Source organism: Scyliorhinus torazame, chromosome 2 (genome assembly GCF_047496885.1).
Source record: "Scyliorhinus torazame isolate Kashiwa2021f chromosome 2, sScyTor2.1, whole genome shotgun sequence".
NCBI classification, from domain to species: domain Eukaryota; kingdom Metazoa; phylum Chordata; class Chondrichthyes; order Carcharhiniformes; family Scyliorhinidae; genus Scyliorhinus; species Scyliorhinus torazame.
In genome coordinates this window covers 126532981-126605069 of record NC_092708.1, presented here as the reverse complement: position 1 = coordinate 126605069, position 72089 = coordinate 126532981, and the positions used below count along the sequence as shown (strand labels likewise).

Below are 72089 nucleotides of genomic sequence, written 5' to 3'. Positions count from 1 at the left end.
ACGCTGCCCGGCCCGAGTTGCCTTTTGCAAGGCTTGCGGCAAAAAGTGGCACTTCGCCGCGGTGTGTCAGGCCCGCGCAGTCACCGCTATCGCCCTCACACCCCTAGCCTACACACAGTGGGCACCGCCGTCTTCATTTCCCCGGACCACGCGTGACCAGTGGGCGATGCCATCTTCACCTCCCCGGACCACGCGCGGCCAGTGGACGCCGCCATCTTCACCTGTCGGGGCCACGCGCAGCCAGTGGGCGCCGCCATCTTCTCCCCCTCAGTCCACGTGCGGCCCATGGGCGCCGCTATCTTGCCCAACCCTCGCAACGTGCGGCCCATGGGCGCCGTCATTTGGTCCCCCGCAGGATCTTCAGGCGCCGCCATCTTGTCTCCCCCACGAGCCATGGACACCAACAGCATTCCAGGACCTGGCCACCGCATCGACCAGTGTGAAAATCAATGGCCACGTGGCCTCTTGCCTGCTGGACTCCGGGAGCACCGAAAACTTCATACACCCGGATACGGTAAGGCGCTGCTCCCTCGCGGTACACCCCACTAACCAAAAAATTTCCCTTGCCTCCAGATCCCTGTCCGTCGCGATCCTGGTGTTCTTCACGGTCACACTCACGGTCCAGGGCGTAGAATTCAGCGGCTCCCGCCTCTACGTCCTCCCTAACCTCTGCGCTGCCCTACTACTCGGCCTGGATTTGCAGTGGAACCTCCAGAGCCTAACCCTCAAATTCGGCAGGCCCCTACCACCCCTCACTGTGTGCGGCCTCGCGACCCTAAAGGTCGATCCACATTCCCTCTTCGCCAATCTAACCCCAGATTGCAAACCCGTCGCCACCAGGAGCAGACGGTACAGCACCCAGGACAGGACCTTCATCAGGTCCGAGGTCCAGCGGCTGCTTCGGGAGGGCATTATCGAGGCCAGCAACAGCCCCTGGAGAGCCCAAGTGGTAGTCGTTAAAACTGGGGAGAAACACAGAATGGTGTTGGACTACACCCAGACCATCAATCGGTACACGCAGCTCGACGCGTACCCCCTCCCACACATATCTGATATGGTCAATCAGATTGCACAGTACCGGGTCTTCTCAATGGAAGACCTCAAATCCGTCTACCACCATGTGGTGAACCACTGTATTATGGGATGTAAGGTATGACTTGCACTACAGGTTCGCCGGTAGCCCCTGCCGGCTGACTCCGCCCACTAAGATCTGTATAAATATGTATAACCTCCAGTGCCCTGCCATTTCGCCAACTGCAGCAGGAGGCCACGCATCTGACTGCAATAAAGCCACAGTTGTACCCAACTTTAGTCTTTGTGCAATTGATCGTGCATCAATTTATTACAGTCAGATTTTCCACAGAATGGATATCAGAATTAACCCCGATCGCCTGCAGCTGGATCCGCACTCGCCCGGCGCCAGCAAAGACTTTACTCACTGGCTAGCCTGTTTTGAGGCCTACATCAATACTGTGGACCCCGCGCCAACGGAGGCTCAGAAGATAAACGTCCTGTACTCCAGACTGAGCTCCAGTGTGTTCCCGTTGATCCAAGACGCCTCGAATTACACAAAAGCAATGGAACTCCTTAAGGAACACTACGCTCAGAAGGTGAACACGCTCTTCGCCAGGCATGTACTCGCCACCCGCTCGCAACTACCTGGTGAGTCCATCGAAGACTTCCGGCGCGCCCTAATTCCACTCATCCAGGACTGTGACTGTCAGGCCTTACGGCTGCTGAACACGCTAATCTCCTCATGCGCGATGCCTTCGTGATGGGGATTGCGTCGGACCGCATCCGAGAACGATTACTGGAAGGGGCCACGCTCGAACTAGCGGAGACGAAAACCTTGGCGCTCTCCATGACGGTCGCATCCCGTAATGTGCAGTCTTACCCCTCCTGCCGCGCTGCCCACCCTTCTACCCCTTCCTACCCCTCCTGGACCCCGCCGATGACCTCCTCAGCTGGGGACCTGCCTTCCCAATATGCCTGCGCCGCACGCCGATCCGCGCGCCACAGGGGGCCCCACTGCTACTTCTGCGATCAGCAGAAGCACCCCCACCAATACTGCCCGGCCCGCACTACCGTTTGTAAATCCTGCAGTAAGAAGGGCCACTTTGCGGCTGTGTGCCAGGCCCGCGCAGTCACTGCAATCGCACCCGTTATCGCACCCTCCCCCACGCCAAACGCACAATAGGAGCCGCCATCTTCTCCTCCCGGGGCCATGTGCGACCAATGGGTGCCACCATCTTGTTCCCCTTCGTCCACGTGTGCCCCATGGGCGCCACCATCTTGCCCCGACCCTGCAATGAGCGCACCATGGATTTTGTTCCCAACAGGGTCTCCGGACACCCCGAGATCTGAACCCCACATGCTCGCCATCCGAAGCATCCGACGACTACCCGTAGCTCACTTCGATGACGCTGGACCAACCTCGCCCGCACAACCTGGACACCGCGTCAACGACGGTGAAAATCAACGGCCACGTGACCTCGTGCCTGCTGGACTCTGGGAGCACCGAAAGCTTCGTTCACCCAGATACGGTAAGGCGCTGCTCCCTCGGGGTCCAAAGTAGACCAACTCCGGGCCCTACACAACAGCCTTTGTCACCCAGGGGTCACTCGATTGTACCATCTGGTCAAAGCTCGCAATCTGCCCTATTCCGTCGAGGAAGTACGGACAATCACCAGGGACTGCCAGGTCTGTGCGGAGTGCAAGCCGCACTTCTACCGGCCGGACCGTGCGCGCCTGGTGAAGGTTTCCCGCCCCTTTGAACGCCTCAGCGTGGATTTCAAAGGGCCCCTCTCCTCCACCGACCATAACACATACATTCTCAGTGTGGTCGATGAGTACTCCAGATTCCCCTTTGCCATCCCATGCCCCGGTATGACGTCTGCCACCGTCATCAAGACCCTCAGCACCATCTTCGCTCTGTTAGGTTTCCCCGCCTACATCCACAGTGACAGGGGATCCTCATTCTTGAGCGATGAGCTGCGCCAGTTCCTGCTCAGCAGGGGTATAGCCTCCAGCAGGACGACCAGATATATCCCCCGGGGAAACAGGCAGGTAGAATGGGAGAATGGGACGGTTTGGAGGGTCGTCCAGCTGGCCCTACGGTCCAGGAACCGCCCAGCCTCTCGCTGGCAGGAGGTCCTCCCTGACACTCTACACTCCATCCGGTCACTATTGTGCACCGCCACTAATAACACACCCCATGAACGTGTTTTTACCTTCCCCAGGAATTCCACATCCAGGGTGTCGCTCCCGACTTGGCTCGCAGCTCCAGGACCGGTCCTTCTCCATAGACACGTCCGACTCCACAAGGCAGACCCCTTGGTGGACAGGGTTCACCTGCTCCACGCCAACCCTCAATGTGCCTACGTGGAGTTCCCCGATGGCCACCAAGATATGGTCTCACTCAAGGACCTGGCACTGTCAGGTTCCACCCCAACACACTCCCCCACCCATGCGCCCCCCCCCTCCCACCGTGCCGCCAACAGTGACCCCACCAGACCAACCCCCTTTTCCGCACAAGAGGACGAAGAGGATTTCGGCACGCTGCCGGAGTTCCCCGATGACTGGCCAGCATCAGTACCGCCACCACTGCCATCAGTGCCACCTCCACCACCGCCAGCACCGACTTCACCGCCACCGTTACGCTGCTCCCAACGAAGCATCAAAGCACCGGACCGGCTGAACCTTTGACGGACTCCGGACCGTCAACATGGACTTTTCTTTTTTCTTCCTTGTTTTCCCCATTCTTAACACTGTACATGATTGCACTATGTGTATATAGTTTCACATCGGACTCATTTTGAACAGGGGGTGAATGTGGTGAACCACTGTATTATGGGATTTAAGGTAGGACCTTCACTACAGGTTCGCCGGTAGCCCCTGCCAGATGGCTCTGCCCACTAAGATCTGTATAAATATGCGTGACCTCCATTGCCCTGTCATTTCGCCAGCTGCACCAGGAGGCCACGCATCTGACTGCAATAAAGCCACAGTTGTACCCAATGTGCGTCTTTGTGCAATTGATTGCACATCACACCAGCTCCCCATTCATAAATCAGACCGTCCATACACCGCTTTCGAGGCGGACGGTCGTCTCCATCACTTCCTCAGGGTTCCCTTCGGCGACACTAACGGGGTCTCGGTCTTCCAAAGGGAGATGGACCGAATGGTTGACCGGTACGGTTTGCGGGCCACCTTCCCGTACCTAGGCAACGTCACCATCTGCGGCCATGACCAGCAGGGCCATGATGCCAACCTTGCCAAATTTCTCCACATCGCCACTCTCCTCAACCTCACCTACAACAAGGAGAAGTGCGTGTTTAGCATGGCCCGCTTAGCCATACTCGGCTATGTGGTCCACAATGGTGTTCTGGGGCCCGATCCCGACCACATGTGCCCCCCCATGGAGCTTCCCCCTTCCCACTGCCCCAAGGCCCTCAAACGCTGCCTGAGGTTCTTCTCGTACTACACCCAGTGGGTCCCAAACTATGCGGACAAGGCCCGCCCACTCATTCAGTCCACCCATTTTCCCCTGACGGCCGAGGCACGGCAGCCCTTCGCCCGTATCAGAGCAGACATCGCCAAGGCCGGGATGCGCTCAGTAGACGAGACACTGCCCTTTCAAGTAGAGAGCGACGCATCGGACGTCGCCCTAGCCGCCACCCTCAACCAGGCAGGCAGACCCATGGCATTCTTTTCCCGCACCCTTCATGCCTCAGAAATTCGGCACTCATCCGTCGAAAAAGAAGCCCAAGCTATCGTTGAAGCTGTGCAGCATTCGAGGCATTACCTGGCCGGCAGGAGATTCACTCTCCTCACTGACCAATGGTCGGCAGCCTTCATATTCAATAACACACAGAGGGGCAAGATCAAAAACAATAAAATCTTGCGGTGGAGGATCGAGCTCTCCACCTATCATTACGAGATTTTGTATCGTCCCGGCAACTCAACGAGCCCCCAGACGTCCTATCCCGAGGTACATGTGCCAGCGCACAAGTGGACCGACTCCGGACCCTGCATGACAGCCTTTGTCACCCGGGAGTCACATGGTTGTACCATTTCATACTCCGTTGAGGAAGTACGGACAATCACCAGGGACTGCCAGGTCTGTGCGGAGTGCAAGCCGCACTTCTACCGGCCGGACCGTGCGCGCCTGGTGAAGGCCTCCCGCCCTTTTGAACGCCTCAGCGCGGATTTCAAAGGGCCCCTCCCCTCCACCGACCGAAACACGTATATTCTCAGTGTGGTCGATGAGTACTCATAGACAGAGTGGATAGTCAGAGGCTTTTCCCCAGGGTAGAGGGGTCAATTACTAGGGGGCATAGATTTAAGGTGAGAGGGGCAAGGTTTAGAGTAGATGTACGAGGCAAGTTTTTTACACAGAGGGTAGTGGGTGCCTGGAACTTGCTACCGGAGGAGGTGGTGGAAGCAGGGACGATAGTGACATTTAAGGGGCATCTTGACAAATACATGAATAGGATGGGAATAGAGGGATACGGACCCAGGAAGTGTAGAAGATTGTAGTTTAGTCGGGCAGCATGGTCGGCAGGGTCTTGGAGGGCCGAAGGGCCTGTTCCTGTGCTGTACATTACTTTGTTCTTTGTTTATTCTTTGTACTCCAGGTTCCCCTTCGCCATCCCATGCCCCGACATGACGTCTGCCACCGTCATCAAAGCCCTAAACACTATCTTTGCTCTGTTTGGTTTCCCCGCCTATATCCACAGTGACAGGGGATCCTCATTCATGAGCGATGAGCTGTGTCAGTTCCTGTTCAGCAGGGGCATCGCCTCCAGCAGGACGACCAGCTACAACCACGGGAAAATGGGCAGGTAGAGAGGGAGAACGGGACGGTATGGAGGGCCGTCCAACTGGCCCTACGGTCCAGGAACCTCCCAGCCTCTCGCTGATGAACTCCACTCCATTCGGTCACTGCTGTGCACCGCTACTAACAACACACCTCATGAACGTCTTTTTGCCTTCCCCAGGAAGTCCACATCTGGGGTGTCGCTCCCGACTTGGCTCGCAGCTCCAGGACCAGTCCTGCTCCGTAGGCACGTCCGCCTCCACAAGGAAAACACGTTGGTGGAAAGGGTGCAATTGCTCCATGCCAACCCCCAATATTCCCAAGTGGTGTACCCCGACAGCCGCCAAGATACTGTCTGTGGTTGGCTATATTAGGGGTATCGCGGTACGTAGGTGGGATGTACCTTATACTGTAGTAGGAGTGGTAGAACCTGCCTGCTGGTTCCGCCCAGCAGGTGGAGCATAAGAGTCTGTGTTTCACCCACAGCAGTCATTCTGTACCGGAGCTGCTGGGGTAACTACTTGTTTATTAAAGCCTTCAATCAGACTACAATCTCGCTTCAGTAGTAATTGATCGTGCATCACTGTCTCCCTCAGGGACCTGCCACCAGCAGGTTCCACACACACACACACCTCTCCGGCCCGGCGCCACCCTCCCCTCCCCCGGCGCTCCCGGCATTAACCCCACCAGGGCCATCCGTCCTTCCCCTGCCCACACTCAAGGATGAAGAGGATTTCGGCACACTCCCGGAGTCACCGAACATCAGGCCAGCATCGACATCGCCGCCACCGCTACGTCGCTCCCAGCGGAACATCAAGGCCCCGGACCGGTTAAATCTCTAACTGGCACCGGCCTTCAAAAGACATTTTGTTTCTGATCAAATACTGTAAATATAAATTCATTGCTGTATATAGTTCTCCACCATCCCCGCCGGACTCAATTTTAACAGGGGGTGAATGTGGTAAACCACTGTTGCATCTGTATTAGGTGATGTAAGGTAGGACCTGTACTACAGGTTCGCCGGTAGTCCCTGCCTGCTGGCTCCGCCCAGTAGGCGGAGTATAAATATGCGTGTCCTCCATTCAGCAGCCATTTCGCCAGCTGCTGTGGGAGGCCACACATCTTAGAGCAATAAAGCCTCAGTTGTATCCAACTCTAGCCTTTGTTCAATTGACTGTGCCTCAACCCGCACTTTGGAAAACCCTTCATTAAAATGTCTACTTCATACGTACAGCTCCAGAGCATGCTCTAACGGAAACGTTTCTAAGTGTCATTTGTGACGGGTTTTTCTGTGAGTTTCCCGCCGGCCCTGTTGGCGAGTTCCCCATCGCTATCTAACATTCTCATTTAGGATGCAAATTAATGGCTGCATCACGCTTGAGTGAGAGCGTAATGCAGCCATTAGATTGCAGGAGAGGCCAAAATCGAGAACTGCGCCAGGCATCGATCGGTTTGCGACCTAACCGGCCAGCTGCAGTTGGCTAGATCAGGATCCCACTGTGATGTGGTGAGAAACCAATAATCACCACTTAAAGCCAATCTCCATACAATTAACGGGAGCGATTCCCTATCGAATGACCTCTCGTGATATAACCGCCTCCCCAGCAGGCACCGATCAGTACACATTTCTTAAAACGTGAACCCGGCGGAATGGCTGTTGTGAGGATTCGAGGAGGTGAATGACCATCTTCCCTCCCAGGCAATGAGCCCGTGGGTACTGGGATTGCGGTCCCAGTGCTCGGGGAAGGACGGGTGTCTCAGCGCCCACGGGTCTGCCATGCCATTCGCTGGATCGTGTGTACCCTGAATGGGGGCAAACCCAGCCCCTGCCTATCTGTCCCACCGACCACCCATAACTCCCACTGACCGCATGGCTGAAGGCTATTGTGAATTGACAATCGTAGTTAAGCGAGCACTTCACAGCTCCCAAGTGGATTCCCGTGGGTGAGCGGGCCATGCAACATGTGGGGGTTATTGCCAGGCATCCCAATCCGACCGTGATGCCTGGACACAGTGCCTGAACATTGCAGGAATCACAACCACGAACGCAGCAGCCAACATCTGAACAGCCAGGGGCTGAGCCCCTGCATCGGAGAAATCTTCATGACCAGAGGGTGGGTAGGTGCACCAGGGAGGGGACCAGTGCCTGTTCCAGGTAATGTTACGTGCGGGTGTCTGCAGTACAGGTAACTGGTGACCAGGGGTCCCTGCTGCGGCCGGGGTGCATGGGCAGGACATGTCCTGTGGCAGGGGATTGGGGGGGGGGGGTTAGCAATGGGGAATGGAGGGTCCCAGGGAGGAAGACACTGCTGGTCACCAGTCTCACACCCTCTCCAATTCCTTACAGATATTACACAAGATGAATGATACCTTGCACCCCGCGGAGGCTGCGGCGTCAACATAGACTCAAGGTGGCGGCCCACTCCAAGGTTGGACCCCGCTCCACAACCTGAACACCTAGCCACCCACCAGGCCAGTGAGGGACGCAGTGGGGGAAGCCATCAACAATCCAAATGTACAGACATCGCTGGTCTTTCAAACAAATGATGGACAGCATGTACTGGAGGAGGCTCCGCCTCATCAAGGGGGCGGTGTGGCACCTGCGCCATGTCCTCCTGGCATCACGTGGAGGAGGAGGATACCCAGTCCCAGTAGCCATCAGGGTCACCGCAGCCCTGAACTTTTACACCTCAGGATCATTCCAGGTCACAAGCTACAGCCACAAGTGTATCCATGAGGTCCTGGATGCCCTGTTTGCCCATGCAGCAAACTATATAAACTTTGACATAGACCAAGAAGGTGCCCAGGCAGCAGGATTCTCTGCCATCGGCGGGAAGCCCCAGATCCAGGTGGTAATAGATGGCACGCATGTTGCTTTGCGCACACTGGGCTGACAGGGAGTGCCCTTCATCAACAGGTAGAGGTTCCACTCCCTGAATACCCAGCTCGTGTGCGACCTGCGCGTGAAGATCATTTGCATGTGTGCACGCTCTCCAGGGAGTGGGCACGACATCTACATCCTGTGGCAGTCAGACATCCCAGGCATTTTCGAGGACCACCCCAGAATGGGCGGTTGGCTTTTGGGGAATAAGAGGTACCCTGTGAGGACCTGACTAATGATGTCAGTAGGGATGCCGGTGACCGAGGGGGAGAGGAAGGTGGGGGAGAGGGTGCGATGAGGGGCAAGGCCATGTTCTATGTGAAGCGGGTAGGTTGTGGAAGGCACAGCAGACCACCACAAAGCGGCTGACCTTCCCGGAGGTGTATTGCAGTGCACATCCAGAGTGGTCAAGGCATTAGAACAGGATTCTGAGGAGTCTGATGCAGCGCTCAATAGCATGCAGGTGACCGCATGCGTGCCTCCGCATTGGTCACTGGCCTCCATACTAGTGTCATTAGCCAGGTCCTCAGCGGGTACCCCTTATCCTCCAAGAGCCAACCGTCCTTCTGGGATGGTCCTCAAAGAGGCCGGGGATGACCGACTGCCCCAGGATGAAGCTGCCATGCACACTCCCTGGGAAGCCTGCAAACATGTGCATGATCTTCATGTTGTTGGGTGGAGGTGTTGAGTTTGGGTCGGGTGCTCTTTCCAGGAGCCGGTGCAGACTCAAAGGGCCGAATGTCCTCCTTCTGCACTGTAAATTCAATGATAATCTATGATTAATCTAGGACAAAGGTTCGGCACAACATTGTGGGCCGAAGGGCCTGTTCTGTGCTGTATGTTCTATGTAAATATGGTAGTCCAGTGTTTTTCAAACTTTTTTCCACGGACCCATTTTTACCAACCAGCCAACCTTCGCGACCCACTCCAGCCAACCTTCATGGCCCACGCCGGCTGACCTTTGCCACCCATGCCAGCCGACCTACACGACATGCGCCGGCTGACGTTCGCGACCCACCATTTTCTCTTACCTTGTTTGCTGCTGAGAAAATGGAGGAATCGCAATCGTGCCCAAAGCACATGATGGCAATGTTTGGGGGGGGGGGGGGGGGGGCGTGACCTGCTCTGTGCCTCCCTTCAAGCAGGAAGATTACATAGAATTTAAAAAAAAATCTTCTGCATCTCCGATTGCGCAAATTTGCGGGCAACAGCTGCAGCAGATGGCTTTTTCTTACAAGTTCAGTGGAGGGGGGGAGGGTTTTGATAAAGTTTAACAGGAAAAAAATGCATAAACTGAAAATTTTTTCATCCTCTAGAAATAGGTGGTTCACCACATTTCACCTAAACATTACAATTAAAAATGTAAAAAAATAAAAGACAACTAAAAATCAATTAATTGATAAAGCTTCCAAATACGACCTGCAGGCACTTTGTTTTAGAATGTTTAAAAATCAAGATTAAAAAAGTTGACATCTGTTGGTTGAAGTTACAGCTGCGGTGAAACCATCGTTGGATCACTCACCATTCTTGGAGTAAGAGACGTCCACTTCATCAGCATCAAAGTTCGGAAAGCAACCAACCAATACACCAGTATATCATGGTGCCGACACACACTGATGGACACACAGTGGGACCAATCAACACACACAACACCGCAGCCAATCACCAGTTAGAGCGCACGCATTATAAAGACAGGGGGCATCAGAGTTCCCGCTCATTCTAGCTGCAGCTAGCTAGGAGGACAGAGCTCACAGCCTGCAACACAGACATTCACCATGTGCTAAGTGCATCGACTGGTTAGGACAAGGCAAAGGTCTTTAGTTAAAGCTAGTATCGTGTTAACCCACAGTGAGAGTATGTTAAACAGTTAATGATTCAATAAAATATTGTTGCACTATTTTAAGTGTTGGTGACCTGTATGTGTTCCACGGATCCAGAACACCCAACACATCATGATACCAGGTGTTGAGGGATATTAGCGCTTCTTAGACCTACCTGCAAGTGATCTGCCTTCCGCCAGCATTCTGTCATCCTGCAACATGGACAGCGTCCGCCCGCCGCCGCCGCTCTGCATCGCCGGCAACCTAGGGGCCAACTGGAAGATATTCAAACAACGCTTCCAGCTCTTCCTTGAGGCCACAGACAGGGAGGATGCCTCGGATACCAGGAAAATTGCTCTCCTCCTCTCCACGGCCGGAGACCATGCCATCCACATTTTCAATTCTCTCACCTTTGCTGATGATGAAGATAAAACAAAGTTCAAGACGGTCCTCCTCAGGTTTGTCACTCACTGCAGCGTAGAGGTGAATGAAAGTTTCGAGCGCTACTTGTTCCAACAGCGTTTGCAGCGTAAGGCTGAACCTTTCCAATCCTTTCTCACGCACCTCCGCATCCTTGCGCAGTCTTGCAGCTACGGGCCCACCTCCGACTCCATGATACGCGACCAGATCGTTTTCGGTGTTCAGTCGGACCCCCTGCGACAGCAGCTCCTCAAAGTGAAGAAGCTCACCCTAGCAACCGCCATTGAGACCTGTGTCTTACACAAAAACGCTACAAGTCGGTATTCCCACATCAAAGCGGCTGAAACGGCGCGGCAAGGTCCCCACGAGGCTGAACAGGTCCATGTGATTGAGCAACTCCAGGGCCTCAGCCTGGATGAGGGCGGTCATTTCGCGCACTTTTCGCGAACTCCCGCGCTTGTGCGTACCAAACGAGGGGACGGCGATGTCGAAGAACGTAATGCGCAGGCACGCACCACGCATGACCGTACCGCGCATGCGCGATGGCGCAGCGAACGTGCTGACGCTATGACGTGCAGCAACTGTGGCTCCGCCCATTTAAAACGGCAATGCCCTGCCAAACCTCGACAATGCCGACGATGTGGCAGACTTGGCCACTATGCTGCCTGCTGCCGAGCAGCTCAGCCTGCCAATTCATATCGCTTCAGCCAGCCTCGCAGGAATGTCCGGGAAATTCAACCCACAGTCACCGAGTCTGATGCAGACCTCCCACACAGTCGTGACACCGAGGACCTGAAGGCGCCTTTTCGAGTCAGTGTCGTGACAAAAACAGGCTGTCCCCGAAGCAACGATACCAACCGCTGTCGGTATACAGCATCGATCCAGACGATGAGCGGTGTGCCACCCTGACGGTCAACCGGTCCCAAATACAATTCCGCCTGGACACTGGTGCCTCCGCCAATCTCATTGACTTCCTAAGTCTTCGTGTCAAACCAGCCATTCTTCAGTCAGCCTGCCAGCTATTGGATTATAATGGCAATGTCATTGCTGCTAGTGGCTCGTGCCAACTTGAAGTGACGCACAGGTCACGCAAAGCCCTCCTTCCTTTTGAAATCGTGGGCTCCTCGAAAGCCTCCCTGCTTGGCGCGCAGGCATGCAAGCTGTTGAACCTAGTTCAGAGAGTTCACTCTCTCTCCTGATGACAAGTCTGCCTTTCAGGACCCTGACTTCAGGGCGCAACTCGATGCCATCATCGACCAGCACCACGACGTCTTCGAAGGCATGGGCACGCTCCCATATACCTACAAGATCTTATTGAAACAGAATGCCACGCCTGTGGTGCACGCACATCGCAGGGTCCCAGCACCCCTTAAGGACCACCTCAAGCAGCAGCTGTAGGACCTCCAGGACCAAGGAGTGATCTCCAGAGTCACGGAACCAACCGACTGGGTCAGTTCCATGGGATGTGTAAAAAAGCCTTCCGGCGAATTGAGAATTTGCATTGATCCCAAGGATCTGAATCACAATATCATGAGGGAGCATTATCCAATTCCCAAGCGCGAAGAGATCACATGCAAAATGGCTCGCGCCAAGCTCTTCACCAAACTCGACGCCTCAAAAGGATTCTGGCAAATCCAGCACGACAAATCCAGCAGGAAACTGTGTACATTCAATTTGGCAGATATTGTTACAACAGGATGCCGTTTGGGATCATATCTGCTTCAGAAGTGTTCCATAGGATCATGGAACAAATGATGGAAGGCATTGAAAGTGTTCGTGTCTATGTCGACAACATAATCATTTGGTCCACCACCCCGCAGGAGCATGTCAGTCGCCTCCAGTGACAATGCAGTCCAATTTCAGAAGAACCCCACCTACTACTGCCAGATCATCACTAACATTATAGAACTGAGGGCTTTGGCCCTTGAGCCACCCGTCTGTTAGGTGGCGCATGACATGCTGTAGCAAAGGGTCAGCCGCCATCTCGCGGCGAATTTGGACGAGGCAGCTGACCCTTTGCTACAGCGTGGACTACTTTTCAAATTACCTGGAGGTGATACGGTTGCACGACATCATATCGTCTGCAGTCATCCGTGCCTGTAAAGACACATTTGCTCGACACGGCATCCCACTCACGGTGATGTCGGACAATGGCCCCTGCTTCGCAAGCCAGGAATGGTCCAACTTTGCCAGGCAGTACAATTTTGCACATGTGACATCCAGTCCCCTGTACCCCCAATCCAACGGCAAAGCAGAGAAGGGCGTCCACATAGTCAAACGGCTCCTCTGCAAGGCTGCCGATGCTGGATCCAATTTCTACCTCGCCTTGCTGGCCTATCGTTCGGCCCCACTGTCCACTGGCCTGTCGCCAGCCCAGCTGCTCATGGGTCGCACCCTCAGGGCCACAGTGCCGTCCATTCACGTCCCAGACCTCGACCACGTTCCGGTCCTTCGCCGGATGCAGCTGTCTCGTGCACAGCACAAGGCGGCTTATGACTCCCGTGCAGCTGATCTCCCTACTCTGGCTCCAGATGACAACGTCCGCATCCATCTTCCGGATGGTGGCTGGTCTGCAACCGCTGTGGTCCTTCGGTAGGTGGCCCCCCGCTCATTCCTGGTTCATCTACCGGATGGCTCCATCCTGCGCCGCAATCGACATGCCCTTCGTCTCGTTCCACGCTCGCTACGTGATCCTCCACTGTCGCCTCGCCCTCCTGCTGACCTTGCCATGGACTATGCAGAGATCCCGGTCACTCTGCATCCTCCTCACTCTGGCGCAGTCCAGCCCGCTCCTCAGCCGGCGGCTCCCGACCCACCCTTGAGGCGGTCAACCAGAATTCGTCGCCCACCTCAGAGACTTAATTTGTGAACTTTGTGGACTTATGGACTTTCTGATTTGTTCTGTTCTTCCGTTTACTCGTTTACATAGTTTGTATATAGTGTTCACCTCGTTATTCTTGTGACACACTGTTTTTCTGCACCAGGCACCTTCCCATGTAAATAGCTTAGTTCTCATGTACATAGTCCCGTAAATATTTCGCACTCATGTAGTCAGGGACATTCTCACCATACACTATTTATTGCCACACAGGTACATTTTTTTATAAAAGGGGGGATGTCATAATATACACCAGTATATCATGGTGCAGACACACACTGATGGACACACAGTGGGACCAATCAACACACATAACACGGCAGCCAATCACCAGTGAGAGCACACGCACTATAAAGACAGGGGACATCAGAGTTCCTGCTCATTCGAGTAGCAGCTAGCTAGGAGGACACAGCCTGCGACACAGACATTCACCATGTGCTGAGTGCATCGACAGGGTGCCTCCGCCTCTGGGTCCCTTCCTGGCCTGATGGGCAGCCATGTCTTCTGGCTGTGGGGTGGGCCCCGCGCATGTTCCGCTACCTCGAACCGCTGTCGATGCTGCTGCCGCTGCCTTCCCTGGAGACTGCCCATCAGGCCTGCCAGCAGCACAATGAGGGCAGCCTCCGTGGGGTCCAAGATATCATTCATCTTGTTTAATATTTGTGAGGAATTAGAGAGGGTGTGAGACTGGTGACAGGAGGTGTCTTCCACGCTGGGACACCCCTCCGCCCCCCCCCCCTCCCCCTGTTTACAAGTTCCCGCTGGCACACGGTGGGAAGCCAGCTGCAGTGGCCGGGCAGGAGCCGAGACTGGGGACGGGTCTGCCGCCCGGTGCCAATCCCATTTTTGGCCCAAGGCATGATTCGCCTCCAGATCGGGATTCCCAATCTTAGCAGTGGGCAATGGAAAATCCCGCCCCAGGTCGCAGTGTGGAGAGTGGCAAAACTAAGGTCTAGTTATTTACACCGTCTGCAGCTTGTAAATCAGAGAAGGTGGGATGAGGGCTGGTGGGATGCGAGAAGGAGGATTCGTTATGGGAATACTGTGATCCTCAATGATTTCAGCTCCATCCCTGGCCATGACCTCAGCAACAGTCTGTTATGGTCAACGCCACAGGGGAAGGGTATGCAGCCATGACCAAACCCATTGTTGAGGTAATGCTGTGTTTGGTTATGTGGCATCTTCTTCTGGAAAAGAATAGGAAGTGAATGTGGTGCAATCCATTTTGGTGATGTAGCTGTGATGATTGAATAGTTGGCAGTGTGTGCAACCTGCAAGATGTGACCGTGGAGCTTGCAACAGCACTGAGTGTGTGATGGTAAGGCAATGGCGGAAATTATCATGAGATCAGTGAAGCATCAACATGCTGCCATTATTTACCTAATGAGTGTTTGGGCTGATTGATAGTGATTATTGGTGGGTGAGTAATGAGTGTTTGATGGGAATGTAACATTAATTGCACTGGTATCATGACATTTGAAGATGCGATCACTGACCTTGGACACTCGTGAATTCAAGTCCTCAAGGCTTGATTCCTGGCATTGACCTCCTTGGTTATCTTCTCCAACTTCTTGCTGAGTATGGGTCTGAAGGGCCTCTTTAATTCCCCCACCAAGGGTACACAGATCTCCTGCTTTACAATCCTTTCAGTGTACTGTCCAAAAGCCTTGGGGCCCATTCTTTCCCATGCTGTGCCCTTTCACACTGTTTCCCAGGTAAGATTCTCTTCAACCACGACTGCCAACACCTGCCCCAGCCACAATACACCAGTTCCTGAAGAGATGCGGGCTAGCTTTAAGCACTTCAGGTTAGTTTTAAGTAGTGCTAGCCACTCATGATACTGGCCTACTGCTGATGCGTCTGGACAAGTTTATAGTCTGCACAGTTTATGCTAACCAGTTTAGCCCCCACAATATTGCAAACAAAACGCTGGTCAATCCTATGTGTATTGTTCTGAGGCTGAAATGGATTTCACGTAAGTGTAATGAAGCAGAGAAATAATGGTATCTTGCTCGGGTTGTGAAAAAAGCAGGAGAAACAGAGGGTTTCATATTAAAAGTGTCTTCTAGGTAGTTGACATGACGCGTCTAGTCAGACGTAAATAATGACAGACGGAAACTATCATGAGGTCTGTGAAGCATCAACATGCTGCCATCATTTTCCTTCTAACCTTGCATTGCAAGCATCTCTCAGCCCTACAGGCTGATAGATAATTTGAAAGCAAAGCCTAATGATGCTGCCCACTGTAACAGCAATCATCTGGATTGGCATCAATTTAGCCAGGTTTAGATGCTGAGCTCTTGAGCCATCATTGACTTTTGACATGCCAGTCTTGTATTATTTTCAAATATATAGAAAGCTTCTAGGAAACTTAACAAACAGATTCGATCTCTATGAATTTTCATAGTTTTACTTCTAAAGGTAGGCTGTGAGACTTTTATAATGCATAATTGCACCATTAAATAATACCACTGAAATATACTGTTGCGTCATTTTGCATAAGTGCAGATAGAGAGCATATGCTAAATAGATGAATGATATATATCCTTTGAAAAAGATTTGGACAGTGTGGCGCAGAATGTGGACCGAATAATTCATCGTACAACTGAGGAAAGATGGGGGAATTAATTGTATTGTATAAACTGGATATACTGCCATTTAAATGAGTGAAACAGTTAGTGTATGGTGCAACCTTTTCACAGGAGTGGAATCTTTTTGTATCTGTATAATCAGAGCATAGTTCAGATTTGAAAGAACTTCCAGTTAAGCTTTTGCTTGTAATTACTGGTATGGAAATTGCGAACAATTTGTATTTTCACAGTGCCTGGTTTTAGAGTATGGTTATTAATAAATATCAAATGGATGCTTAATACAAGCAATTAAGAATGTAATCACACAAAATAATGTAATGAAAGTTAATTGCTACTGCATGAGTAAATAGACAGCAAATTAAAGCAACTCGTATCAGAATTATTACATTTATCAACAGAAGCAATTTGACCTGTGTGACAGACATCACTAGGATTTTTAATTAAGTGTAACTCAATCTAATGATGGAGACATATTTTGTGCCTAATGTTGGGAATATACAGGGTCAATGACAAGGCTAAAGGAGTATGAGAAAAGGAGACATGGCCCATCTCCCTTTTGCTCACTATATATTTTAAGGAAACAGTTGATAAATTCAAAGATCAGTCTTATTTGTCTTCCATTTGTGGCAATCAGCAATTTTGGGAACACTTTGGTTCATTACAATAGCTGTACCAGTCAGCTGAATACCATATCATTCTGTAAATTCCAACAGCCTCAAGCTCAATGTAGATATTAGAAACCCCGAGATTCTGTAGATAAAAGCTGAGTTTATCTTTATTAATTTTCTTGTGTAAATTAGCCAAATGGCTAGTTTCTGAATTCCTGCTGTTCCTCAATGTTAAGTCTATTGTGTTGAGCCTGTGTGTAAAAGATTGACAGCAAGGCTTTTCTACAGCACTGCCAATAATTTAAAGATATGATTAGATCAAAAATAGTACAAAATAACCTTCTTATTTATTTCCAATTGACAGCTTACTATTAGCTGTGTGACCACAGACACACACACATCAATTCCAGTCAGGAAGAACAGCTCTAATTGGTGTGAGAGAATGCGGAGAGGTTTTTATTTGTTGATATTGCAGGCTCTGAGAGACATCACAGGCAGACAATTCATGGATATGAAGACAACTTCTCTTTCTGTGATTTTCCGATTCTGTTTCTTTTCTTCATATCTCTAAACACAAAATGAAGAGTTACCGAATGTCGGTACAGAAATAGGGTCTGCTTACTGAAGTGGCACAATATTTAACAGCTGGCTTTGACATTCCTACACAGTGGAGCTTGCCTGGCGCCATTTTTATTGTTACGTCTGTAAGCTTTCATCCAGATCTAGCCAGCTCTACTGTGATTTCATTGCTGGGATTAACCTCAGGAAGAATTCATTATCACATGACATATTCATTGCACCTACCTCCATTTTGTGCCTTCTTTTCTGGATCATTATTATGAGCATATTAGCTCTTAATCCCCTGTTTACAGGGCACCTGCTAATTTGTTTTGTGTACATTTGCAGTCGTTTTAAATTTAAATTAATCATAAGAGGACAGGTCCTTCTTAAGTGCAAAGTGAAAATAATACCTACCTCATGGTACATGTTTTCAATTGAAAAATAGATTTAAATCAAAATTTATATTTGCAGAAACAGAATGATGGCATCTGTCTTGATTTTATGCTGCTTTCTACAATAAAATACGTACATCAGATAGTAACTGATACTATTCAGTGACATTTTAGTTTGGGATAAGGTGAGATGTAAACACTCCAGAAGATTGAATTCGGTTTGGACTAATAAATGTGAAGGGAATTCAATGTTCCATGTGAACTGGGCATTAGTTAGTGTGCAAAGGAATGTCACCAACTCAATAGTATTCTAATAGGATCACTTTTACATGATAAATGGTGCCATGTACTAGACGGCATATAATTAAAGTCTAAACTTTCACCTCTATGTCAAGTATATACATAACAAGAGGACAAGCCACAGAACAATTTCAATTACACTTTCTATGCGTTTAGAAGGCATGTTTGCTTGTGTGCTTCAGGCAGACAATCATGTTTACTCTTTCAACTCTTAAATGCAAACTCACCCTTGGCGGGTAACTGGCCTATGTCTAGTAAGCAGGTTGATAAGGTTGGAATGTCATGCAGAGAGGAAGCACAGTTTGGCTGCAGTGGACAAAATGAGATTTTGCATGTTAAGCATAAACAGAATGATTATACAGTGTACTGTTTTACATTTGTGGAAACAAACATCTTTGCCTGAAAGTCATACATTGATAAATAGACATGCTGTCTATTTATCTTACAATTTCTGCTAAGTAGATAGCTCCAGTTCTGTACTGGCTTTTCATCCAAAAAGCAGCAGGATTGATCTGACACCATAAAAGTTGTCATAAAAGTTCAAGCTCTTTTACAGCAGGGTGAAAGGAACTCCTCTGTTCTTGTTTACATTTTGGGAGAGTAAATCCAACATGAATCACTTATCAGCAGCACTCCCTACTCAGCAGAAAGACAGTTTCTTAGGAATCAAACCAGACTGCACCTCCCCACCAGAAGTAAATGCAAAAGGGAAGTAAAAAACATGTAGACATCATAAAGATTGATAAACTTTTGAAAATTACAATAATTCTGTCCAGTTCTGACAAGTATTGAGTTATTTGTTTTTATCTATTTTCAGGGAGTTAAAAAAAATAGCATTGTTGAGCACAAGGCTATTTTTAAATATTCAAATAAACTATTTCTTTCAACTACTGTTGTCTCTTGAGTTTCTTTTTAAATCAGATTTTCCCTTTGATGCGATTTGTTTTGTTTTAGAATGGAATCGAATATACAGAGACAAAAATATAACAAATGAAAATGCCAGCTTCCCAGTTAAAAGGCCTGCGCTCACAGTTTAATTACCACAGGTCGCAAAAGATCACCACAACATCGCATTAAGTGATGGTAATGTCACTTAAACAATCCTGCTTAAATTGTAAAGCCTTTAATCAGGTTACCTTAACTTTCAGTTAATAGCTGCATCCAAGGCCACACACAGTGGACAGAAGCAGTGGAAGTGCATCAATCTGATTAGTAAATATATAAATATGTGAACAAACAGATATATTATATGCTTTTATTTATGATAGTCATATGTTTTTGAGTGAGAAGCGGTATTCATTTTGAAGTTTAGAATTTATTTTGTTTTTCCTTCTGTCCAACAAAACCACATGGTAAAGGCTTCAATTTTTAACATCAAAGAGCCAGTGATAATTTATTAATCAAAATATAAGGTATAACTTCATTTTTGAGTTCTCTATATGGGCTTGTAATGCTTAGGAAGAGCCTAAATTGTACATTTGAGGATAAGTCACTGAGTACTGTGCTGAGGTAGGAAATGTCCTTCTTTTTCTGTTAATGTAAATATGTTCACGATTTTCAGTTGCTCGTGTTACCTGGACTAAATATCCTATTGAAATGTAAAATCCTATCAAATCACTGACAGTTGGTAATGAAAAATCAGAAAATGCTGACAACAGCCAGCAAGTCGAAGAGTGTCTGAAGGGGAACTAATGTTAATTTTTTGGATTTGACTTTACATCAGAATAGAAATGTTAGTCCACCTTTCTCCGTTTTGATTCCAGACTTTCTGCATTTGGAATTTGTAGTTTGTGCTGAATAATGTGTAAAGGCGTTGTTTCAATGCTCTTTGCAAGATGCTAGTTAAAGAAGGATAGCTATTGAGCTTATTTTAGGTGTTCACATAGTGTAGAATAGGAAGGGGAATTTTAAAATGAGATCCGTCTATGTATTCATTTATAAATAAATATAATTATGATCGTTGTAGTAGAATATTGTGTAGAACTAAAAGTGGTAATGTACTCAAAATAAATGATATTTGTGACAAATGAGTTGTTCTATTTATGACATTCATTAAAAAAAAAGAATAACAAGGAGGAGGTCTGGATATTTATGATAGCCCACGTCGTGCTAGCTGAAAGGCACATATGTATTACAAGAACAAGCCATTGCCAGATTTGGGGAATATGACTCTGGCAAGGTGCCAAAGGGAAAAGGATAAATCTAGACGGGGCACATCATATAGAACCTGTCAATTGAGTGCACATTTGAGTTAGTCTGGTCTGCGATCAATATAGTTGTATGTGTAACTGGTTCACTAATTAGGCCACTTCAGTTGAACCAATGCCAGGTAAACAAATGGCAAAACATAATAGTGCTATGAATGCAGATGATGAAAGAAAACACATTTGGTGATGACGCTTTATGACCTGTGTGCTCGCACAGCTCTTGCCGAATAGCTTGCAGGTATTGGGGTGACCATTTCAGCTTCAAACTTGATGGTGCACCACTGATTCGTAGCTGCATGGTCCTTCTTCAATTTTTCTAGTAAATTAAAAGCCTTCAATCCTTGGATGTCCTTCAGGAATGTATTTCATTGGTTTCCTTTACATAACAGAACAGAAGTATGTACATTCTTTAAGCCATGCGAGTAGGACTGAGAATAGAAAAGTGATTCGTCTGGAATCACAGAGCTGGATAATAGCTAATATTAAAGGTAGAAAAGTGCGATATTGCTTTAAACTGGATTTATTTCCCCCCACCCCCCAAATAAATGCTGCTTGTCTGGATGCAACTGGTGGGTAGAGATATGTGTAGAATTGATCACGGGCCTAAGTTATATTTGAGTGAGTATAGTAATTGCTTTTTTCTAAATATGGTTATTAGAATAATTTTTTACCTATGACAAAACAATGTTAACCAGGTTATGTGTAGATTCTTAATGTGATCAAATGGAGTTCTAGGCAGGAGAATTGAATGTGGTTCATTTAGCAGTTCAAAGCATAACCATTTAAAGCCCTGGTAATTAAATATGATTATATGGTAATTAAATTAATGAATTAATTAAGTTTTACTTAGTCAGTATTTATTCAGGCATTTACAGAGACACTTATTTTCTGAATCCACTGTGTAGACTGGAACACTGATTTGGTTGACAGGATATTGCAGGCATAAGAGCTAAAACATATTTCAAGTGAAGGCAATTTATTTGGTCTTTGCCTCTAAGGCTGGGCTGGATTAGTGAGAAGTGTTTTGCCTACATTAACCTATGTTGACTACTGTAATTAAATATTATCTAAGTAGATGAAGGAAAAAGGATCAGAGGATAAGTTGATAGAATGAAATGAAGTAAGGAGGGCTGACACTTGTGTGGAGCGTAAATACGGACAGAGACTGTTGGGCTGAAAATTCTATGTACTTAGAATTGCTTTCAAGAAGTCAATACAAGCTGTATGATTCCCTCATGCAGGTTCACAACCCCAATATTTATTTGTTACAAGTACGAATATCAGATTGTGACGAGACGTAAGGGGCAATCTCCATATAAATTATTCTTAAGAAAGAGTTCCAAGTATATTTTACAGCAAAGCACTTAGAAAACAGTAGCAGGACGGACAGAGTCAGCATGGATTTATGAAGGGGAAATTATGCTTGACAAATCTATTGGAATTCTTCGAGGATGTAACTAGTAGAGTTGATGAGGGGGAGCCAGTGGATGTGGTTTATTTGGATTTTCAAAAGGCTTTTGACAAAGCCGCACATAAGAGATTAATGTGTAAAATTAAAATGCATGGGATTAGGGGTAGTGTATTGCGATGGAAAGAAAACTGGTGGGCAGACAGAAAACAAAGAGTAGGAAGTAATGGGTCTTTTTCCAAATGACAGACAGTGACCACTGGGGCATCGCAGGTATCAGTGCTGGGACCCTAGCTAATCACAATATATATTAATGATTTAGATGAGGGAACAAAATGTAAAGGGCGCAATTTAACAAAAGAGTTGCGTTTTGGGCGGGTTTGCAGGGTTGTACCCGGCCCTTTTTTTTTTGACCTCGGTGACGAAGGCCCCACCGAGGCCGCACTCAGTTGCATTTCCTGCAATGAGCAGACGCGACACCTGGACCCCCCAACACCCCAACCTGCCTGTTGAGGGACCTTCGAGCCCTCCCGCACTGTACCTCATATGAGCAGGCACCCCCAGGCCCGATCCCCAGCATGGACAAAATGCCACCTGTGCACTTTGCACTGCCAGCCTGGCACCCTGGAAGTGCCCCTGCCAGACTGGCAGTGCACCTGGACACACTGACAGTGCCAGGCTGTCACCCAGGTGGCATTGCCAGGGTGCCAGCTGGCAGTGCCACAGTGCCCAGGTGGCATCAACAGTGCCAGGATGCCACTATGCCCAGAGGCCAACCACCCAGGGGGCTCCAAATGCCTGGGAGACTCCCCAAAGTGCCGTTCCATCTGGTCCCCGTTTGTGGAGACCATTGCTAAATGATGTCCAGCTGGGGTCTCCTTGTCGAGGCCGATCGATCCCGGGGGCTGGTTAGTTCTGGTGTAGGCATGGTTAAGTGAGCAATTAAGCTCACTTAGCTATGCAAGACAATTGGCAGGATCCAGATCGTGACATCTCGCAATATCTCATTAGATCTTGAGGGGCATAATGACAGTCTGGAATCCCGGAAGAGGCCTCTCGCGGGATTTACCGGCTGCATTCTATCCTGATTCCAGTGGGCGTGGCCGGAAAATCGCACCCAATATCCCCAAATTTGCAGATGACACAGAGTTGGGTTGGAGAGTGAGCTGTGAGCAGAATGCAAAGATATTTCAGTGTTATTTGGACAATTTGAATCAGTCAGCAAATGAAAGGCAGATCCAGTATAAATTGGATAAATGCGCAGTTATTCACTTTGGTTGCAAAAGGCAGACTAATATCTAAATGGCCATAAATTGGGAGAGGGAAGTGTGCAGCGGGACCTGTGTGTCCTTGTGCACCAGTCGCTGAAGGTAAGCATGCAGGTGCAGCAGGTGGTAAAGAAGGCAAATGGTATGTTGGCCTTTATAGTGAGAGAATTTGAATACAGGAGCAGGAATGTCTTGCTGCAATTATGGCCTTGGTGAGGCCACATCTGGAATATTGTGTGCAGTTTTGGTCTTCGTATCCGAAGAAGGATGATCTTGCTCTAAAGGGAGTGCAGCAAAGGTTTACCAGACTGAATTCTGGGATGGCAGGACGGATATGTAAGGAGAGATTATTAGAATTATGTTCACTGTAGGTCAGAAGAATGAGGGAGAATCCCATGGAAACCTATAAAATTCCCACAGGACTAGACAGTGTAGATACAAGAAATATTTTCCGATTGTGGGGTGTCCAGAACCAGGGGTCACAGTCTGAGGATGTGGGCAGACTATTTTAGATATTTTTTCACCCAGAGTGTAGTGAGCCTGTGGAATTCATTATCACAGGAAATAGTTGAGGCCAAAACATTGTGGGCGGTATTCTCCATCCCGGGATGCATATCCCGATGGGACAGAGAATCGGGTGTCGGGGGGGGATCAGGACCGGCGCCGGGCACTGATCTGAATGCGATGCTTCGACCCCCGCTGGTATCATGTGCGAGGCTCATCATGCATGCTGGAGGGGGGATGTAAATAAATGCAAATGAGATTAATGTGCAATTTGCATCTATTTAGCCGGCCCTGTACCCTATGCTCCGACCTCCCATGATTCTCCAGTCCCCCCGGCCGGAATCACGTGGGCGCGGATCACTTGTGGTGCGACCAGAGTGGCCCTGTCATGGTGGACCTCGCACTAACCCAAGGGGGCCCACTTGGCCCACCACGAGGTCCACCACACCAGCGTCACATTGGTAGCGACCATCCATGGTCCACCCGCCCCAGCCAACAATGCACTGCTTACTCACGCCTCCTCTACCAGGTACACCCCCCCATGCCCCCCTCTCCTGAGACCCCTGTGATAGGGAGACCCCTAAGCTAGGGGGAGCCCTGTGCTGGGGAACAACTCCGAGGGACCACATCAAAGAGAAGTGAGTACATTCCAACCACTAAGTGCATTCCAATCATGCAAGCATGTGATTTCACTGCACTTACCTCTCTTTGATGTGGTCAAGTTTGCAAACATTTGGGTTTCACCACTTAGACCACTGAATCGAGAAGGGAGATGAATGAACCAAAGCTGCAGATTGTTTATAAAAGCTGTTAATCACAGACTACTACCAGAAAGCTATGAATGGCTTGCAGCTAATGGGTCTGTGGGAACCAGTCGCTACCACAGCTGCTCTCCTTCCAGGAATGGACACATGAAGCTTCAAGCTAAGTGTTCCAGCTGTAATTCTTTTCACTGCCCCTATCTGGACTGTCTCTAGCTTCAAGGCAGGAGTCTCATTTCTGGAGGGGGGTGGTTTGTATGGGTGGATGTGGTCTGTGAGGGAAGGGGTCCCTGAGGGTCTCCCTCTCACAGGGATCCCTGAAGGGCCCCTTCTTTCAGCTGTCCTCGTATTCCAAACCATGAATAAATTTGCATGCCGTGGAACACTGAATTGCTTACTGGTTTGCACTCCCAGGGGGAACTGGTTGCGGTTCAGCTCCGATGGGAGAATCTCTCAAACTGAAAATGTATGCTTTCAAGAAGCAATTAAGTATAGCACTTGGGATGAAGGGGATCATAGGGTATGGGGCGAAAGTGGGATTAGGCTATTGAGTTGGATGATCAGCCATGATCTTAATGAATGGCTGAGCAGGCTTGAAGGGCTGAATGGCCTCCTCCTGCTCCTGTTTTCTCTGTTTTTATGTTCACACTAATACAATCTCATTCACTCCACAAAGAAAGAAGCTGCCAGCTGCAAAAGGAACGTTAGTCAGTGACTGAGGGTGCGCAGGCAGCACCAGTCACAGGTGCAATGGTATCTACAAAACAAACTTCTAATTATGTACCATACAAATAAAGCGTCAACTAACTCTAGCTAACATTTGTGGCGGTACAATAATTAGAAATGATACACAGAATGGGGTATCCTTTACCATAATCTGCTTGAAAAAACTGCTTCTACATGCTTTTAGTCATGTGATACTGTATACTGGCAGCTCCTAGATCACTACCATCTTTATTACTTTTCCATCTACCTCACGCTGCCTCTATCCTGCTCAGTCTGTCACATAACATTAAAAACCATATATTACATCAAATAATAAATGTCCGCCAGTGACTTTAAGGCAGTAATTCAATCTTGGGGTTCATCTGACATTCATAAACTGTTCAAGCTTAGCTTACTGTCAGCCATTTATTATCCCATACGTATTAGATACTGCACCATCTTACATTTACTTTACTAGGTACCTACTTCATAATCTCTGTGTGCTACAAAGAAATGAAGAAACATACTTTAATTAACTGAGAATCTCTAGCATTGCTGTTGATTTATAATTTGGAATATTACTGATATCAAGCCCTTTGAATTTGATGAACAACTTACATGAATTAGGTAAGACCTTCCCTTCCTGCTAAAATTGATGAAGCTGGCCTCTTTATGCAAAATCTTATTTGTAGTTTTTGGCTTTAATTTATCCGTCAGTTCATTAACACTTTACACCCACACAATCCTCCAAGGGAGGGAGAATTTTCCAATATGCAGGCAATTCCATGAACTTTGTTGATGCGATTTCTTAGTGTGCTATAAATATGTCTACTGAAGTGAGTTAGAAATCCCCTAATTTCTGGACAGTTTCATCTCTTCTTCCCATAACTGACCAAGTTGAAACTTGCAAAATTCACACTCCAGGAGACTCAGTTAGAACTATCAACTGACACTGGTCTCCAAGTTGCATGTCCAGCACTGTTGCTTCAATATATGAAATAAACATATTCAAACTTCTAAACTCTCTGTTGTAAAAATACATAAAATATATAAAATATTAAGATTTAATTGGAGATAATACACCACCAGATAAATCTTGTTGATTGATCATGGCACAAAATTAAATCCTGCACAGAGAGATGGGGTGGAGGTGGGGGGTAAGCTCTGTGGTGCAGTTCAAACCCAGTATCATAAATCTTTGCTGTCTTGATCCTGCTTACATTGGATCTGAACACACAAGAGTAACTGGCCACAAAAACACCAACATTGAGAATGTAATGGATGTAAACGACAGCCAATCCCAGTGCCAAACTGCCAGACAGAAGAAATTGCAGATATTATTATTTAAAAAAATACAAGAATAAAAGGTAAGAATATCTCTGTATGCATTTACTCTTTTTCAGCATTAGTTATCTTTTTCACAAACACAATAGTCTCTATAAATGTATTCACTTGCTTTCTAATCTGGATTCTAAGATAATAAACAGGAAACTAGTATCATGATGCCTAGGTGTGCTTGTATAAGTAAGTCGTAGAAAAACAGAGGGATTGGAATAATAGCTGCTTAAGGAGTGCATTATCAGAAAAAAACCGATATAAGAGTACCTGCTAACAGAAGCATCAGGCCAAATCAGCAGCAATGCATGATGATAATTATCTGTGTTAACGGACTAACCTACCTCTGCTATTTCAAATCAATGCACAGCTAAATGTCATTATTAAACACTTCAATACTTCATGAGATGCATTTGGCCTATTAAATTAGCAGAAAAAAATAGTACTCTAGTTGTTTATGATATATGTGGGCAGCACGGTAGCATAGTGGTTAGCACAATTGCTTCACAGCTCCAGGGTTCTAGGTTCGATTCCTGGCTGGGTCACTGTCTGTGCGGAGTCTGCACATCCTCCCCCTGTCTCTGTGGGTTTCCGCCAGGTGGCTCCGGTTTCCTCCCACAGTCCAAAGATGTGCTGGTTAGGTGGATTGACAATGCAAAATTGCCCTTAGTGTCCAAAAAATGTTAAGTGGGGGCTACTGGGTTACGGGGAGGGTAGATACGTGGGTTCCAGTAGGGTGCTCTTTGTAGGGGCCGGTGCAGACTCGATGGGACGAATGGCCTCCTTCTGCAGTGTAAATTCTATGTTAGCCTGATACTCTTCATGCTTGAAAATTGTATTTATGTTAATGATACAACAACCACCCCCTTCAATGTTTCCAAAATACTTAAATATTTTAACATCTCTTACAGCAACATTTCTCTTCCAATAATAAATTCCTTCATTTAGGAAAATACAAACTCTAGCCATTCAATAATTACTTTGCAGGTGTATTCAGTGCTCTTTCATTTTGTAACCACTTTCGACCTATGCCACACACAGAATTCTTTTTAACCTTCAGGTAATTAACTTTGTTCTCCCAGGAAGATAACAAATATATCTGAACAAAAGTGTTTCTTGATGGGAAATATAGGCGTTTCCCTCTACGTGTTAAAGAATAGGGATTAAAGAAGTTCCTTATTTTAACTGTTGTTTCTGCTAGTCCATATTCTTCCGATCATTAGATTACCAATCCAGAATTGGGAAAGGTAATTGGGAAAGGTAACATAACATTGTTTTCAATGTGATGCTAGATAAAGCAGTAATACCTACTTTAGGATTTGTACCTTTGATATATGAGGTTTTTAACTGCAGACTAATTATTGGGGTGGCTGATGCTGTTGACTTAAGCTGTGGTCTCCATTTCAAAAAGGTGGCTTTGCCTGCGAGCCCGGTAAGATCATTCTAAAATGGGTAGAGCAGCTTTAATGCTAAACTGATGCTGATGAGCCCCCTGCTGCTTACCTTCAAGCAGTGCACTACTAAAAGAACAGTGCTTCCAGTGTCACTGGAACTGTTTTCTCTTCTCCATTAGCCCCAATCACTTAGAAATGTTGCTATTTACTTTGAAGATTTCACATTCTTTCCACAGCGCTGTTATACACCATCTTTTTTTGAGTAACATAAGATAGATTTTCATATTACGGGCAGAGGAACATTCTCCTTTGCTCTCTGGTAATATTGTACTTGTTATCCCACAGGTTACAGTAGTCCTATTGTTTATGCGTGTAATGCTGACGTTTAAGTGAAATTTTAGGCAGCCCATTTAGGAGTGTTTCTTTTATTTACATCAGCAAAAAAATAACTGACAGGCAGACATGCCTCATCAGGTAAAGCTTTATGGAACTCTGCCTTTGAATCTGTGTGGTCATATATTAGCATACTTTAGTGTCAGGTAAAGATTAATAATGCCTGATTGTAAAGTTCAGGTAATAAATAGTGGTTTTAAACTGCTGGGGTTTGAACTCTTTGAAGTAGTGAGATGCACTTCTTTTGACCCAGGTCTGATGGAAAATTTCCCTGTCAACATTACCCAACCATCCAAACATAAAGTTATGTTAACCGTCAATATTATTTTTTTTAACAATGTATTTAAAACAGAAAGATATTTCATGGTTAAGACTAAACTACAGATTAATGGCACATTTGAATCATTGATCATCTTCAGTGCCACGGGAATATATAATTATTTCCAATTATGACTTATTTTCAAAAGATTTCTTTCTTTGAATATGTTCTTTGCAAAAGATTGTCAGATTAATGAAGAATTATGATGAAATAACAAAATCATGGAACCTATATTTCTGTTGAAATTACCAGCTGGATAAATAAGGATGTTAACCCGGCCTATTCACAACTGGTTGGAATGACCCATTTATTGAAACTTATTGCTGACAGGTGGGTGTTTTATACCTGGCACGTTTTCCTCTGGTGTTAAAGGTGAACGCACACAATTGAGCCAGATAGTTCTTTAAAGGCCAAAATCGTATCCCTGATGGCAGGGCAAGCAGCAATTCTGTTCCTACTAGAATAAGGCTATTACCAGTTTCTTCTATTTTATGCTTGGAGTGATGAAAGCTTACTTTGCGGAGGCTCTAAGAACACTTTGTGACTTAAAGCAGAAAATCTGAAGAAGGCTAATTAATGTGTAATGACTCGAATTGATACAAAATGGCAACAGGAACATTGAGGATTGAAGTCATTGAGCAGGATCTTCTGGTCCCATTTCCACCCCCCCGCACCCCTCCACCCCCCCCCCCCCCCCCACCCCCCAACCCTCCCATCCCCCGCTCTTCCCGGGGACCGGAAATTCCCGCCTGAGGTCAAAGGACCCTTTGATGGTTCGTTAAATTATCCGTCCCAACCGTAACGATTCCTGTTGCAGTTGAGATCAGAAAATTTTGCTCCATTGAGTGGAAAATTGCAGGCAAATAAATCCGTTACTACTCAGCCTCACTGGGAGGTTAGCTTGTCAGCTGTTTGAAATCAGACGTTGTATTGTCTCTAATATGATAATAAAATGATTATCCGGACTACAAAGAAAAGTATATTGTTATCCATTCATTTCTTTGCTACCATTTTCTAATTAGAATTTGGCCACAAAAGTTGGTGAAGTTAGGGAATACATAATGAATGGTACATAATTCCAAGAAGTGTATTGGAACCTAGGGATCTTGAGTGCCTGTTCTGAGATCTCTAAACATAAGAACATAAGAACTAGGAGCAGGAGTAGGCCATCTGGCCCCTCGAGCCTGCTCCGCCGTTCAGTGAGATCATGGCTGATCTTTTGTGGACTCAGCTCCACTTTCCGGCCCGAACACCATAACCCTTAATCCCTTTATTCTTCAAAAAACTATCTATCTTTATCTTAAAAACATTTAATGAAGGAGCCTCTACTGCTTCACTGGGCAAGGAATTCCATAGATTCACAACCCTTTGGGTGAAGAAGTTCCTCCTAAACTCAGTCCTAAATCTACTTCCCCTTATTTTGAGGCTATGCCCCCTAGTTCTGCTTTCACCTGCCAGTGGAAACAACATGCCCGGTTCTATCCTATCTATTCCCTTCATAATTTTATATGTTTCTATAAGATCCCCCCTCATCCTTTTAAATTCCAACAAGTACAGTCCCAGTCTACTCAACCTCTCCTCGTAATCCAACCCCTTCAGCTCTGGGATTAACCTCATGATCTCCTCTGCACACCCTCCAGTGCCAGTACGTCCTTTCTCAAGTAAGGAGACCAAAACTGAACACAATACTCCAGGTGTGGCCTCACTAACACCTTATACAATTTCAGCATAACCTCCCTAGTCTTAAACTCCATCCCTCTAGCAATGAAGGACAAAATTCCATTTGCCTTCTTAATCATCTGTAAACCAACTTTTTGCGACTCATGCACTAGCACACCCAGGTCTCTCTGCACAGCAGCATCTTTTAATATATTATCATTTAAATAATAATCCCTTTTGCTGTTATTCCTACCAAAATAGATATCCTCACATTTGTCAACATTGTATCCCATCTGCCAGCTGCCAGACCCTAGCCCATTCACTTCGCCTATCCAAATCCCTCTGCAGACTTCCAGTATCCTCTGCACTTTTTGCTTTACCACTCATCTTAGAGTCATCTGCAAACTTGGACACATTGCCCTTGGTCCCCAACTCCAAATCATCTATGTAAATTGTGAACAATTGTGGGCCCAACACTGATCCCTGAGGGACACCACTAGCTACTGATTGCCAACCAAAGAAACACCCATTAATCCCCACTCTTTGCTTTCTATTAATTAACCAATCCTCTATCCATGCTACTACTTTACCGTTAATGCCATGCGTCTTTATCTTATGCAGTAACCTTTTGTGTGGCACCTTGTCAAAGGCTTACTGGAAATCCAGATATACCACATCCATTGTCTCCCCGTTATCTACTGCACTGGTAATGTCCTCAAAAAATTCCACTAAATTACTTAGGCACCACCTGCCCTTTATGAACCCATGCTGCGTCTGCCCAATGGGACAATTTCCCCCGCTATTTCTTCCTTGACGATAGATTCCAGCATCTTCCCTACTACCGAAGTTAAGCTCACTGGCTTATAATTACCCGCTTTCTGCCTACCTCCTTTTTTAAACAGTGGCGTCACGTTTGCTAATTCCCAATCCGCCGGAACCACCCCAGAGTCTAGTGAATTTTGGTAAATTAACACTAGAGCATTTGCAATTTCCCTAGCCATCTCTTTTAGCACTCTGGGATGCATTCCATCAGGGCCAGGAGACTTGTCTACCTTTAGCCCCATTAGCTTGCCCATCACTACCTCATTAGTGATAACAATCCTCTCAAGGCCCTCACCTGTCATAGCCTCATTTCCATCAGTCGCTGGCATGTTATTTGTGTCTTCCACTGTGAAGACAGACCCAAAAAACCTGTTCAGTTCCTCAGCCATTTCCTCATTTCCCATTATTGAATCTCCCTTCTCATCCTCTAGAGAACCAATATTTACCTTAGCCACTCTTTTGTTTTATATATTTGTAGGAACTTTTACTATCTGTTTTTATATTCTGAGCAAGTTTACTCTCATAATCTATCGTACTCTTCTTTATAGCTTTTTTAGTAGCTTTCTGTTGCCCCCTAAAGATTTCCCAGTCCTCTAGTCTCCCACTAATCTTTGCTACTTTGTATGCTTTTTCCTTCAATTTGATACTCTCCCTTATTTCCTTAGATATCCACGGTCGATTTTCCCTCTTTCTACTGTCCTTCCTTTTTGTTGGTATAAACCTTTGCTGAGCACTGTGAAAAATCACTTGGAAGGTTCTCCACTGTTCCTCAACTGTTTCACCATAAAGTCTTTGCTCCCAGTCTACCTTAGCTAGTTCTTCTCTCATCCCATTGTAATCTCCTTTGTTTCAGCACAAAACACTAGTGTTTGATTTTATCTTCTCACTCGCCATCTGTATTTTAAATTCCACCATATTGTGATCGCTCCTTCCGAGAGGATCCCTAACTATGAGATCATTAATCAATCCTGTCTCATTACACAGGACCATATCTAGGACCGCTTGTTCCCTCGTAGGTTCCATTACACACTGTTCTAGGAAACTATCGCGGATACATTCTATAAACTCCTCCTCAAGGCTGCCTTGACCGACCTGGTTAAACCAATTGACATGTAGATTAAAATCCCCCATGATAACTGCTGTACCATTTCTACATAAAGATAGCAGGGCAGCTAGATGAAGTGGTTAAAAGCCGTAATGGATTATTTTCTTTATTATCTGAGACCAATGCCGGGATTCTCCTTTCTGGGGACTAAGTCCCCACGCTGGCGGGAAAACCAGCACCAACCACTCTGGCGTCAACAGCCCCCGAACATGAGGAATTCTCTGAATGTTCGGGGGCTAGGTGGACGTCGGAGGGGTTGGCGCCGCTTCAGCAGGCGGCGAAGGGCCGGTGCAAGTTCACACATGCGCGGAATGGCCGGCGTGATCTCGCGCAGGCGCAGACCAGTCAGTGTATTTCCACGCATGCACAGACCGGCCAGCGTATTTCCATGCATGCACAGACCGGCCAGCGTATTTCCACGCATGCACAGACCGGCCAGCGTATTTCCGTGCTGCACGGAGGATTCTCTTCTCTGCGTCTTATCTCCGGGCAATATAGTGGAGCCCTACAGGGGCCCGGCGCGGAGGAAAGAAATCCCCCCACGGAACAAGCCCGCCCACAGATCGGTAGGCCCCGATTGTGGGCCAGGCCACCGTGGGCCCCCCCCAGGGTTGGATCTCCCCACGCCCACCCGAGGACCGCCCCCGCACACTTACCTGCCAGGTCCCGCCATGCGTGAGGTGAATAATTCACGCCGGCGGGACTGGCCGAAACTGGACGGCCGCTTGGCCCGATCGGGGCCCTGAGAATCGCCGGGGGGCGAGGGGGGTTTGCTGTCAACGCCGCCCGACCGGCGTGGCAGGACTCTTGCCGCTGCCCAAAAAACGGCGCCGGAGAATAGGGCAGCTGGCGTCGGGGTGACGGATCAGGATGTGTACCTCCCCCCGGGAATTCTTCGACACGGCGGGGAGGGGGTCGGAGAATCCCGGCCCTAGAGTATAAGAGCTGGAGTCTGAGAACCAAATAAAACGCTAGTTAGACCTCAGTTAGAGTATTGCTTACAGTTCTGGGGCGAAATTCTCCCCCAACGGCGCGATGTCCGCCGACTGGCGCCAAAAACGGCGCCAATCAGACGGGCATCACGCCGGCCCAAAGGTGCGGAATGCTCCGCATCTTTGGGGGCCGAGCCCCAACATTGAGGGGCTAGGCCGGCGCCGGAGGGATTTCCGCCCCGCCAACTGGCGGAAACGGCGTTTGTTGCCCCGCCAGCTGGCGCGGAAATGCGGCGCATGCGCGGGAGCGTCAGCGGCCGCAGACAGTTTCCCGGCGCATGCGCGGGAGCATCAGCGGCCCCTGACAGCTTCCCGCGCATGCGCAGTGGGGAGAGTCACTTCCGCCTCCGCCATGGTGGAGGCCGTGGCGGAGGCGGAAGGGAAAGAGTGCCCCCACGGCACAGGCCCGCCCGCGGATCGGAGGGCCCCGATCGCGGGCCAGGCCACCGAGGGGGTACCCCCCGGGGTCAGATCGCCCCGCGCCCCCCCCAGGACCCGGAGCCCGCCCACGCCGCCTGGTCCCGCCGGTTAATACCAGGTTTAATTTACGCCGGCGGGACAGGCAATTTCTGGGCGGGACTTCGGCCCATTTGGGCCGGAGAATTGAGCGGGGGGTCCCGCCAACCGGCGCGGTGCGATACCCGCCCCCGCCCAATCTCCGGTACCGGAGACTTCGGCGGGAGCGGGATTCACGGCGGCCAACGGCCATTCTCCGACCCGGCGGGGGGTCAGAGAATGACCCCCCTGGTTACCAAATTACAGGAAGAATGTGATTGGGTCGAGGAGATTGCCATGAATATTGCCAGAATGGAGAATTTTAGCTGCGAGACAAGATTGTATATGCTGGGTCTGTTTTCTTTTGAACACAAGGAAACTGATGGGAGATTTAATTGAGATGTACAAAATTATGAAGGGCCTCAAAGGGTGGATGGAAAGGACCTATTTTCCTTAGCAGAGAGATCAATAACCAGAGGGCATAGATTTAAAGTAACTGGCAGAAGGATCCCCAATTACACAGATGCCAGTGTCCATCCAATTTGATTCACTCCATCTGAAATCAGGAAATGGCTGAAGACACTGGATAATGCAAATAAACTGACAACATTCTGGCAGTAGTACTGTGCATCTAGACAAAGCTGTTCGAGTACAGTTAAAACACTGACACCTACCCAGCAATGTGGAAAATTGTCCAGGGATGTCCTGCCCACAAATAGAAGGACAAATCCAACCATGTCAATTACTGCCCCATCAGACCACTCTCAATCATCAGCAAAGTGATGGAAAGGGTCTTTGACAGCAGCACTTACACAGCAATAACCTACTCACGGGCATTCAGTTTGGGTTTCGCCAAGGCCACTCAATTCCTGACCTCATTGCAGCCTTAGTCTAAACCTGAACAAAAAAGCTGAACTCAAGCGGTGAGGTGAGAGTGACTGCCCTTGACATCAAGGCGGAATTTGACCAAATGTGGCATCATGGACTTTAGCAAAACTGGGAACTTGTGGGTTCTTCAATGATTAGAGTGATACCTAGCACAAAGGAAGATGTTTGTGGTCGTTGGAGGTCAACATCTTAGTCCCAGGATTTCACTGCAGGAATTCCTCAGGATAGTGTCCTAGGTCCAATCATCTTCAGCTACTTCATGAATGATCTTCACTCCATCATAAGATCAGAAGTGGGGATGTTTGCTGATGACTGCACAATGCTCAGCAACATTCGATAGTCCTCAGATACTGAAGCAGTCTGTGCCCATTTGCAGCAAGATCTGGAACAACATTGAGACTTGTGGCTGATAAGTGGCAAGTAACATTCGCACCACAAATTATCAGGCAGTGATCATCTCCAACAAGACAGGATCTAACCTTCTCTCCTTGACATTCAATGCCATTGCTAATTACCATCACTGAATCCTCCACTGTCAACATCCTGGGGACAACTATTGACCAAGAAACCCAACTAGACCAGTTATATAAGTACTTTGGCTATAAGAGCAGGTTAGAGGCAGAGAAATCTGTAGCAAGTAACTCACCACCTGACTCCTCAAAGCCTGACCACCATCTTCAAAGCAAAAGTTAAGAGGGTGATTGAATACTTTCCCTGTGCCTAGATGAAATCGGCTTCTACAACACTCAAGAAGCTCAACATACAGTGGCAGCAGAGTGTGCCATCTACAAGATGCACTGCAGCAACTCACAAAGGCTCTTTCAATAGCACCTTCCAAAACCACAACTTATACCATCTAGAAGGACAACACCAGCTGACACAAGGGAAGACCACCATTTGCAAGTTCCCCTCCAAGCTACACACCAACCTGACTTGGAAGCATGTCGCCGTTCCTTCACTGTTGCTAGTCAAAATTAGGGAACTCCCCCCTCAACAGATAAAGGTAAAGTCGCCATCATCCCAATTGACCATAGGCTACTTTCCCCTTTGAGGGGGAGAGAGCTGACTAGTGGTGATTTAACCTGAGGATCATCACACCTCAGGCGAGGGGCAAGATGAGAAGGTGGGGCCTTCATGAATAACCTCAGCCACTACAGGAATTGAACCCACGCTGTTGGCCTAGCTTTATAATAATAATAATAATCTTTATTGTCACAAGTAGGCTCACATTAACACTGCAAAGAAGTTATTGTGAAAAGCCCCCAGTCATCACATTCCGGCGCCTGTTTGATACACTGAGGGAGAATTCAGAATGTCCAATTCACCTAACAAGCACGTCTTTGGGGACTTGTGGGAGGAAACCGGAGCACCCGCAGGAAACCCACACATACACAGGGAGAACGTGCAGACTCCGCACAGACAGTGACCCAAGCCGGGAATCGAACCTGGGACCCTGGCGCTGTGAAGCAACAGTGCTAACCACTGCGCTACTGTGCCGCCCCAACTCTATACTGTCTCACCACTGCCTTCTTCAGGGAATTAGGAATGGGTAATAAATGCTAACCTAGCCAGCAAAGTCCACATCCCTTGAATGAATATGTTTTTTAAATACTGCATAAAATTGGGTGTAATGATATTGGATATGCTTCCCGACACTGTCATGCCTGATCAGAATAATATGGAAGGTGAGCAGAGCACAAAGTTGGGAGCCCACCTTCCTTTCAATAAAGGCCAATTGACGTGTATTTGAGAGAATTAACTATCCAATTGACCACAATTTTTCACTGGTAGCGCAGCTTCACTGTAGGCTGGGGGACAGAATCATGGTAGGATCAACTCAGCAGCACAAAGGTGGAAGTGAAGAAGACAGTATAGAGTTGGAGGCTGCAGTTCAAACTGCATAAGAGGTGTGGGAAATGGCCTGAGCTCACTTTGTGCACAGTTCGTAAGGAGAGTGACTGAGTTCCTTTTCAAGAGAGTGATTTGGAAGAGAGGCTGCAGCCATGAGGCACCCTTACAGAGAAGGCTGACAGGAAGGTGTAACAAGGAGTGGGCCATGGAGATAGTTCACTTAGGTGGAGGTTCCACAAGTTCTTTACCACTCTGTGTCATGGCACATCATACATCTCATGCCATTTCACCTTTCCAAATATAATGTGCCAACTCCCCAAAACCTTGCGGGATGTCAAGGATCCTTGAGTTGTCATTGTGACCATGCAGGATGCACTCAATCACTTTTCCCATGGCTAACTAATTGAACACATGCATATCCTCCCATAGGTGTGCGCCCAATGCAATGTTGAGGATTACCCTAGCATGGTCATCCAATCATCTCTAGCACTGTGGTTAGGTCCTATGGGCAACCTCAAGGTTACTGTCCTCCTCTGCCACCTCTATCCAGGCTGGCTTGGTCAGGTAGGGGTGCCTCCTCTTCCCATTCCGCGTTCAGAGTTCTGCCTGTCATTCGGTCAAAACCTGGAGGAGAGCATGCAGGGAGTTATCACCGAACTGTGGGGCTGCCTGTGCCTCACATTGCTACAGGTGGGCTGATGTATGGCCTTTTTATCAGCTGTGCCAGTGGTTGAGGAAGTGAAGATAGTCAACAGTCATGGTCAGCACCCCAAGAGGACTTGGGCTGTCAAGAATTGTGGTAGCACTTTGTCTGCAGCAGTTATTCAGTATACCTGCACTGCTCACTGCCCTCCTGATACTACCCCTCCAGAGGCTTGCTGTTCACTGCCAGTCGACCTTTAAACTACAAGAGGGCAGCTCATCCCTGGCCATTCCCCACCCTATTCAGCAGCTTACTTCCCATCTGAGCTTTTGATTTGTCGGCTGCCCCACCACTTGGCCATTATTTGGCCAAGACCGCAGGACTGGGCAGGAGTGCTGTGCTGCTCGCTTACTCTTCCACCTACTCGACAATGATATGAAAGCTGTGATGCTCATCAATGGAGCCACTAGCTCAGTAAAAAATATGTTGAAACAAGACTGTGTCATTGCACCAGCTCTCTTCTCATTTTCCTCACTGCAATCTTGCACCTGACCTCCTGCAAATTACCCACAGCTATGGAGATAATCTATAGCAGTGTTTTTCAAACTTCTTTGCCTGGGACCCACTTTTGCCAACCAGCCGACCTTTGGGGCCTGCACCGGACGACCTTCGGGACCATGCCAACTAACCTTCGCAACCTACACTGGCTGACTTTTGCACCACGCACCATGTTCGCTTACCTTTAATGTAAAAGAGGAGCCTGTTTAGTCCTCACAATCTCACTCTAATCAGGTTTGCAGAAGGAGAGGGCAATGCACATATCAAGTGCAGACTTCAGCCAGTTACTTTGTGCTCTCTTCATCTTTTTGAGAATGGAAAATCCAACCACGCACATGTAGGTCATCATGAAGGGCAGTAGCAACAAAATGCGTGTTTTACTCAGCACTGGATACTCCTGACAGGTGCTACTCTAGAATGCTGACAGCTTCATGGACTTTAACCGTGTTTTTAATATGCTATCACAGGTCAGGTATAGCAGCATAGTCTTTTCATTTGGAGTCAGCTTTAAGTTAATAACTGACTCTGGGGTCTTGCCCACAAAAGGATTTTTAACACACCTCTTTCAAAATCTGAAACTTCTCTTATTTGCCAATATTTCCCTGCATATAACACATATGAGCTTTGCTTCCTTATTTTCAATGATACAATTGACAAAAACCATACCTCAAGTAATCATCTTTATACTGCTTTGTTCCCGAGTTAAGTTTCTTCTTTGTAGGTTGTTAACCAGAGACCCTGGAGCCCTGTACAGAGCTAACCTCTGTGTCCTGCCCTGGACTCTCCTGCGCTGCTCTCTCCAGCAGATTCAGATGTGATATTCTGGCCAGCAGGTGCTCTGCCTATTTGTGTCTCTGGCTGTCTCCTTCTTGTCAGAAACCAGGCAACTTCACAGTCCTCTTGCCTTACTTGCCAGCAGCTAGAAAATTGAAGAAGTTCTCCCCCAGTGATTTCGCTCCAAACGCAAGAGCATACAGAGCACTTGACGTCAAATGTACATGCAGGGTGTGAGGCCCACTCACTGCTGTCGCTTATGACCAGAAGACTGCACACAACCTCATTTCCTTCTCATTTAAAAAGCAGCAACGGCTGCTATTTTCAAGAAAAATGCAGGTAGAGGCCACTGGGCACATCTCCTGCGATCGGGATCACCGCAGGAATCCCGCGATATTTTGTCCCATCACCCTCCCGACACCTGCCCAGAACACACCCGCGGGTCATGACCTGCACTTTGAAAAACCCTGATCTACATTAAGGACCAGAAACTGTTCAACATACACCATCTTCAATCCAAAACCAAAAGCACTCCACCTCAGTAATAGAGCTTCTATATGCAGATGATGCTTGTGAATGCACTCACTCAGACACTGAACTTCAGAGCATTGTTAATTCCTTCTTCGAAGCATATGAGAAAATGGGCCTTTCACTAACACCCGGAAAACTAAGGTCCTCTTGCATCCAGCTCCCACAGCAAAACACCTCTTCCCATCGATTAAGATCATCAGCGAGAACCTAGAACACGTAGATTATTTTTCTTCTCTTGGGAGCCTCCTCTCGATGAAGGCAGACATAGAAAACAAAATTCATCATTGCCTCCAATGTGCCAGTCAGCCTTTTGCTGACTGAGGAAAAGTATATTTGAGAAATCTCAAACCCAAGACTAAGACAATGGTTTACCGGAGAGCAGTGATTCTGTGCTCCTATATGCTTCAGAGATGTAGGCACCACAAAGCACTGGACCAGTATCATCAGCGGTGTCTTCACAGCAACCTTAACAAGAAAGGTACAACAGCATTCTCTCCCAAGCCAAGATACCCAACATCGAGGAGTTAATCACTCAAAACCAGTTCTGTTGGGCAGGACACATAATTCGTATGCCTGACACCAGACTCTTGAAGCAACTGCCCCACTCAGAAGCTGGTCATGGAAAGATATGCGTGAGACAACAGCAGAAACGCTGGCAATTCCTCTTCGTCTCAGGTGGGAGCTCCCCCTCTTGGCTGGGGCTGGAATAATCATCCTCTTATGGTGCATTCTGGTTGATGCTGGACTAGGCCAGCCCGGTGCTATGGCTGTTACCCTGTTATCTCTGGGGGCTCAGAATGTTCCTCTCCGAGGCTGTGGAAAGGGCCTTCCTCGGGGGCTGGGTTTCGTTTCCTTGTCTCTGGGTGCACGGGCCGGGGTATGGGTCGAATTCTGTGCCTTGTTAGATGTCCTGTGGTTCTCCTGGGGAGGTGGGTCCCCTCTTTTGTTGATTATGTGGCCTGATCTCTTCTTCATCGGTGAATGTTGTCATTTTCTGAGATAGCAGGTTGGGTCTGTTTCTTCGCTCTTCTTCCCCGTTTCTTTCTGCCTAGGGAGGCCCAATAGGCCTGACCATAATCTGAATACATTGTTATTGTTGCCGGCTCTCTCTTCCTCTCATTTTGTTAGAATTGTGGTCTTGCCTTGGGCCAGGTTTTGAGGTTTAAATGCGTTATGCAGTATGTCTGTTGACCTCATAGCTCTGGGGGTTTCCATGCATTTTCTTTTGTTTTTGCGAGGGTGACTATGACAAATCTGTTCTTTGCTCATTCTCCCTGTCATGCTGCAGGCCAAAGGGTATACAAACAACAGCACCATGCTGCGGATCATGTGACATGAGCAGAAACCTTGAAGTCAGACTCAAGGCTTTCACTAAATGCCACATAACTCCCTGCAGATTTCACCAACTTTAATTGCAGTAAAATCCACCAAACATTTCTACAACTAGTAGTATCTCTGCAGAGGCTAATAATGTTTTAAAAGATATTTGTATTCCAGTGACAGGCTGAAAAGATCACGTGACAAATTTAAAGTTTTAAGATTTTTGTTTTAATAAACACTCTGAAAGCAATATCAACTAAACATTTTTTTTGGAGGTAAACCACAGAAATGTTTACTTATTTAAATTTTAAAACAATTAAAAATTTCCCACCATAGTTATATGTTACACTGGCCCTTAAGTGGACACTACTCTCCCAAATCCAGCCCAAAGCTATTTCTCCGTTGGCCCAGTGACTTATTTCTTTTTTCCTTTCCCACCTGTGTAACTTCTAATCGCACAACTGATTTTCACTGTGAGGATGAGACCAGGGGCCCCTTCTCTCTAGCCAAGCTAGCTGATTCTTCTAGCCTTTAGGTTTTCATATGACTCAGTCTCTTTGATTTGAGTGTAAGCTGCCACCTGCATTCTGCCAGGTGAACAATAGGGTCAGCATTTTCTCTGCTCCAGAATCAGGGGCGCAATTCTCCTACCCCCCGCCGGGTCGGAGAATCGCCGGGGGCTGGCGTGAATCCCGCCCCCGCCGGTTGCCGAAGTCACCGGCACCGGATATTCGGCGGGGGCGGGAATCGCGCCGCGCCGGCGGGCCCCCCCGCTCGATTCTCCGGCCCGGATGGGCCGAAGTCCCGCCGCTAAAATGCCTGTCCCGCCGGCGTAAATTAAATCACCTACCTTACCGGCGGGACAAGGCTGCGCGGGTGGGCTCCGGGATCCTGGGGGGGTCGCAGGGCGATCTGGCCCCGGGGGGGGGTGCCCCCACGGTGGCCTGGCCCGCGATGGGGGCCCACCGATCCGCGGGCGGGCCTGTGCCGTGGGGGCACTCTTTCCCTTCCGCCTCCGCCACGGTCTCCACCATGGCGGAGGCGGAAGAGACTCCCTCCACTGCGCATGCGCGGGAATGCTGTCAGCAGCCGCTGACGCTCCCGCGCATGCGCCGCCCAGAGATGTCATTTCCGCGCCAGCTGGCGGGGCACCAAAGGCCTTTTCCGCCATCTGGCGGGGCGGAAATTCGTCTGGCGCCGGCCTAGCCCCTCAATGTTGGGGCTCGGCCCCCAAAGATGCGGAACATTCCGCACCTTTGGGGCGGCACGATGCCCATCTGATTTGCGTCGTTTTGGGCGCCAGTCGGCGGACATCACGCCGTTTCCGGAGAATTTCGCCCCAGAACTGGCTGACTCCATTTTCCTGCTCTGTCAGTCTCTCTCTCTCACTCTCCCAGGTTCTTGCAGGCTGACTAGGTTGTGAGGTTCAATGATATTTTGGGGAACCCAGTAATCCAAACCTACAATGGCTTGCTTTTGACTCTTCCCTTCCCAAAGCCCATCCCCTTGTAGCCAGGTAGAAATGCCAATTAGCTATCCTAGAATCATAGAATCATAGAATTTACAGTGCAGAAGGAGGCTATTCAGCTGATCAAGTCTGCACTGGCCCTTGGAAAGAGAACCCCACCAGCCCATGCCTCCACCCCATCCACATAACCCAGCAACCCCACCTAACCTTTTTGGACACTGAGGGCAATTTAGCAGGTAAATCCACCTAACCTGCACGTCTTTGGAATGTGGGAGGAAACCGGAGCACCTGGAGGAAACCCATGCAGACACGGGAAAAACATGCAGACTCGGCACAGACAATGACCAAAGCCGGGAATCGGACCTGGGACCCTGGAGCTGTGAAGAAACTGTGCTACCGTCCTTTAACTGTCAACTCCTCTAACTTGGAATTAAATTGAAGTTTAAAGTATAACTGTTTCTAAAACCTGGCAAGCCTAACACCTCCCTGCGGGACTTGGAGACTTATAGTCTACCTGTTTTCAGTACTGATGTTCCTTCCAATTGTTTGAAGGTATGAAGGTTTGAAGGTTTTTACTTAGACCCTTCTTGCCCTCGCAGTAGCCCAGCCACCCAGAGACCTGTTGGGCAGAATTCAGAGCAGGTCACATGACCTTTTTCACTCCTCCATTTTACCTTAAATTAAAGGAACCGTCCCAAAAGAAAATAATATTATCGGCCCCATATCTTCCAATTCCGAGTAGCAAAATCTGGACATAAGTCCATGTAGCGTGTCAGGACTATTCAGAAGTCCTGGCACATACACACATGTGCTGTAATTGCCTGGGATGTTACTCTTACTGGACCCCTGTCCTGACCCGACCATTCCACCTAACCTGACCAACTCAAGACCCCACTGCCCACCCAACCTGACTACCTATCAACCCACCCTCCCCAACCCAACTACCCATGCATCCTGGCTTTGTGCTTGACCCTACTACCCTATTACCCGACAATCCAACTATCCCCACTATTCTCTGACTTGACTGCCCATACACCCACTCACTCACCCACCCACCAACCGACACAGTCAATTACCCACTCACTGTTCCACTCGCCCACTAATCCACCCATTCATCAAACAGCAACTCACTCTCATGCAACCATTCATCATCCTGAAACTTATTCAGGGGCTGAAACAGGGGCTGGTTTAGCACACTGGGCTAAATCGCTGGCTTTTAAGGCAGACCAAGCAGGCCAGCAGCACGGTTCAATTCCCGTCCCAGCCTCCCCGAACAGGCGCCGGAATGTGGCGACTAGGGGCTTTTCACAGTAACTTCATTGAAGCCTACTTGTGACAATAAGCGATTTTCATTTCATTTTCATTTTCATTTTTCATCCACTCACTCACCCACCCACTCACCCACCCACTCACTCATCCACTCACTCACTCATCCACCCACTCACCCACCCACTCACCCACCCACTCACTCACCCACTCACTCATCCACTCACTCACCCACCCACTCACTCACCCACCCACCCACTCACCCACCCACTCACCCACCCACTCACTCATCCACTCACTCACCCACCCACTGAGTCATCCACTCACTCACCCACCCACTCACTCACCCACCCACTCACTCATCCACTCACTCACTCATCCACCCACTCACCCACCCACTCACCCACCCACTCACTCACCCACCCACTCACTCATCCACTCACTCACCCACCCACTCACTCATCCACTCACTCACTCATCCACTCACTCACCCACCCACTCACTCACCCACCCACTCACTCATCCACCCACTCACTCATCCACCCACTCACCCACCCACTCACCCACTCACTCACCCACCCACTCACTCATCCACTCACTCACCCACCCACTCACTCATCCACTCACTCACCCACCCACTCACTCACCCACCCACTCACTCATCCACTCACTCACCCACCCACTCACTCACCCACCCACTCACTCATCCACTCACTCACCCACCCACTCACTCACCCACCCACCCACTCACCCACTCACTCATCCACCCACTCACCCACCCACTCACCCACTCACTCACCCACCCACTCACTCATCCACTCACTCACCAACCCACTCACTCATCCACTCACTCACCCACCCACTCACTCACCCACCCACTCACTCATCCACTCACTCACCCACCCACTCACTCACCCACCCACTCACTCATCCACTCACTCACCCACCCACTCACTCACCCACCCACCCACTCACCCACTCACTCACCCACCCACTCACTCATCCACTCACTCACCCACCCACTCACTCATCCACTCACTCACCCACCCACTCACTCATCCACTCACTCACTCATCCACTCACTCACTCGCTCGCTCACTCATCCACCCACTCACCCACCCACTCACTCATCCACTCACTCACTCACCCACCCACTCACTCATCCACTCACTCACCCACCCACTCACTCACCCACCCACTCACTCATCCACTCACTCACCCACCCACCCACTCACCCACCCACTCACTCATCCACTCACTCATCCACTCACTCACACATCCACTCACTCACTCGCTCACTCACTCATCCACCCACTCACCCACCCACTCACTCATCCACTCACTCACTCATCCACTCACTCACTCGCTCGCTCACTCATCCACCCACTCACCCACCCACTCACTCATCCACTCACTCACTCATCCACTCACTCACTCGCTCACTCACTCATCCACCCACTCACTCACTCACTCACTCATCCACTCACTCACTCATCCACTCACTCACCCACCCACTCACTCATCCACTCACTCACTCATCCACCCACTCACCCACCCACTCACTCACCCACCCACTCACTCACTCACTCATCCACCCACCCACTCACTCACTCACTCACTCATCCACTCACTCACTCATCCACTCACTCACCCACCCACTCACTCATCCACCCACTCACTCATCCACCCACTCACCCACCCACTCACTCATCCACTCACTCACTCATCCACTCACTCACCCACCCACTCACTCATCCACTCACTCACTCATCCACCCACTCACCCACCCACTCACTCATCCACTCACTCACTCATCCACCCACTCACCCACCCACTCACTCATCCACTCACTCACCCACCCACTCACTCATCCACCCACTCACCCACCCACTCACTCATCCACCACTCACTCATCCACTCACTCACCTCCACTCACTCCCACTCATCCACTCACTCACCCACTCCACTCACTCATCCACTCACTCACCCCACTCCCCACTCACTCATCCACCCACTCACTCATCCACCCACTCACCCACCCACTCACCACACACTCACTCACCTCACCACTCCCACTCACTCACTCCACCCACTCACTCACTCACTCACTCACCACACACTCACCCTACCCACCCACTCACTCATCCTCACCACTCACCACCCACTCACTCATCCACTCACTCACTCATCCACTCACTCACCACCCACTCACTCATCCACTCACTCACCCACCCACTCACTCATCCACCCACTCACCCACACCACTCACTCACCCACTCCACTCACTCATCCACTCACCACTCACCCACCACTCACTCATCCACTCACTCACCCACCCACTCACTCATCCACTCACTCACCCACCACCTCACTCACTCCCCACTCATCCACTCTCACTCACCACTCACCCACCCACTCACTCACCCACCCACTCACTCATCCACCCACTCACCCACCCACTCACTCATCCACTCACTCACCATCCACTCACTCACCCTCACTCCTCATCCACTCACTCACCCACCCACTCACTCATCCACTCACTCACCACCCACTCACTCACTCACACCCATCACTCATCCACCACTCACTCATCCACTCACTCACTCATCCACTCACTCACCCACCCACTCACTCATCCACTCACTCACCTCATCCACCATCACCCACCCACTCACTCATCCACTCACTCACTCATCCACTCACTCACTCGCCACTCACTCACTCCACTCACCTCACCCACACCTCATCACTCACTCCACTCACTCACTCATCCACTCACTCACCCACCCACTCACTCATCCACCCACTCACACATCCACTCACTCACTCACCCACCTCACTCACTCATCCACTCACCCACCCACCACCACTCACTCACCACTCACTCACTCACCACTCACCCACCACTCACTCACTCATCCACTCACTCACCCACCACTCACTCCACTCACTCACTCACCCACCACCCTCACTCACCACTCACTCACTCATCCACTCACTCACTCCTCACTCACCCACCCACCCCACACCACTCACCTCACTCACTCACCACCACCACCCACTCACCCACCCACTCACTCACTCACCCACCCACCACTCACTCACACACCACCCACCACCCACTCACTCACTCACCCACCCACTCACTCACCCACCCACTCACTCACCACCCACCCCACTCACTCACCACACTCACCCACCCACCCACTCACTCACCACTCACCCACCCACCCACACACACTCACTCCACCCCACCACCCACCCACTCACTCACTCACCCACCCACCACTCCACCACCACTCACTCACCACCACTCACCACCCACCACCCACCCCACCCACCCACTCACTCACTCACTCACCCACCCACCCACTCACTCACTCACCACCCACCCACCCACACACTCACTCACCCCCCACCCCCACTCACTCACTCACCACTCACTCACCACCCCACCCACCCACTCACTCACTCACCCACCCACCACCACTCACTCCACCCACCCACCCACTCACTCACTCACTCACCCACCCACCCACTCACTCACTCACTCACCCACCCACCCACCCACTCACTCACTCACTCACTCCACCCACCCACCCACTCACCACCCACCCACCCACTCACTCCACTCACTCACCCACCCACCCACACACTCACTCACTCACCACCACCCACCCACCCACTCACTCACTCACTCACTCCACCCACCCACTCACTCACTCACTCACTCATCCACCCACCCACCCACTCACTCACCTCACCCACCACCCACTCACTCACTCACTCACTCATCCACCCACCCACCCACTCACTCACTCACTCACTCACCCACCCACCCACTCACTCACTCACTCACCCACCCACCCACTCACTCATTCACTCACTCACTCATCCACTCACTCACTCACTCATCCACCCACCCACTCACTCACCCACCCACCCACTCACTCACTCACTCATCCACCCACCCACTCACTCACTCATCCACCCACCCACCCACTCACTCACCCACCCACCCACTCACTCATCCACTCACTCACTCACTCACTCACTCATCCACTCATCCACCCACCCACTCACTCACTCACTCACCCACCCACCCACCCACTCACTCACTCACTCACTCATCCACTCACCCACTCACTCACTCACTCATCCACCCACCCACTCACTCACTCATCCACCCACCCACTCACTCACTCACTCATCCACCCACCCACTCACTCACCCACCCACCCACTCACTCACTCACTCATCCACCCACCCACTCACTCACTCACTCACTCATCCACTCACCCACCCACTCACTCACTCACTCATCCACCCACCCACTCACTCACTCACTCATCCACCAACCCACTCACCCACCCACCCACTCACTCACTCACTCACTCATCCACTCACCCACTCACTCACTCACTCATCCACCCACCCACTCACTCATCCACTCACTCACCCACCCACTCACTCACTCACTCACCCACTCACTCACTCATCCATCCACCCACCCACTCACTCATCCACTCACTCACTCACTCACTCACTCATCCACTCACCCACCCACTCACTCACTCACTCATCCACCCACTCACTCACTCACTCACTCATCCACCCATCCACTCACCCACCCACCCACTCACTCACTCACTCATCCACCCACCCACTCACTCACTCACCCACCCACCCACCCACTCACTCACTCACTCATCCACCCACCCACCCACTCACCCACCCACCCACTCACTCACTCACCCACCCACCCACTCACTCACTCACTCATCTACCCACTCACTCATCAACTTGCACTTATTCAATAAAAAGCTTGGGACCTTTAAAAACACAGTTGAATATGGTAGCTACTGTTGTAAAAGAAGGGGACATGTTCTCTCCTTCCTTCAACTCTCGTGCACTCATTGCACATACCCTGGAAAAGCTGAGGTGGCCATTTCTCATCCACTGACCCACTCACCCACTCACTCACTCACCCACCCACCCACTCACTCACTCATCCACCCACCCACTCACTCACCCACCCACCCACTCACTCACTCACTCACTCATCCACCCACCCACTCACCCACCCACCCACTCACTCACTCACTCATCCACCCACCCACTCACTCACTCATCCACCCACCCACTCACTCACTCACTCATCTACCAACTCACTCATCAACTTGCACTTATTCAATAAAAAGCTTGGGACCTTTAAAAACACAGTTGAATATGGTAGCTACTGTTGTAAAAGAAGGGGACATGTTCTCTCCTTCCTTCAACTCTCGTGCACTCATTGCACATACCCTGGAAAAGCTGAGGTGGCCATTTCTCATCCACTGACCCACTCACCCGCTCACTCACTCACCCACCCACCCACTCACTCACTCATCCACCCACCCACTCACTCACCCACCCACCCACTCACTCACTCACTCATCCACTCACCCACTCACTCACCCACCCACTCACTCACTCACTCATCCACCCGCCCACTCACTCACTCACCCACCCACCCACTCACTCACTCATTCACCCACCCACCCACTCACTCACTCACTCATCCACCCACCCACCCACTCACTCATCCACCCACCCACTCACTCACTCACTCACCCACCCACCCACTCACTCACTCACTCAACCACCCACCCACCCACTCACTCAGCCACCCACCCACTCACTCCCTCACTCACCTACCCACCCACTCACTCACTCACTCATCCACCCACCCACTCACTCACTCACTCATCCACCCACTCACTCACTCACTCACTCACCCACCCACTCACTCACTCACTCATCCACCCTCCCACTCACTCACTCACTCACTCACCCACCCACCCACTCACTCACTCACTCATCCACCCACCCAACCACTCACTCATCCACCCACCCACTCACTCACTCACTCATCCACCCACCCACTCACTCACTCACCCACCCACCCACTCACTCACTCACTCAGCCACTCACCCACTCACTCACTCACTCACCCACCCACCCACTCACTCACTCACTCATCCACCCACCCACTCACTCACTCACCCACCCACCCACTCACTCACTCACTCATCCACCCACCCACCCACTCACTCATCCACCCACCCACTCACTCACTCACTCACCCACCCACCCACTCACTCACTCACTCAACCACCCACCCACCCACCCACTCACTCATCCACCCACCCACTCACTCACTCACTCATCCACCTACCCACTCACTCACTCACTCACCCACCCACTCACTCACTCACTCATCCACCCACCCACCCACTCACCCACTCACTCACTCACTCACCCACCCACCCACTCACTCACTCACTCATCCACCCACCCACTCACTCACTCACCCACCCACCCACTCACTCACTCACTCATCCACCCACCCACCCACTCACTCATCCACCCACCCACTCACTCACTCACTCACCCACCCACCCACTCACTCACTCACCCACCCACCCACTCACTCACTCACTCATCCACCCACCCACTCACTCACTCACCCACCCACTCACTCACTCACTCACCCACCCACTCACTCACTCACTCATCCACCCACCCACTCACTCACTCACCCACCCACCCACTCACTCACTCATCCACTCAGTCACTCACTCATCCACCCACCCACTCACTCACTCACTCACCCACCCACCCACTCACTCACTCACCCACCCACCCACTCACTCACTCACTCATCCACCCACCCACTCACTCACTCACCCACCCACTCACTCACTCACTCACCCACCCACTCACTCACTCACTCATCCACCCACCCACTCACTCACTCACCCACCCACCCACTCACTCACCCACCCACTCACTCACTCACTCACCCACCCACTCACTCACTCATCCACCCACCCACTCACTCACCTACCCACCCACCCACTCACCCACCCACCCACTCACTGACTCACTCATCCACTCACCCACCCACTCACTCACTCACTCACCCACCCACTCACTCACTCACTCATCCACCCACCCACTCACTCACTCACCCACCCACCCACTCACTCACTCACTCATCCACCCACCCACTCACTCACCCACCCATCCACTCACTCACTCACTCATCCACTCACCCACTCACTCACTCACTCATCCACTCACTCACTCACTCACTCATCCACTCACTCACTCACTCACTCACTCATCCACCCACCCACTCACTCATCCACCCACCCACCCACCCACCCACTCACTCACTCACTCACTCACCCACCCACCCACTCACTCACTCATCCACCCACCCACTCACTCACCCACCCACCCACTCACTCACTCACTCATCCACTCACCCACTCACTCACCCACCCACTCACTCACTCACTCATCCACCCGCCCACTCACTCACTCACCCACCCACCCACTCACTCACTCATTCACCCACCCACCCACTCACTCACTCACTCATCCACCCACCCACCCACTCACTCATCCACCCACCCACTCACTCACTCACTCACCCACCCACCCACTCACTCACTCACTCAACCACCCACCCACCCACTCACTCAGCCACCCACCCACTCACTCCCTCACTCACCTACCCACCCACTCACTCACTCACTCATCCACCCACCCACTCACTCACTCACTCATCCACCCACTCACTCACTCACTCAATCACCCACCCACTCACTCACTCACTCATCCACCCACCCACTCACTCACTCACTCACTCACCCACCCACCCACTCACTCACTCACTCATCCACCCACCCAACCACTCACTCATCCACCCACCCACTCACTCACTCACTCATCCACCCACCCACTCACTCACTCACCCACCCACCCACTCACTCACTCACTCACTCATCCACTCACCCACTCACTCACTCACTCACCCACCCACCCACTCACTCACTCACTCATCCACCCACCCACTCACTCACTCACCCACCCACCCACTCACTCACTCACTCATCCACCCACCCACCCACTCACTCATCCACCCACCCACTCACTCACTCACTCACCCACCCACCCACTCACTCACTCACTCAACCACCCACCCACCCACTCACTCATCCACCCACCCACTCACTCACTCACTCATCCACCTACCCACTCACTCACTCACTCACCCACCCACTCACTCACTCACTCATCCACCCACCCACCCACTCACCCACTCACTCACTCACTCACCCACCCACCCACTCACTCACTCATCCACCCACCCACCCACTCACTCACTCACCCACCCACCCACTCACTCACTCACTCATCCACCCACCCACCCACTCACTCATCCACCCACCCACTCACTCACTCACTCACCCACCCACCCACTCACTCACTCACCCACCCACCCACTCACTCACTCACTCATCCACCCACCCACTCACTCACTCACCCACCCACTCACTCACTCACTCACCCACCCACTCACTCACTCACTCATCCACCCACCCACTCACTCACTCACCCACCCACCCACTCACTCACTCATCCACTCAGTCACTCACTCATCCACCCACCCACTCACTCACTCACTCACCCACCCACCCACTCACTCACTCACCCACCCACCCACCCACCCACTCACTCACTCATCCACTCAGTCACTCACTCACCCACCCACTCACTCACTCACCCACCCACCCACCCACTCACTCACTCACTCATCCACCCACCCACTCACTCACTCACCCACCCACCCACTCACTCACTCACCCACCCACCCACTCACTCACTCACTCATCCACCCACCCACTCACTCACTCACCCACCCACCCACTCACTCACCCACCCACTCACTCACTCACTCACCCACCCACTCACTCACTCACTCATCCACCCACCCACTCACTCACCCACCCACCCACCCACTCACCCACCCACCCACTCACTGACTCACTCATCCACTCACCCACCCACTCACTCACTCACTCACCCACCCACTCACTCACTCACTCATCCACCCACCCACTCACTCACTCACCCACCCACCCACTCACTCACTCACTCATCCACCCACCCACTCACTCACCCACCCATCCACTCACTCACTCACTCATCCACTCACCCACTCACTCACTCACTCATCCACTCACTCACTCACTCACTCATCCACTCACTCACTCACTCACTCACTCATCCACCCACCCACTCACTCATCCACCCACCCACCCACCCACCCACTCACTCACTCACTCACTCACTCATCCACCCACTCACCCACTCATCCACCCACCCATCCAGCCACCCACCCACTCACTCACTCATCCACTCACTCACTCACTCATCCACCCACCCACCCACCCACCCACCCACTCACTCACTCACCCACCCACCCACTCACTCACTCACTCATCCACTCACCCACTCACTCACTCACTCATCCACCCACCCACCCACTCATCCACCCACCCACCCACTCATCCACCCACCCACTCACTCACTCACTCACTCATCTACCCACTCACTCATCAACTTGCACTTATTCAATAAAAAGCTTGGGACCTTTAAAAACACAGTTGAATATGGTAGCTACTGTTGTAAAAGAAGGGGACATGTTCTCTCCTTCCTTCAACTCTCGTGCACTCATTGCACATACCCTGGAAAAGCTGAGATGGCCATTTCTGCTTCTGTTGGATCAACAGTTTCATTGGAATGTGCTAACCAGAAGTTCTCGGGCTGGATTCTCTGGTCCTCAAGCCCCATGTTTCTCAGCGGCCCACTGTCCACTGGCAGTGGGATTCTCTGCTCCCGCCGCTTGTCAATGGGATTTCTCATTGAAGTCACCACACACCGACGGGAAACCCATGGGCGGGGATGTGCTGTCGGCGGGAACATGAATCACAATTCCTGGAAAATTCCAGCCATGAGCTATAAACTTTGTATTTGTAACATAACTCAGCAGCTGGGCCAGAAGAAATCCATCAGCAACTAACTGGATAGGATGGCCTCCTTCTGTGCCATACATTTTCCTATTTTTCTGTTTCTTAACTGCCATGCATTCATCTGACCTTCCTCTATCAGCCTTGACCCTCACTAAGTCACCCTTGACCTTTTCTCTGTTATCCTCAGCTCTCAGAATCTCACCATTGACCTTCCCTCTATAACCCTGGATCTATGCACAATCATGCTGTAGATATTCACCTTCCCCGTGAACTCCATTTTCATCCCTCTTTCCGCCACCAGCTCTGGAAGGCCCACCATGACCCACCTCCCACCTCTGGTCAACTATGCCATAATCCCTCTTGCACATTTAGCACCCCTGCCTTCCTCCCTCATTATTATTGTAATGTATTGATTTGAGTATGTCATCATTGAAGTTGTATTATATTGGTGTGCTATTAAGCTCACACTCCTACACTCCTAAATATCTGTTAAAATAATAGAAGACTTACTTTACCATATTATTGCCAATTTGCCTGTCGCTATCCACCCCTCTTGCATACTGTGCTGTAATTAGTGAAGGTATTAAAGTGTGGAGCTTGTTTTGTATATCAACTTGGTGCTATTCACAATGGCACCGATTCTACTTCGTTGTGTCTGGAACAAAAGTAAGATTTTCTACAAAGCCCTTTACCAGGGTTAGTACTTTATGTGGTTGTTACTTAGATTTGGTGTAAGTTGCTTCTGTTATGCAGGCAGTCAATCTTGTGCCAAACAGATCGTAATTAAATAAAACATTTTGAGACAACGTATACATCCTTTTCATTATTGCATGGATTCCATCTGTTACTTAATCATGATTACTATTGCTCCGCAATTCTCAAGTGTGGTCACTAATCGGATACGCTCAATATATAATTTGGCATGTCTATATTTTGTTCTGTGTCTGTACATTGGTAATCAGTGTACACAAGTAAGGACACATCTCACTAGCGACTATTATAGTATTGTATGCCTCTGGGGAACATTAAAACATCTCCCATACTTATACTCTGCAGTAAATAAAAAGTTGTGAAAATAAATGCCCATTGTATTGTAATTCTGCTGGTATTAATGAAATATGTAGTGTTCAGTGGAGAAAGGGTAGCACATCATCCCAGGTAGTGAGACTCCATTACTCTTGAAGGCACCTGTTTGGAGGCTACTTTTTCCCACAAAGAGGGAGGGAGGATGAACCTATTGTGTCAGGTTGCCCACTCTGTTCCCCTGGCAATTACTTTCAGGACAGTACAGAGGCCGGTGTCCCCGAATGTCCTTTCATACAACATTGTGTTTGGCATAAGTAGATAAAGTAGATAATTTTTTTTCTAAAATGTCATGGTCAGAAAAAATAAATTACACAACAGTGGGACATTCAGGTTTTTCCATTTATCAATCTTAGTTAAGGAATAAACTGAGGACTCTTTTGTTATCCATTATGTGTCAAATGTAAATAGTTTGCAGAAATGTCAAGTTCATTATTTACTTTAGGAGCTATACAGAAAATTGATAAATCTTCGAAGCTCTTGCTGAACGCAGTACCCATCCTTACTAAATCTACATCAGAGGCCCAGCCTGGATTTTCTGAAACAAAAATTCTGCAGCATTATGTCATGGACAGTGTAGCCTTGAAAGATGACCATATTCGTTTCAACTCAAAGAAAGTGAAAGTTGTTACAACCAGCGCCAGATGAGGCTCTCCAAATGTCAGTGATCCTGGCAAAGTCCCTCTGACTGGGAAACCCCAAATTGTACAAACCCGAATGAGGAGGGATGGCTAGCTCCATGTCTTTATTCAACCTTCCCTCTGCTGGTAGCAACTAAAGTTCCCTTTCCCTGGATGCCTTTCCAGACCCAATAGTTATGTTTAAAAAGGAGCCGATTTAGCCAGGCTTTCTTGAATTAAGATAGAGTAAGTTTATTAACCACTAAAAATGTAAGGCAGAATGGTAAAACACAGGCATCTACATTCATATGGACTAGAAGTAAGAATTGAGTCCAATAGTAAGTAGATATAAACAAGAAGTTATATGGAACAGTCCTTGAGTTGCGAGGAATAGCTGATGACGCATTATGGCCAATACAGGTTGATTCCAGTAGCTGGTGGGCAGCACAGTAGCACAGTGGATAGCACTGCTGCTGCACAGCACCAGGGTCCCGGGTTCGATTCCCAGCTTGGGCCACTGTCTGCACGGAGTCTGTACGTTCTCCCTGTGTCTGCGTGCGTTTCCTCCGGGCGCTCTGGTTTCCTCCCATAAGTCCCAAAAGCTGTGCTCTTAGATATTTTAGACATTCCGAATTCTCCCTCAGTATACCCGAACAGGCACCGGAATGTGGTGACTAGGGGCTTTTCACAGTAAATTCATTGTAGTGTTAATGTAAGCCTACTTGTGACATTAAAGATTATTATTATTATGATTGTTCCATTCAGATGTTCTGTAGTTCGGTTTGGAGATTTCAGTTTTGTTCCAGCGGTGATCATTCTGCTGGCAGATCGACTTTCACAGTCAGAGATAAAGTTTTAGATGTGTAGCCATCTGGGATGGCCACGTCCCGATTACAAAATGGACACTTGCAAAGAATGCAGGGAAAATTGAAAAATAAGCAGGTGCAAGGTCTGTCTGTTGATTAGAGTCTTGGCTCTCAGACAGGATAGAAACTGCTAAGCCATCTACATACTAATGAGCCATCGCCGGGGACAAAAGCGAAACATTTAAATAAACAATGTCAAGGCAGACACCCCGGCGCCAGAGGAGACTCAAACAAAGCAAACCAACGGCCACCTAGAACACGCCCAGCAACCAGGGAACCCACCCCTCTATTGGAGGAAGATTGATAAGAATGATTGGGAAAGACCCAATTAATTGAGGCCAAGTTCAAGGCACGCCCAAAAGCACGCGAAGCCCTTTCAGGTATAAAAAGCATTCCCCAAGAGAGAATATTTCTTCTTTGGCCTTGGCTCTCAGCGAAAAGAGACCAGCCTAGCAGCTACGCCAGACCAAGCAAGTTCCAAGTCAACGCACGCTACGAGATAGACGCTCCTAGTTGCTATCCTGTAAACAGCTCAACCCAGCAGCCTCAGAACCGAGCAACGGCCATTGTTCCTCTGACTGAGTGGGCACCTGAAGCTAAGTATAGGCTTTAGTAATAGTGATAGTTTAGTTTGTAGAGTTTTATGCATGAGTATATTTGACTGTGTGTAAATAAATGAGCATTGTTTTTGAACTTACTAACTGGTGTATCGAGTCTTTGATCAGTATTCGGTTTGAACCTTGTGGCGGTGTCGAAGGAGACCTGCCGACTCTTGAGCAAAAGTAATTAAACAGAGCCAAATTAAGAGACAACACCAAAGAGAGCAACATTTACTGGCGACATCTAACGGGACTCGACTTAGAAGTGGCCTAACCACTCCGAGAACCCAAAATTTGAATTGAGAATCCAATTGGAAACAGAGAAACCACAAGTGTAAGAACAATACTGATCAAACCTCCGAGATTCGGAAGTGCGTTAATGCATGCGTACTAACTGGGATATAAGGGAAACCTGAGAGATTTTGTTGCGTAAAACTGTCGGGGGTTTTGTAGGCCGGATATTAACGTAAGCTGTACCCATGTTTACATCAGCACTTTATCACCCTCTGTTCCAAATTCAGTAGAGAACCTAGATAGAGAAAATGGCAATGAAGGCAATGGAACGCCTTACGAACCCCCAGGAATTTGAGGTCGCAGCGACCAGTAGAGTAGGACAGTGTCCCGTTTGGGAAGATGAGATCAGGAAATATCTCAAAGGGAAAGGATGGCCCCTTTGCAGTGAATTCTGCGATAATGAGGAAACAGGTCCCGGGAGTATAGGACATACTTGGTGGGAGAACCTGTCAGAGATACACAAGAAGAGCTGAGGGAAAGCTCGCAAGCTGATGGCAATCGTGTCCTGCGTGGCACAATTGTGAAGCACAGAGGAGGTCGTTAGGATGCTCCGTAGAGAGATAGAGGAGAGAGACAGAAGTAGTGAGGTAGACGTGAGCGAAGTAGAGAAGGAGAATAGAGATTTGAAAGAGCAGTTAGCAGCAAGGGACAGAGAGGTGGATGATGCCAAGAGGGCACATCAGTCTTGTCTCGCGCATTTGAACAGTTGTCAGACGCAATATGATAAGGCCTACCAGGACACGCAATGTGCAGTCTTGGTAAGACAAGAGACAGAACAGCAAGTGGAGAAATTGCAGAAACAGTGCAATGATCTGAAAGCAGCCCTACGAGCATTCCATACTTCCACAACGGAACAAAGGCAGAGCTCCGTAGACCACGCAAAGTGCCGGAAGCAAATTGCAGGTTTGCAATCTCTGCTGTCCGTTCAAAATGGGTCTCAAAGCACATTTGCACCACAATTAGATCAGGAAAACACCCCGATTGGCAGGAATTGAACGAGACTGCCCATAGATCCGCACATGGGACATGTACACAGGAAAAACCCCAGAAAAGAAAAGCGCCCCAACCCCCAACCGAACAGGCAGAATACACCCCCATGAACCCTGTAACCACACACCGCAGAGCCTCAGGAGAAGGAGAAGCAGATTTCCTTTACACAACCCCGTTAACCGTGACCCAATTACGGGACGCGTGTGGAAAAATTACACCGTTCCTTCCCACATCAGACCCCCACCAATTTTTCGTGAAAGTCAAACAGCAGGCAACCATGTACGGCCTGGACGAAAAGGAGGAAGTGAAGTTCACAGTTTTAAGCCTCGACCCTTCAGTCGTGGCGGCCCTTCCCGACCCACAGAATGTTGGAGGAGGCACACTCCAAGAGATGCACACAGCGATCCTTGATGCGATCGGCTTTAACAGAGGAGACCGCGTAGAAGGCCTGAATAAGTGTAGGCAAAAGAAGACAGAGCACCCCACAGCGTTTTCTGGATGCTTGTGGATACATTTCACAGCAGTTTTCGGAGAGTTAGCCCGCACCCATTTGTCTCCAGATAATGTGGCCAAATGGACCCGAATTCTAGTCTCCCACGCCACAGACGCAGGACGAAAAGCTTGTGCAAATTATGTCCCCTCAGATGAGGCCCACAATGAACAATGGGTTTTGAAGAGATTGTCCCGCGCTTGGGAGCAACCAGTTGCTGGCAAAACCACATTTATAGCATCCGATGAAGAGCAGGCAGAGATGAACCCAGTTAAAGCGCACCAGAACCCCGCATGGGTAAATGAGGGCAGGAACAGCCCACCCCAGCCCAAAGCTCAAGAATGTTACAACTGTGGCCAGCTAGAACATTTTGCACGAGAGTGTCAAGCGCCCCAGAAGCAGCAGAGAAGCCAACAGACAGGCACCCTAAACAGGAATAGGGCAAAGCCATGCCATAGCGTTAGCACCCATTCAGAGAATGCAGACGTGAACGACACCGACTGACGGTGTTCGGGCTCCCCAACTTGGGTCTGCGACACCCATTGGGACAAGTCCGGTAGACCGGTCGTAGCAGGCAAAGTCCGGGGACACCCCGTAGAATTTCTTTGGGACACAGGAGGGTCCCGCACCATACTCAATTCCTCCACGATGTTCCAGCGAGACATGTGGCCCATCAGAGACCATCACACTCAGCGGTTTTACAGACCATTTACAACAGGGACACATCACAGCCCCTATCGCAATACAGATGGGGAACATCGCAACCAAGCACCCCGTCGTTTTAGTTGATCTGCACCAGACAGCAGAACATATCCTTGGGATCGATTTCATGAGCTCCCATAACCTTTCTTTTGACCCAGTTAACAAGTTTAGAAAATGGCAAAGGCAGCACGAGCCCCCGCCACGCTCACAGTAGGAGAGTACGTAAACAGGATTAGCTCAGTAGGAGACTTCTGGTTTGACCCTCGAGCCATTAATGCAAACAAACAGGTTAGGGCAGTCCTGCAGGAACATAAAGCAGCATTTGCACAGCACAAGCTGTGCACTGTAAATTCTATGATAATCTATGACAAGCACGACTGTGGCAATTTGGCTGGCTTTGTGAACATTCCAGGTCCCGACCCCAAACTCCAGAAGCAGTATGGGTTTCCCCAGGAAGCAGAGGGAGAAATCTCCAAAGTAATAGAGAGTCTGCTTGATCAAGGCGTACTCAGATCAGGAGCCTCCACAAACAATGCACCAATTTGGCCCGTCAGGAAACCCGATGGATCATGGCGACTGACCATTGATTACCGGGACCTGAACAAAGTAACCCCAGCAGCAGCCCCACCGTATCCACGAGTCCCGAGACCATGCTCAAACAGGGAATCGAGTCAAAGATTTTTTTGGTTTTGGACATTAGTAACGGCTTTTGGTCGATTCCATTGGCTAAAGCGTGCCAGTACAAATTCGCCTTTACAGTCCACGGGCAACAATACACGTGGACGTGCCTTCCACAAGGCTTCCACAACTCCCCCTCCATTTCCCACCGACAGCTGGCAAATGGATTAGCAAAGTTTTCCCGCCCCGATTGTCTGGTCCAGTATGTAGACGACTTGTTACTACAGACAGACACAAAGGGAGAGCACATTTTGCTTCTCGCTGAACTCCTAGCATTCCTAAAAGAAATTGGATGTAAAGTCAACCCCAAGAAGGCCTAGACTCTGAAAGAAAAAGTGATTTACTTGGGAACAGTGATCACTCATGGTAAACGCGAGATCGAGCACAAGAGAATTGACTCGATCGTCAAATTGGCCCTTCCCCACAATGTCTCAGCCCTCCGGTCATTTTTAGGACTGGTTGGCTACTGCCGAAACCATATTAACGGTTTTGCCACTAAAGCAGCGCCCCCATCCGAACCTCTCAAGAAGCAGGCACCTTGGGAATGGCTTCCACATCATACAGATGCCGTGGATGCTTTAAAAAGAGCACTCAGCACAGCCCCCGCACTACAGGTCCCAGATCCACATTCCCTGTACGCTATCGAAGTAGCAAGCACCGACCGAACCCTTTCGGCCGTTCTCCTCCAGGAACGCCATGACCAATTACGCCCCGTAGCATACGCCGCACGCGTGTTAGACCCCGTAGAGCAAGGATTTTCTGCCTGTGAAAGGCACCTGCTCGCAGTTTTTTGGGCAGTGCAATACTTCGCCTACATTACAGGGCTCAACCCCATCACCATCCTCACAGAACACACACCGACACAGCTATTGTTAGACGGCTGACTTAAAGATGGCACAGTCAGCCAAATCCGTGCAGCCCGTTGGACCCTTCTTTTACAGGGACGGGACATCACAGTGAAAAGAACCACGACCCACACCTTCCTTGCCAATAATTTGCAGTATGCAGGCACCCCTCATGAATGTGAGATCATCACCACAAAACACAGGCCCATTTATTCCCAAAACCACCTCCCAGGAAAACAGGTAGTACATCCCAGAGACCCCAGCCCACAGACACGTGCGCACCCCTGAAGATTTATGTGGATGGCTCCTCCACAATGTTAAATGGAAAGAGAATTACCGGTTGCGGTATTTACGTAGTTGACGCGCAGGGACGCGCCCTAGATGAGATTGCATTAAAGTTGCCGGGACATTTAGGCTCGCAGGCAGCAGAGCTGGCAGCAATCGATTGAATATATTGTAGACCACCTAGACTCGTTCCCGACCCCAGCAGACATCTATTCGGACAGCTTGTATGTATGTAATAGTTTGACGGAATTCCTACCACTCTGGGAAACAAGAGGATTTGTTTCCGCGGACGGTAAACCCCTACCCTCGGCCCCATTACTCCACCATATCTTATAGACAGCGAAGGATAGGAAATACGGAGTAATTAAGGTTCGCAGTCATCACCGTTCTTCCTCCCCCCCGGAAACGTTAAAGCAGACACCCTAGCGAAGGCAGGCTCCAGGCATGGTTATTTTTGGAACCCCCCGAAAGCACCCCAGTACACGCAGTTCAGGTCTCACAGACCAACATTCAGGATTTAGCGAAGGCACAGAAAGAGGACGAGAAACTCAGCGAAGTTTTAAAGGGTACCTTCCCAGCCCCATATGATAAATACAAGAATGCAATAAGGCACATGACGGTGTGATTTTAAAGGATGGAATTTATATAGTTCCCAGCCAGGACAGGAACCAGATCATTTGTCAGTTCCATGACAATCATGGACACCAAGGTATTGGACCCACCCTAGCCCACCTCAGACCGCTCTGCTGGTGGCCTGATTTAAAAACCGATGTAACGCACTACATAGAGAATTGCTTAATCTGTGCCCAGAACAATCCGGCCAGATATGCGAAAAAGGCTCAACTTAGACATACCCGCCCCGTTAATGGACCCTGGACAAACCTCCAGATAGATTATATAGGACCCCTACCCCCGTGCAGAAATGGTTATAAGTATGTGGTCAAAGACACCTTCACAAAATGGGTGGAAGCATTTCCATCGCGAACTAATATGGCCAAGACAATGGATAACATATTAACACACCACGGGCAAAATTCTCCCCCAACGGCGCGATGTCCGTCGACTGGCACCAAAAACGGCGCCAATCAGACGGGCATCGCGCCAGCCCAAAGGTGCGGAATGCTCCGCATCTTTGGGGGCCGAGCCCCAACATTGAGGGGCTAGGCCGGCGCCGGAGGGATTTCCGCCCCGCCAGCTGGCGGAAATGGCGTTTGGTGCCCCGCCAGCTGGCACGGAAATGCGGCGCATGCGCGGGAGCGTCAGCAGCCACCGACAGTTTACCGCGCATGTGCAGTGTGGAGAGTCTCTTCCGCCTCCGCCATGTTGGAGACCGTGGCGGAGGCGGAAGGGAAAGAGTGCCCCCACGGCACAGGCCCGCCCGCGGATCAGTGGGCCCCGATCGCGGGCCAGGTCACCGTGGGGCACCCCCCGGGGTCAGATCACCCCGTGCCCCCCACAGGACCCCGGAGCCCGCCCACGCCGCCTGGTCCCGCCGGTAAATACCAGCTTTGATTTACGCCGGCGGGACAGGCAATTTCTGGGCGGGTCTTCGGCCCATCCGGGCCAGAGAATTGAGCGGGGGGTCCTGCCAACCGGCGCGGCCCGATTCCCGCCCCCCACCCAATCTCCGGTACCGGCGACTTCGGCGGGGGCGGGATTCACGGCGGCCATCGGCCATTCTCCGACCCGGCGGGGGGTCGGAGAATGACGCCCCACATCTTTACAAGATGGGGCCTCCCCCGCAGTATAGAGTCCGACCAAGGCTCCCATTCCACAGGACGTGTAATGAAAAACTTCCTCACGATTTTCGGCATTTGACAAAGTTTCACATTGAATACCACGCACAGTCAAGTGGTATTGTAGAGCGGATGAATAGGACATTAAAAGCCACCCTCAGGAAGATGATACAACAGAATAACAGCACCTGGGATTCAGTTCTCCCATTTGCTTTAATGTTTATAAGAAACACGGCATCCACGTCCACAGGATACACCCCCCCACACCCTCATGACCGGACGCCCCATGAAAGGCACTGAGTATTTATTAGGACTGGATTTGACCAGCCCCGAGGTCACAGCCCTCATGCATGAAAATGCGGTTCAACAATTGTCAGAGAACATAAAGGCAGCCCAACTCACAGCAGCTGTGAGACTTGGAACCAGGAAGAAACAGAGCAAGGCTTGTTCGACAAAACAGTACACGCCACTGTGTTTACAGTAGGGCAACAAGTTATGCTTTCCCTTTACAACCCCAGTTCATTCCTTTCCACCAAATTTTCCGGACCGTACTCCATTTCGGACAAAGTCAGCCCCTCAGTATACAAAATTACATATCCCAATGGTAAGTCTGCGTGGTTTCATATAAACCAGCTCAAGGCTTATGGCTCGCAAAATAACCACACACACCACATCCTGCTCACAGCAGCAGACAATCACACCCCACCCACAGATGACGTATTCCTACCCCCCCAACCAGTCCAGCCCGCCCTCAGACATGACTTCAACTCCACCCCCAGAGGCACGACACCACCTCTCCCTTCCCTTAACCAGCAGCAACAGCGACAGTGATAGCGATCACGATGACGATAACCACAGCACACCACATTACGACTATACCCCTGCACGAGACCCACTCCCAGCGAATCTGAGCATGATTCTACTGACCCCTTCGAGATTACATATATCAAAGCCCCTGACCCAGACCCACCGCCCGACGATTACGGATTGAAGCATAGTAGTTCCAACCTCAACACACGATTCTGGCACCGAGACAATTCGTTCAGGCTCATCCGGAATGATGAGATGGACCCCAATACGCCCCAAGCAGCTTTAGCACGGTTACTACAGTCAAGAGTTTGGCAGCCGGGAGAAGATGATGACATAGAGTCTGACTCCCGCCAAACAAGTCCCTTTGCGACCCTGTTCGCTATTGAGCAGTGAGGTGTCCAGATGATGGAGAAAAAAGGAACCGATGGAGAGATACGGTGTCCTTTCTCATGGAACCTGCAAAATTTTTGTTGTATGTTTGTTTGTTAGTGTTAACGTTAAGTGTTGTTCGTAAACTTAACAGTTTTCACGGCCCCACGTCACCACTCCTTTGACGCCCAATGCCTGTTAATGGAACATGTTTGTCCCCAGACAATAGTTCAGAGGAACCCGTTTGTCAACAGAAGCCAGTTTAAAGGCACAAGTTTGTCGCCAGACAACCGTTCAGAGGAACTAGTTTGTCGACAGAACACGACTCATAGCTACTCTCCTGATTCGAGAGGCAGCCCCCACGACGACCACATTCTTACCCGTTCTTGCTGGTTGCTCAGGCAGTGGAGAAATGGCATTGGTCCCCTCCCTGTCTGAGGACCCCACTCTGGTCAGCTACGCTCGGGTCAAGCACATAGGGCATTGATCATCGTCCTACCTGGGGATTCCACCCATTTCTTACCCGCCGTGGCCCATACCCATTTTGGCTCGTTACGTTCAAAATTCTTTTGTTTTGGTTTTGGCAACCCAGTGCATCCATTTTTCTTTATGTATTCTGTGGAATAAAGAGATGTAAACCTCTGTGTCTGACTGCCAGGCCAGAGAAATTTGTGTGCTGCTATTTTGTACAGGTTAAGATGTATAGATTATTTTTGGATTGTTTGACTAAGGATAGTTTATTGAGAATAGTTAGCGGTTCCAGTTTTTTTACTTTTCTGTAATGCATGTATTTATGTCATAGCGCCACGTAGAGTTTTATGATAATGAATGTATTTAAAATGGTTTAGGTAAAATTGTGTTGCATAGGATAGGACAGTGTAGAGCCTAAGTAGGGGTGCCCTGTTTGGTCAGAGGATGAAGACAACGCAGTAGTGTGATCCTTCACACTTTGCATTGAGGATCACAAGGAGGGTGTGTAGCCATCTGGGATGGCCACGTCCCGATTGCAAAATGGGCACTTGCAAAGAATGCAGGGAAAATTGGACAATACTGAAAAACAAGCAGGTGCAAGGGCTGTCTGTTGATTAGAGCCTTGGTTCTCAGACAGGACAGAAACTGCTAAGCCATCTACATACTAATGAGCCATCTCCGGGGACAAAAGGGAAACATTTAGATAAACAATGTTAAGGCAGACACCCCGGCGCCAGAGGAGACTCAAACAAAGCAAACCAATGGCCACCTAGGACACGCCCAGCAACCAGGGAACCCACCCCTCTATTGGAGGAAGATCGATAAGAATGATTGGGAAAGGCCCAATTAACTGAGGCCAAGTTCAAGGCCCGCCCAAAAGCGCGCGAAGCCCTTTCAGGTATAAAAAGTATTCCCCAAGAGAGAATCTTTCTTCTTTGGCCTTTGCTCTCAGCGAAGAGCGGCCAGCCTAGCAGCTACGCCAGACCAAGCAAGTCCCAAGTCAACGCACGCTATGAGATAGACGCTCCTAGTTGCTATCCTGTAAACAGCTCAACCCAGCAGCCTCAGGACTGAGCAACGGCCATTGTTCCTCTGACTGAGTGGGCACCAACAGCTAAGTATAGGCTTTAGTAATAGTGATAGTTTAGTTTGTAGAGTTTTATGCATGAGTATATTTGACTGTGTGTAAATAAATGAGCATTGCTTTTGAACTTACTAACTGGTGTATCGAGTCTTTGATCAGTATTCGGTTTGAACCTTGTGGCGGTGTCGAAAGATACCTGGCGACTCTTGAACAAACGTAATTAAGCAGAGCCAAATTAAGAGACAACACCAAAGAGAGCAACAGATGTTTCTGCAAAAGCTGGCTATTTTGCAGGGACGTTGCCTAGATCACTGTATCACCTTCAGTGTGGAAAATTTCCAGCTGATTTTCTCACAGTGACGAATGTGATATAAAATAGTTACTTTAGAGTTACTAGTTAATGTAATGTAGAAATAAGCCACTTTGATTTTTGCAGTTAGGGACAAAGGAATTTGAGACCGCATGGAAAAAGCAGGAAGAGGTGTGTCTATGAGAGTGAGACTGCATTGATAGGGGCCAGAGAAAGGGATTGGAAGTGAGCCAATCAGAATAGATCGAACAGGTCAGGAGGGACATAGGCTGACCTATGTCCGTCGAGTATGTGAAACTTGATACCATTTGAATTGATTTTGCAGAGATCTCTTTGTCTTTTAGTCAGTCGTTTTCTGGAGTGTAAGAGGCAGGATGTCCTGTTACATTTCTGTAAGATGATTCAAGCTTGCAAGCTAAATAAATAACTTCTGTTTACGTGCGAATCCGTCTCAACTTTTATTGAGGCCAGACTGACAGAGAAAGAAATTTGGAGATCAACATTTGGTGCCGAAACCCGGGATTTCTCTGGGCGATCCTGATCCAACTGCGAAATCAGAATTAGACTGATTATGAACAGGAGGACGGGAACAAAGGGCCCTCAATGTAGAAATGGAAAACGACCAGCATTGATTGTTCCCCTCTTCTTATCGTCTGATTAGTCTGGTCACTCGCGGTTGGCACAGAAAGACCGCCTCGACGAAATCACAGGTCAGTCTGGGGATTAGCACTTTAATTGATGGGATTTCATATTGTTGTTTCGGCTTGGGTTAGGGTTTTGGGCTGATGGGACTTTAAATAATAAAGGTTCAGTCTATTATTAGGGTTCAGAGGCTGATGTGACTTAAATAATAAAGGTTCAGTCTATTATCGGGGTTCAGAGGCTGATGTGACTTAAATAATAAAGGTTCAGTCTATTATCAGGGTTCAGAGGCTGATGGGACTTTAAATAATAAAGGTTCAGTCTATTATATGGGTTCAGGGGCTGATGGGACTTCAATAGATGGGGGTTCAGTCCAGTATAACTGTTTTTAAATCTGAAGATGGTTCAACTCTATGTGTGAGTGTTTTAAATATATAGTTGATTAAGCTAAAATTGTCTCCTTGGACTGTAAAGTTCCGAGGTCAAGTTGAGATTGTGAGGTTGAAGCAGAAGTCTCTCAAAGGGTTAACAGCAGCAGGCGGAGTTGAAAACAGACAGTGCTTCTCACTCAGGCCTTGAGATAACAGCACCAGTCTGCAGTGTAATCGGATACCTTTCCTTTGAGTCAGTGAACACCAGCAAAGTTACGTTTTGAATTAATTAAAGGAAACCAGTGGGTTTCTCCACCTCTTTGATAAAAGTTATTATTTTCGAAAGCAATTGATTGAAATTGCCAGAATCTTAAATTTTACTTACTTGAAATAAGGTTTATCTCATTTTATCTGGAGATTAATAGAAACTTAAAGAAGATCATGGACACCATTTTAAAAAGTGTCAATCTGGAGATGATAATTGATTTTGCTAATACTTATGATAGTTGATTTTGCTAATACTTATGTGTATGTAACAGAAAAAAAACTTGTTAAAAGAAAAAATTGTTAAGATAAAGAAATAATTAAGTTGTAAATGTTATACAAGTTTGTGTTAAGCAAATTGTAAATTTAGTTCTGAGTTGAGATCAGAGCTAAGCTTGCAAGTTGCAGTAATTCAATTTGAATTTTCAAACATTTTTAAGTTTTAAAAAAGAAGAGAGCAAATAGAGAAAAGAAGGACACAGATCTTGAATGCGTTGAATAGCACATTTCAAAGGCCCATAAATCTTTCTGTTATCTTAGACCTAAAACCTAGGAAGATTGATGAGCCATAGGAATGTCTGGGGCATTTTAATGAAATCTACCGGGGGCAGTCAGGCGATTTGCTGTATCAAAATGGTCAGAATTCCCCTCAATACTGTGCTATGTTAATGCATTGCCTACCACCTTCTGTGGTTACTGCTGTGAAATGTAATAACATGAATTGGACGGAGAACGACCCTTCCCAGATGGCAAGGGCAGTCAGATTTTACTGGAAGGAGGGTGTAGGCCAAGAAGGAGGCTCAGTTACAAAGGTTAAGACTGAGTATGTAATGAAAAAGGATGATCTGCGATCCCAACAAGTGGCAGAAATGGTAGTTTACCAGCAGGAGCTCCAATATAGTGACTTTGGGTGGGTGGATCAGCGAAGAGGAGGATGAGACAACAGTGCTATATTTCTATCACCCCCCAGTGGTGGACGTTAGACATTGAACAGCCACTATCACTGCATCACGTTACCCTGGCCTATGACAGAACTGGACGAAACAGGGAGTTGGAGGACAAATACCGGCCATTACTTGAGACCGAATGGCCAGTCAAGGTTACAGCCACAGTCACGGGAAAAGAAGGTACAGCCGATTTTGTTACAATATCACCACATTTATGGCCACAGTCAGCTTCGGTAAGCCCTCATATTACACGTCAGGTCCATGACCAGTACCATGCCAGGGATATGGGGCGAATGGTCAGCATCTTACCGCAGCTCGTCAGAATAGGTATGAGATATACCTTTTGAACAATCCACGTCTGACATTTAAACACTGTACCACTATCAATCCAGCCTGTTTTCTTAGTGGTCCCCCTGTCCATGAAGACGCACCTGGCCACGACTGTTTAGCCTTGATTCAGGAAACTACCACAATAAGGGGCGATTTGAGTGACATTTCGTCAGAACAACCTGACATGATTATGTGTGGTCAAATATCCCACCGGGGTTTAGTTAATGACCTACTGCAGGCCCTCCTTCTGCCAGCGCAGATTTCCGTTATTAAATGCGCTGCCCACACGAATGGTACAACCCCAGTTGACGTTGGTAATGAACGAGCAGATTGTGCAGCGTGCACAGCCGCACAAATTCAGCAAGTGATGGTGCCTAAAATGTTAAGTCAGACTAAACGATCTACTATGAATGTGTCTGCTTCTGACAAGCCAATGCCAGACGTCATAAGGTTACAGGAGGACGCTCCTGAGAGTGATAAACAAATGTGGAAACGGTTAGGTTGTACATATGATTCTGTTTCCTCTTTATGGACCACGCCTGCACATCAGACTTGTATGTCTGATGTACTGGCTTTATGGGTCATCGAATGTGTACACTTTGCAACTCATTGTGGGGCTCGGGGGACTAGTGATTTGTTGCTGGACACTTGGTGGCACCCTAAAATGCAGGGGTTGGCCCAAAGTATCAGTAATCGGTGTTTGATTTGTCAGCAATATAACACCGGAAAAGGTATCCCTTGTGGGAAGGGGCAAACCCCGTTGCCCAGTGGTCCCTTTGAGACGCTCCAAATGGATTACATTGAGTTGGAAAGGTGTCAATGTTATAAATATGTTTTGGTCATTGTGGATGTGTTCAGCAGATGGGTTGAGGCGTATCCGACTATCTATAGTAAAGCTGTTACTGTGGTTAAAGTCTTGATGAGGGAAATCATTCCCCGGTACGGTATACCAGCTCAGTTAAGTTCTGATAATGGGCCTCATTTTATTGGACAAATTAACAAGGAGTTTTGCTCCCAGTTGGGCATACGCCAGCAGTTACACTGTGCTTACAGACCGCAGGCAGCCGGGGTGGTTGAGAGACACAATCAGACCCTCAAAACTAAATTGGCTAAATTAAGAGCAGACACGGGACTGACATGGCTTAAGTTGCTCCCCGTTGCCCTCTTCCAGCAGCGGGTTACACCTGCGGGACCAGCCCGGCTCTCTCCCGCCGAGATTCTTTATGGCAGGCCTCTTAGAACTCCTTGGAGCCTGCAGGTTCCCAGACGGGTTCAGTTTCATCAGATGACTGAAGAAATGACCACCTATGTTCTAGCCCTTACGCAAGTGCTCAAGGAACTCCATGGCCCAGTCCGTGCGGCTCACCAGCCATTGCCCAGTACCTAGCTCACTTTCAGTCCAGCCCGGTAGTTATGTAATGGTCAAAAATTGGACTAGGAAGGGGTCGGAGCCGCGATGGGACGGGCCCTTCCAAGTTCTCCTTACCACCCCCACAGCAGTTAAAGTGGAGGGGCGAAGTGCTTGGGTCCACCTACATCACTGTAAATTGAGTCCATCTCCACTACTGTAAAAGGTCGGATACTAACCTGCCTCCCTTCTCCAGTGCTATTTTACAGGTGTGGAGCATGATGGAGTGGCTACGCATCGTCTGTCTGATATTTGGCCTCACTTCGCTTGGCGTGTTATTGGCGATGGACATGGAAAAGGGGAATATTATGTATCTGTGTAGCCCCAACCAATCTACAAGGATACATCACCTATGCACAGGTGATGTTCTTCACTGCCCCCATATACGAGGACATGGTATCGACTCATGGAAGGTCATCAAAGTTAAGGAGAATGCGGGAGTCATGAAGCAGCTGCACCGGCCCCGGCGATGGGAAGGGAACATTATATGGACATTGCCTTGTTTTTGGAATACATGTAAATTTGATTTTGGATGTGTTAAAAGTGGTACAATAAAGGTAACATCAGGCTGTCAGAAGAGTGTAGGAAGAGACCATGAGAAAGAGAAAGGGACTAGAGAGAGGACGGGGCGTGTGAGAAGGGAAGTACAGCTAGAACGTAGGTTACCGGGAGATACACTTAAGTTAATTAAAGGCCAAACTGAGGAAAACCCGCTGGCCTCCAGCTCCTTTGTGGCTGGGCGAATGTCTCTCATATCACTGTCGGGAATAGGGCTTTCCGCATTGCTGGGCGGCCCGAATGGGCATTTCAAAATTGGATAAACTGGGCTACTGGGAGGTCCTTACGCAACCGATATGCTGATTGTGATGCTAGTCTCCACACGGAACAAGGATACTACTTTTTATTTAATGGTACGGCGACCAACGTTTTGTCACCCCATTTCCCCGCCGAATTGCTATAGGGACTCTAGTCCCTACCACAGTCCCCTGCCCTTCGGCGTGGAACCTGCATAATCAGTTAGCACGCCGGGCAGCCTCTGCTGAATTTTGCGAGAACTGGAAAAAACCTCAGGTTCTTGCACCCAACCGGGGCCACTCAGCCGGGTGGGGCATTCTGAGCGTATTGACACTGGGAGGTGTGGGGGGTTCCTTGGCTGTTAGTGATCGGAATTATTTTATTTGCGGCCTTACCATCTTGGGAAATGAAACCTTGGGAGCCCTCGGGGCAATAACTAAGGAGTTGTCTCAGCTGCGGTTGTTTGCAATGCAGAACCGGTATGCTCTTGACTATCTTCTGGCCCGTGAGGGTGGGGTATGCGCCATAGTGCAGGGCAAGTGTATCATGGGAGTTCAAGACTTGACCGCTAACATTACTAAATTTATGGATCGCATACGGGATCACTTGGACGGGATGCAGGATCCTGACTCTTGGGGTAACTGGGGATCTGGAGGATGGAAGGACTGGTTGATAAATATGGCCATGTATCTAGTGGTAGCTATCGGCTGCATCTTTGTGGGCCTGGCCATCCTTAAATGTGTGATGGGTAGAATGCTGGGTGCACTGGATCAGATCACCGCCCCAATCACCGAGAAAAAAAATTTAACTGTTAAAATCCATGAGGGTGAAGCAGATGAAGGGGGGCTAAGACAGGAATTGGAAATGCAGCGACAAATCTTTTTAGATGAGGAACCGTAGCTATAGATTGGATAGTTTGGTTATCATGGAATGATAAAAGGAGGGAATGACGAATGTGATATAAAATAGTTACTTTAGAGTTACTAGTTAATGTAATGTAGAAATAAGCCACTTTGATTTTTGCAGTTAGGGACAAAGGAATTTGAGACCGCATGGAAAAAGCAGGAAGAGGTGTGTCTATGAGAGTGAGACTGCATTGATAGGGGCCAGAGAAAGGGATTGGAAGTGAGCCAATCAGAATAGATCGAACAGGTCAGGAGGGACATAGGCTGACCTATGTCCGTCGAGTATGTGAAACTTGATACCATTTGAATTGATTTTGCAGAGATCTCTTTGTCTTTTAGTCAGTCGTTTTCTGGAGTGTAAGAGGCAGGATGTCCTGTTACATTTCTGTAAGATGATTCAAGCTTGCAAGCTAAATAAATAACTTCTGTTTACGTGCGAATCCGTCTCAACTTTTATTGAGGCCAGACTGACAGAGAAAGAAATTTGGAGATCAACAACAGCACATGCACACACACATACACAGACTGACAGATACTCAGCAGCTCTCTCAGCTAACTTTCAACCCCATCTTTGTGTATTCGAATTGGAGTACACTGGTCAGTCTAAGCAATTATACCAGGTTTTTTGGATGAGATGGTCATTATATTGTTTGTCATTACCAGAGATGGTCATAACTCTTTTAGAATTGCCTTGTGTGGGTTCCAGGGAGGGAGTCCATAGGACCTTAAAGAAACACCTTCCAGTCATTCATGTCAGTGGCTAGAGATACATTCTCAGCCATCATTATAACACATTGCAGTCACTAACAATACAATCCTGTGGTTGTGTTATCATTAGAAAAATAGCATAATAATAACAATCTTCATTATTGTCACAATTAGGCTTACGTTAACACTGCAATGAAATTACTGTGAAAATCCCCTAGTCGCCACAAACTGGTGCCTGTTCAGGTACACTGAGGGAGAATTGAGAATGTCCAGTTCACCTAACAAGCACGTCTTTCGGGACTTTGGGAGGAAACCGGAGCACCAGAGGAAACCCACGCAGACACGGGGAGAGCGTGCAGACGCTGCCGGGAGTCATACTCGGGTCCCTGGCGCTGTGAAGCAACAGTGCTAACCACTGTCTACCGTGCCGCCCATTGTGCTACCATGCCGCCCACGCCAGAGTAGATTTGGCACAGGCACAAATGAAGAAGTTTGGATCAATCGATAATGATCACTCTTATTATAAAAGCAAAATATTCACATGCTGGAAATCTGAAATAGAAACAGAAAGAGCTGGAAATACTCAGCGGTCTGGCAGCATCCAAGAAACACAGGTAACGTCTCAAGCCGAATATGACTTTTACATAGAATTTACAGGGCAGAAGGAGGCCATTCGGCCCATC

General features: G+C 49.0%; 2 long non-coding RNA genes across 2 annotated transcripts; one reads left to right on the top strand and one right to left on the bottom strand.

The window, feature by feature from the left end:
- Positions 1 to 17451: 17451 nt before the first annotated feature.
- On the bottom strand, positions 17452 to 28212 carry LOC140391789 (uncharacterized). The gene is made up of 3 exons (XR_011935185.1): positions 27961 to 28212; positions 18497 to 18575; positions 17452 to 17583 (listed from the first exon to the last, which is right to left on the bottom strand). It is a non-coding gene; the product is annotated as an uncharacterized lncRNA (long non-coding RNA).
- On the top strand, positions 26389 to 71138 carry LOC140391791 (uncharacterized). Its single transcript, XR_011935187.1, has 2 exons — positions 26389 to 26489; positions 69195 to 71138. It is a non-coding gene; the product is annotated as an uncharacterized lncRNA (long non-coding RNA).
- Positions 71139 to 72089: the final 951 nt, after the last annotated feature.